The sequence below is a fragment of the Panthera uncia genome (genome assembly GCF_023721935.1).
Source record: "Panthera uncia isolate 11264 chromosome A1 unlocalized genomic scaffold, Puncia_PCG_1.0 HiC_scaffold_16, whole genome shotgun sequence".
Lineage (NCBI taxonomy): Eukaryota > Metazoa > Chordata > Mammalia > Carnivora > Felidae > Panthera > Panthera uncia.
In genome coordinates this window covers 54,650,238-54,722,326 of record NW_026057576.1, presented here as the reverse complement: position 1 = coordinate 54,722,326, position 72,089 = coordinate 54,650,238, and the positions used below count along the sequence as shown (strand labels likewise).

Sequence of the window (72,089 nt, the reverse complement as noted above, 5' to 3'; positions counted from 1 at the left end):
GACTAGATTCACAGGATAAATAATAATTTGAAAGCATATTGATAGAATTTATCCAAACAAAAACAAAAGGACAAAAATAGTGGTGGGGGAGGGGAAGGATTATAAATTCAGTATCTTTCACTCCTGATCTAACATAAAACAAACAACAAAAATTAAAAACATTTTTGCTTTTCAATAGTTCTCCTAGAACCAACAAACCTCAAAAAAGCATATTTTCCCATAACTAATTTAAAAACTACAACTGGAGATATTTTTTATTAAAAGTGAAAAATCATTGATGATATATATTTAGCTTACACTCTTCCAGTACAGAATTCTGTTTTCCTTTTCACCATGGAATTCTCATTAATGTTCATTTCCTTTATGTCCTTAAAGAAATATAAGCTAATAATTGCTAATTACTTAGTTTAGTAAAGTATATTCATGTTATTTTGAGGAAATATATCCCAAACTGATATATTCCCTTTCTCTTTAGAATAATTTTAAAGATAATATTAATGATACATATTATTAATATATATATATATATATATATTTACTATTTTTTGAGAGATAGAGGGTGGGGGTGGGCAGAGGGAGAGAGAGAACCTTAAGCAGGCTTCATGCCCTGTGTGAAGACCAACACAAGGCCTGATCTCACAAATCCTGAGATCATGACCTGAGCTGAAATCAAGAGTTAGACACTTAACTGACTGAGCCACCCTGACAACACAATAACATATTATTTTATCCTTTTACTTTTAACCATGGTTTTTTTCTTTAAACGTATGAAGTATGTCATTACTTTCCTTTTTTATATTCAAAGAAAATTATAATAATGATTGGTAGTAAAGACTTAATGAAGTAACAGTAGACTTAATATATGTTATTCAAGAAATATCTAACAATGTCATCTACTTATTTCCTTTCAACTGAATCATGTTTCAAAATCAGAAAAACATAATGCATCATATATTTTTTTCAAAGTTACTGTGAATAAAACACAGGGTTTCCATGATTTATCCAATGTTATCTATGAAGGTGACAGATTAGTGAAATGTTATTCAAATTTCTCCCTACTTATGTTACTGGTGACAGTTTATAAAGTTATAAATATATCTCAGTGCCATTTATATGTTCAAATCAGTAGGAAAGGTCATTTCTGTAGAAAAAGTCTAAAGTTTAAAGCCATATTAACACTGTCGTTATAAATAGAATGCTTTTATAGTCCCTCAAAAACAGATTTGTTTATAATTATATGCAAAATGTAATTAATGTATATACAGTTATATATAAAAGTCTGAAAGTTATTCCCCAAGCTCAGTGGAATATCTTTTCTTTACCTTGACAAGGAACTTTGTACAGTTTGAATATGTTTCTCTATGATTAATTGTTTGATTGTCAGAAACTCTCTTTCACAAAATGAACACCCTCTAGGGAATAAAAAAAGCAGAATCCAAAGAAAATTATGTCAGGATTTTTCAAGAACAACAAAAATAGAGGTATTTATGGGTTGCTTTTTTTTCAACCGGCATACAATGTTCTAAAATAGCTTTTATATTTTTCTTTTTAATTCTCTTTTCCTCTTTTATGTCACTTTTCTGTATTTGTATTTTGTTTGATTTTGCTCCACCATTTTGTAAACACCTTATGGTACACAAGATTAAGGTATTTTGAACGTGTAAAAACAACCTCATAATAAAAACTAACATTAACTTAGTGTCTACTATATGTAAGATATTATTCAGCTATTTTATATAAAGTAAATATTTTAATCCAATAAATGTATTCCAGATTAATAATAATAGCCCATTTTATAGGTTAAAAAGTAGAAAAAAATGGAGTTTAATTAATTTAAACATCTTGTTCATGGTTATTGCACCACTGAAGGGCAGAATCAAAATTTAAATTTCATTGTGATTCTAAAGTCTTTTAAGGGAGTTTAAAATTGACTAACATAGGAGGAGGATTCTGGGAAGAGTGCAGAGTAGGAAGCCCCAGGACTGTCTCCTCATCCTGACAATAATTACACTGCAAGAATCCCTCTGATGTAACTATTTTGGAACTCTGGAGCCTACTGAAGACTTCCAAGTGTTAGGGGAAGGCTTAGAGGGCAAATTGTAGTTAATTTCTGTCAATTTCATGCTTAGATCTGTAGCAGCTCCCATCTCCTACCTGCCAGTGTGGCAGGAGCCTGTCCACATTGCTGGAGCAAAAAACAAGACCCTGTTCTCCAAATATTGAGGATCTGGGCTTTGAACACTGTCTACTGCTTCTGATCTAAGGAGTGGAAAGAGGTGTGTGGCCTTTGTTGTTTTACCTTCCCCAAATTGTTGCAAGCCCCTCCCCTTCTCACTGAAATGATTTTCCAGGTGATTTAAAGGCCTTTAAATCTTCATCCCTCATTTTTTTTCTTTTCCCATTTTAGGAGCCAGATATTAAAGTCTAGGGTATTCAAAAGCAACTGCATATAAGGCTGGAATTGGAATGTCATCATACATAACTAGGGAAAGGTGCAGGCTTTGAAAATACAAACTAAATTAATAAATCTTAGTCAAACTGATCAAGACTAAAAGAGAGGAAACACAAACTATCGATACCATGGTGTACACAGATTAACTCAGGTCTCAGGTCCTTGAGTCCGAGCCTGTGTCAGGCTCTGTGCTGACAGCTCAGAGCCTGGAGCCTGCTTTGGATTCTGTGTCTCCCTCTCTCTCTGCCCCTCCCCTGCTCATGCTCTGTCTCTCTCTGTCTCAAAAATAAATAAAAACATTTTTAAAAAATTAAAAATAAATAAATAAAATTGTGGTGCCTGGGTGCCTCAGTCGGTTAAGCATCCAACTTCAGCTCAGGTCATGATCTTGCAGTTTGTGAGTCCCAGCCCCATGTTGGGTTCTGCCCTGATAACTCGGAGCTTGGAACCTGCTTCAGATTCTGTCTCTCTCTCTCTCTCTGCCCCTCCTCTGCACATGCTCTCTCTCTCTCTCTCTCTCTCTCTCCCTTAAAAAGAAATAATCATTATAAAAAAATGATATCTGTAAATGTAATCTCATGACCACTGTATAAGAGTAAACTTAATAATTTAGAGAAAATGGATAAACTTCCTGAAGGACAAATTCTACAAAAGCTCATTCAAGAAGAAATAAACAAATAGTCTTGTATCTATTAAAAATTAAATTTCCACTTAAAAAAATTTTCCCAAGAAGGGGTGCCTGGTGGCTCAGTTGGTTAAGTGTCCGACTTTGGCTCAGGTCATGATCTCGTGGTCTGTGAGTTCAAGCCCCGCATGGGGGCTCTGTTCTGACAGCTTGGAGCCTGGAGCCTGCTTTGGATTCTGTGTCTCCCTCTACCTCTGCCCCTCCCCCACTCATTCACACACACACACACACACACACTCTCTCTCTCTCTCTCTCTCTCTCTTTCTCTCTCTCTCTCTCTTTCTCTCTCTCTGTCAAAGATAAATGAACATTAAAAAAAAAATTAAAAAAAAAATTTCCCAAGAAGAAATCTTTAGGACCAGATGGATTCACTAATAAATACCACTAATCATTATAAAGAACTATTAACTCACTATCTAGAAAAAACTAAGTCAACATAGATCAGACACCACATGGAAAAACTCAAAGATTACAATGTCTAGAAAAAGTAAGTGAAAAGCATTGTGAAGTTAGGTGAGACACAGATTTCTCAGATATGACACTAAAAACACAATCACTAAAAAACATATAGATTATATGTCATTAAAATTCCAAACTACTATTCTTTAAAAGACACTGCTCAAATAATGAAAAGATAAGGAAAATTGGAAAAAAATCATTTATAAATCATGTATCAAAGATGGGAATTCAGAATTTAAAAATAAAAACAAAAACAAAAAACTCTCACAGCTCAATAATAAGGGAAGGAAAACAGCTTCATTTAAAAAGAATGGACAAAGATTCAAACAAGTATTTCATCTAAAAAGCTATATAGACAATAAGCAAATGATCATATTCTCAAGACTATTGAATATTAAGAATATCCGAAGTCAACAATGAAATACTACTACATACCTCTCAGAATGGCTAAAATTAAAAAGAGTAAACATAAAAAAAAAGCGTTGGTTAGTATCAGCAACTGTAATCATCATATACTGCCGGGAAGAATAAAAAATGGAGGAACCAACCTCAGAAAGCATCTCTTTAAGTTAAGCATGCACCCGTTATTCTACTCCTACTTCAAGTGTAAATAAAACTATATGTCAGTGTAAGTACTTTAACTCAAGCGCTTTATATGTAAGAGTCAAAAATGGAAAACATCACAAATATGTGTCAACTTGGAAACAGATAAACATTGTATATCTTTATAATGGAACACTATTCAGCAAAGAAAGTAATGAACAGATACAATATAAGTGAATCTCCACTAGTTTTGCTGAGTGACAAAAACATACTGTATAAACTAGAAATACTGTATCATATGTATCACATCATACATACTGTATCATTCCATTTATATAAAATTATAGAAAATATGAGCTAATCTACAGTAATAGAAAGCAGATCAGTGGTTGACTGGGGATGAAGGGGGCAAAGAAAGATGTAAGGATGTGGATGTAAAGGAACAAAAGGAAACTTCCGGGGGATGAGTCATTATCTTGATTGTGATGTTTTCATAGATGAATACATATGCCAGATCCTGTCACTGTACACTTTACACTTGTGCATCTGTTATATCAATTGTACTTCAATAAAACTGTTAAAATTTTCAAAACAAGTTATATGCATATGAATGGAGGTGACATAAGTAGACTACCCACTCTACTCTCAAATATGTTCATGCTCTTCTACAAAGATATGTTTCCTGTAAAAAAGCAATGATGTATGATAAAATGAGATCTGCTATTGGAATACAAAAATATAAATTCTAGTTCTTACAGTATTTAGTGGCACACCCTGAATCATTACCTTTATGTTTTTCAGATTCCCTTTTTAAAATTAGATCATAGCTATTTAGTATTTATACAATTTTAGTATTTTATACAATTTATATTTTTATACAATTTATACAATTTACTATTTTTGTACAATTTAAAATTGGAGCATAAAACTGTTTAGTATTTTTATACAAAAAAGTATAAAATTTTATACAATTTTATACAATTTTTATACTGTAATCATGTTAAGGTCTTCCATATATTGGTATGAATTTCAGCATTTACTACTATAGTAGAAGAATTTTCATTTTCAGTGTCTCTATATATTCAATCCAGATTGTGTGTGTACATGTAATTTTATATATTATACACATATATATACATGATATACATATATATGATACACACTGAATATTCCATTTATCCTTATCATTCTCTTTAAAAGCAACTAATGATATGCATGAATGATTTCTAGTTATCATGAAATTAAAAATAGCAGCTAATTATTCACTTTTCAATTTTTCTTGTGTTTTTTGTTTAGCTACATTCTTGGCAGCTGAGCACGGAATATTAGCCAGGTACTTAAATTTTAGTCATAGAACAAATATGTCTCCTCAATTATTCCACAGCATCACAAGAGACAGAGACAAACTAAACCTTATGGCTATCACTGAAAACTTTTTTTCACAGAAAAACTGAGAGTACCTAAAAAGAAAATAATTTTGTTAGAATGATATTTTTTAAATTTCAGATTGATTGGAACTGTTTCATGAAAGGGAATTTTATCACTATGGTTTCATCTGGGCATGACCAAAGTTTTTATTTGTTTATCTTATTACTCATAGTGTATCACATCCAAATGAGATGACAATGACATCCATTTTGGACTATTCTCAGGAATTGTAGTGTAGTATAGAGTGTAACATACTAGTATAACATCATCTCTCTCATTGGTCATTGGAAAGAAAAATAAAGACAGAAAGGAAAATCTTTGTTATAGGTGATTTATAAAGGTTACCATATTTAAAATTACATCCCATTAAAATGTATTTTCAAATGTATCATATAAAGATATGAAAGATTGTTGGAAAGTTCTATTTTGAATGTGAGATGTTATATTCAAATGTCAAATTAACTTACAAAGAGAAATGTATTTCTCCTATGATTAAATGTACTGAAGTATGTGACCCTGTTTATGAAACTTATGGACACTCTAGAAATAGAACATACATAATATATATTCTATTTTTTTGAGAAACAAAATATAGCTAAATCAAATGAGAGATGTTTAAAAAAATACTTTTATTCCAAGAACATGTAAAAATATGTCAAGTAACCTATCTAATTTATAGCTTAATTTATAATTCAATAAAAATAAAGATTAGTAATTTAAAAAAAAGAATAAAGAAAGCAAACTTCTGGGGGCTTGGGTGGCTCAGTTAGTTAACCTTTCAACTGTTAATTTCAGCTCAGGTTATGATCTCATGGTACGTGAGATCAAGCCCCATGTTAGCATGGAGCCTACTTGGGATCCTCTTCTCTCTCTCTTCTCTTTGCCCCTCTCCCACTCATTCTCTCTCTCTCTCTCTCTCTCAAATAATAAATAAATGAACTTTTAAAAAAAGAAACAAAAAAGCAAGCTAGCAAGCAAACATTTTAGGTTTCCTAGAGTTTTTAAAATAAATTCATTGATACTCATTGTCTTTTCCCCCTTATAGGGAGTGATGATTTTTAGAATATGACTAAACTTTATCATCATTTTTAACAAATTTATTTTATAAGAAACAAAATGACTAACATTTAATATTTTAAAAATATGTGTATAATAAAAAATACATGTATTAAAAAATAATAGGAGCCCATTACATTTGTATAAAGCAAAATTCTCTAAAAAAAAGTTGAAACTAAACTTAGAAATCCTTCCATTCTAGGGGTGCCTGGAAGCTCAGTCAGATAAGCATCCAACCCTTGGATTTGGCTCAGGTCATGATCTCATGGTTGGTGAGATTGAGCCCCTTGTTGGCCTTTGCACTGACAGCACAGAGCCTGCTTGGGATTCTCTCTCCCTCTTTCTTCCCCTCCCCTTCCCAAAATAAATGAATAAACTTAAAAAAATAACAGAAAAGAAATCCTTCCATTCTGTGTGTGTCCACAAATCACTAAACAAAACAATTTGGAAAAAAAAAAAGTAATGTAATTTCACAACTCTGCTTTGCAAAAGCCAGTTAAAATAATTAGGAAAACCTTGCATATGTATGATTTTCCACTTGTAGAAGTTATATTTTAATATTAGGCCAGAAGTTAGAAATGAAAATCATATTTAATTATTATATACACTTATTTATTTATAAAAACATGTTTTATCCCAATCACATGCATTTATATTTATTTTATGTTAACCTTATGATATGACAGACCAAACCACCATCTTTTATTAATTTCATTCCATAACATTTTTAAATGCTAATGTTAAGTAAAGCTATCTATAGTGATAAAGTTCTATTATAACAGTGTTTATTTCTAAAGTATTCCAATATCTTATGCATGAAAAATAACGTTTTTTAATATATATACACATATAATCTGTCACCAAAGTTTCAGATAATTCATATTTTTCATTCTATATTGTTCTAGAATTGTCAAATATGTACATAGTCAAAATTGGTTATAACAGCATTTACTAACTGTTGAACTTTGATGCGCACATAGTGCCTTCAAAATGCAAGCGGCTCTTGGCCAAACTGTAGCAAAGGACTTAATCAAGACTCAGCTCAGGGTGCTCCCCTCTAAAAACTTTTCCCTGAATCCCCACCCAGCAAATATTCAGCTAAACCTCCTCTGCAGCACTCCATGAACTTGAACTTACATAAGTTATACAATGCAACTCTTGAGGACACTCTTCAGACCACATGTTATTCTCTCTGCCATGAAATAATCTGCTTGTATATGGGACTGTTTATGATGTAATAATCATGTCTTCCCACACCTCCACTCAGTGCTTGTTGTAAGGGTGGTGCTCAGTAAATAGCTTGTACATTAAAACTGCATATACTAATTAAGGGATCTAATAATTAACAGTTTTCCCAAGGATTTTAAGAAATCCAAAGTAGTTCCATAAACTTGAAAAGAAAAAATAAATAAGAGCTTTTGAAACTAAAGTGATACTTGCCAAATGTAATGTTTCAAACAGCTGATTGCAGTGGTTCTAAATGAAGCAAAACCTCCCTAATTCATTCCATTCCATATTTCCATATAAAGTACATAATTTGCAATTAGTAATCTGCTTTTGTTTTTATCTTTCTTTTATAAAACTTCTAGGTATTATTTCTTGTGCCATATAGGTTTATTCATTTTTTAACTTGACAGCCAGTTACATAAGATTAGGGTTTATCTTTGTAACTGAGCCATTGTTACGTAATCATTGGCCTGCTAGACAACGGCATATTGGACAAAGTCAGAGATGAAAAAAATTATGTCAGATAAATGTATGTATCCAAAAAATGTGAACAGTCCATGTAATTCATGACATAAAAGATCAAGTTTCTGTAGTTGTTTGTTTATAGAGCCTAAAGAATACGTAGGAGAATGAAGAGTGATTACTTTACTTTCTAAAATTATATTTAATTTCCAGTTTTCTTTTCTGATTTGCAATGGTTTGGATTCTATACATATTTGGCATATATTAATTTCTTCAGAAAATTTTGAATGTATAATATATGCCAGATACTCTGACAAATTCTTCAAGTTAAATATGAGGAGACATGGACATTATCTTTCAAAAATTCAGCTGTGCAGTGACTTGCAAGTTTAAAATCACCCGCCATACTGTTGTTCTTATTGAATTTCACAAGCCCTGCAATGAATTATGTAAGAAGAAGAACTTCACAGAGTTGTACTGAGTCTCATGACTGCAAAATATTTAGAATAGAAATAAAGTGCAAACTATTCTCCCATTTCTGCTTCATATCTCTATGGATTTCTGGCTTTAAAGATCATTTCTCATTTCAAAATTGGTACTAAATTCTATATACCACCAAACTTTAATCATTACAATTTGATTTACTAGTATTTAACTATTATCATGCAGGTACCACATATATAAACATCAGCATTTAAAAATCTAAAAAAAAAAAAAAAAAGAGAACATCAAGTAAATAGTCCCTTATGTAGTACATTTGATAACATTTCTGATTAAAAAGTAAAAATAAAACTATTTACTAGCCACATAATAAGATTTTTCAACTGAGGAGAAGCCTTGTTTTAATAATTTTGGGTCTTAAATTATTAATACAGAAGCATTTATAAGCATTATAAGCTTTGTAGATTCATTCTAGTTCAAAGTTAGAGTTCATTATTACATCATAAAAAGTTTTATATGATTTTACATATGAATTTACACTTAAAATGTCATGAAGAAACTGTACAAAATATTTTTACTTGTGCCTTTGGGTAACACTACTGTTACCAAATGCTACTGAATATGCCCAGCATTAACAGTAACTGTAAGGTAATAAGAGCTCCCAACCTTGTTGTCACTTCTCTAATAATTCACAAGTAGAAACAATTCAGAAGCAGTACAAACAACCTATAGATAAGTTTTTTTTAATACAAGAAAAAAAGTCTTCTAATTTACATAAATGACTTCTTTCAAAGGTCACTTGCTCAGGGGCACCTGGTTGGCTCAGTTGGTGGACTGTCACACTTGATTTTGGCTCAGGTCATGATCTCATGGTTCCTGGGGTCCAGCCCTGTTTAGGATCCTCTCTCTCCCTTTCTCTCTGCCCCTACCCCTCACACATGCTCTCTCTCTCTCTCTCTCTCTCTCTCTCTCAAAAAAAAACAAACAAAAAAAAAAAACTCACGTGCTATACTAGTTAGAATTTTAAGTAACATAGTTATTTTCTTTGAACAAAATGAACTTTTATCTTTACCTTAGAAGTTCAGTAAGAAAGCAGGTATTCTAGGGGCACCTGGGTGGCACAGTTGGTTAAGCGTCTGACTCTGACTCTTGCTTTTGGCTAGAGTCATGATCTCACGGTTTTATGAGGTTGAGCCCTGTGTCCAGTGTCCAGCTGTGCGCCTGCTTAGGATTCTCTGTCTCTCTCCCTCTCTCTCTGCCCCTCCCTCACTTGCTCTGTCTCTTTCAAAATAAATACATAAAACTTAAAAAAAAATCTTTTTTAAATAAAAGAAAGGTAAGTATTATATAAAAGGCAGGGAGAGTGAACTAGCTGCTTTTAGAAAGCATGACCAAATCCAAAAGAGCAGGAAAAAGGTATTTCCACTATTTTTTGAAAAAGGAAAATAGTTTGAATCTATAGATTGCAAAGAAAAAAAAGACAAAAACTCTGTGCACCTCATTAGCACCAATGAACATCACTGCATGACCATAACTCATGTTAATATTTGTTGATATGACCTTGAGCCATCATGAAAAAGTATATCATGTTTAATTTATCCTTCTAGGTAGGGATAAGTGTCTCTACTTTTAAAAATATGTCACTAAAATATTATACAAGGTATTTTTTCAAACATTTAGCACATCAAGAGAAAAAAATTAGTCATCTATAAAAATTACTTCTGCAGAACATTTATTTTGTCATAACCTCAGGTAAGTAGTATATTTGATTCTTTCATCTGACACACAGAAAATGCATCTCCTCAACACTGTGATGAGACCCAATGCACTCTACATATTTCTTGAATTATATGCTTGATTAAGTTTTAAGATCTGCACTAAACAGTTAATACACCCATATAATCAACTTACTGCTGTTTTTAGTGGCAGTGGTAATGACAGTGTCTAAGGACTCTTCATAGTGTGAGTTCAAATATGAATTCACCTTTTCCTAGATGAGATCTATTAACAAGGAGCAGGAATATATTCCTTAATATGGCCATTGAAGAGCAATAATGTTCTTCATTACTCCTCCATATTCTTATGTACTACTGTATTTCATTGACAGTAAGTTCCCACATATTTGTGAATTCTCTTAGTGAATGCATATGCATTACAGATATTACTTAAATATTTACTATTTGCAAATCTTCCCCAATACAACCACAATACTTAGCATAAATTGTCATGGCTCAATGCTTATACATTTTATATCTTTTCTCAATTAGTTAAGTTTTATAGCTGTACCACATTCTAAATTCTCAAGAGATTTTTTGACATATATTTTATTTAACAATTTTATTTAATTTTATATAAATAACTTTTGTTGTGTCAGGGTGCATTTGCAAATATCAATAGTTTACTACCCACTGAACACTTATTTCTGACCATGGGCTTTTATTCATTTTTGGTAACTCAAAAATAATGTACAGAAGACAGTAAGATTAATAGTTAATAAGTTCAAGAAATAATAAGAACCAGAAAGATAGATCTGGGGGAACTTTCAGTTCACATATCACAGTATCACATATCACAAATATGTGATAATGCAGAGTTGAGTGTGGAGAAGAAAACCTAGAACAGGAAAATGAGATCTCTAACATTTGTGAGAACAACAAGAGAAACCACACAGAAAATTGGCGGGCTTTGGTTCAGCTAGCTGTAAGGTACACAGAAGCCACCCTGCATCCTAATAAGTGAAAAGCTGAACAAAATGAAAAACTAACAATACTTCCCAGATTCATAAAAAAGGGGAAGACAGTGCAAACTGCTGTCCTTAAGACTGAAGAGACAGGTGAGTATAGAGAGTCATGTCCTACCTGAACTAAGAATCCGGGAGTAGAAACTGCTGCTGGAACCAGCATGGGGAGGAAAACCCCAAGTGTAATCACCGATGGCTGGAGGCTCCGTGAGGACAACTCTGAGAGTTAAAAACTCCTGGGGAACCAATCAAAGAAAAAGCCTCACTACACTGTGAGATTTTCCTCCAGGAGGTTGGCCAGATTCCCACAGTATATACTGGGGGGGGTGGGGGGTGGGGGAGAACAAAACTCTGTACTTCCTTCTGGCAGGGGGAGGGGAAAAAGAACCACTTTGAAATAGGCCAGGATATTCTTTCCTTCTTAACAAGGTTGGCCGTTAGGGAAAACTAGTCAGCTAGAACCTAACCTGCTGTGTATTATCTGAATCTAATGTACCTGGGGGCAAAGAAATACCCAACTCCAGCCTGCTTGTGCCTTCCACCTCGAAGAAGAAAAATATCCAACTCTATTCTAGCCATCCTGTCTTGCCTAAGGTATGGGAAAAAACTGAGAAACTCTTATGAAGTTCACAGTCCAGAGACGTTGGCTCATTAAAAGAGCCTCCTTAATGGGACTATAGAACAACTTTCCTTCTCCCAACTCCTCACCACCACAATACTAATGGACTATTTGCAGAAGCTCCTTTTACTCAGTATATCAAGTCTGGCTATCAGGAAAAAATTAGAAGGCATACCACAAAACAGAATACACAATTTGAAGAGACAGAGCAAGCCTCAGAACCAAACATGTCAGAGATGTTAAAATTAGCAGACTAGTAATTTAAAATACCTCTGATTGATATGCTGAAGGATCTGATGCATAAAGTCGATAGCATATAAAAACAGATGGGCAATGTAAGCAGAGAAATGGAAATCCTAAGAAAATACTAAAAGTACTAGAGATTAAACACACACACACATTGGGGTGCCTGGGTGGCTCAGTCGGTTGAGCATCCAACTTCAGCTCAGGTCATGATCTCGCAGTTCGTGAATTCAAGCCCCGCGTCGGGCTCTGTGCTGACAGCTCAGAGCCTGGAGCCTGTTTCAGATTCTGTGTCTCCCTCTCTCTCTGCCCCTTTCCCGCTCATGCTCTGTCTCTCTCTGTCTCTCAACAATGAATAAACGTTAAAAAAATTAAAAAACAACAACAACAACAACACAGTAACAGAAATGAACAATGCCTTTCATGGGCTTTCTAGTAGATTGGACTTGGCTGAGGAAAGAATTTCTGAACTAGAGGATATACCGGTAGAAGACTTGAAAACTGAAGCAAAGAAAACAAAGTGAAAAAAAACAGAACAGAATGCCCAAGGACCTTGGGACAACTACAAAAGGGGTGAGCATAGGTGTAATAACAATAAATGGGCCATAGCTAAGAGGGAAACCAGAATATGGAGTCATCGAGACCAAAAGAAGAACATCAAGAAGTACATAAGCAATACTGCCAGTTGTGACAAGACGTCAATGAGAATAAGCCAAAAAGATATCTGTTAGAGAAAATGACAAAGAACATATTGATATACTGAAGAAGATTGTTTTGGAGAAGCAGTAAGCAAAAAGGTCAGATTATAGTGAGTTAAGATTGTTTGGAAGAGATGAAATGCTGGCACCAAGCATTGCCCTCTCTATGATCCAGGTTACAGTTGCTTTTCCCTGAGCATTTTTTCCATCTGAAATAATTTACTTTATACTACTGTCATAATATATTGAGAAAGTTTAAAGTTCGTGCAAAAGTGCAACTCTTTAATTCTTCCTACTGAGGCAGAGATCTAATTACCTTTTTCATCTCATACATTATACATTATATACATATACACATATATATGTACTTCATACATTACACATATATACATATATGTGTGTATATATATAATATATATACATATATATAATATATACATTTAGTATTTGATGTTGAAAAACCATCAATACCTCAAAGTTTCTGGATCCCCTCTATTACTCTTTTCCTCTGCTTGAAAATGAGCCAATTTGTTTCCTGAGATCATATCTTATTGGAATTATCTTATTAAATGCATCTTCCAGAAACCAACATATGATATCATTCTTTTCTCCTTTAGATGTTTATTTGGTACATGATCTGCATCCTGAGTTATCTCTGTCAGCAGTTTTATCAATGTTGTATACTGCCTAACATGGATCACCATGAATCCATCCACTAAAATGATTTCCTTGAGGTCCGCATGCTGGAATTTAACCCAATGCCATACATCTACTCATTTTTTATTACACTATTTTATTTCCAGGAATAATTTTCTGTACCAGGTCAGATATATTAAATTGTTCTGGAGTAAAAAGCAGGCCCAAATATCTCAGTGACTTAAAAAAATATTTATTAAATATTCATGCCAATAATGACTATACTGTCTTCATAGATATGCCTAAAAGAGAAAGCAAAAGATCAAGTAAAATTGGATGGGAATAAATGATGTGAACAAAATCTTACTCTTAGGAGAACACTTTTATTTAGCTATTTCTGTTGAAGATCAGGATTTTGTTTGTTTAAGATAGAAAATATGTGAAGATGTTTAGATGCTGATAAGAAGGAATTTGGTAACAGAGTGGGAGAAGAAAATGTCAGTGGATACGTACTGCTGCGACTTTGAGAAAGGTGGAAGGCATCTGCTCCAGCAGAACAACGTCTCCAACTGCAGGTGATGGAGGCAGAGAAGATACAAGCAGATGCACAAAGTTTGTAAGGCTTTTTGGGGAAAGAAAAGTAAATTGTATCTGATAGTATTTTATTTTTCATTTAATTTTATTTTATCTTATGCTTTTATTTTATTTTATTTTATTTTATTTTATTTTATTTCTTTATTTTGTATTTTGTATTTCTGTGACTAGTAAGCAAGATAATCTCCTGAGAGTGAAGGAAAGGACCAGTCTTTGGATGAAAGTTTTAAGGACAGAAAAAATCTGAAACTACAGAAGTAAAAAACAAGGCTAAAAAAGGATTCTGGCCAATAACTCTATAGATCTTTGTAATTAGAAACCATAAAGTAATAGGTGGGGAATATAAATAAATTTGTGATTTTCTTCCTAAGGAACTGTGCTTAGACTCAAAACAGTAGAGAAACTATACATATACAACCAAATGTGTAACATTATCCACCATGAAATACAGTGATGAGAGGAAAAGGAACATGAAATTGGACAATGGGGAAATTGCATTGAGGACTGGTCAAGGCATGGGATAGTCCAAGATGCAACAATGAGAATGATGCTGTTTACAAGCATGCTAGAAGGGTGTGATGGAAGTCGGAAAATAAAGTAGTTAAATTTTTGTTCTGTATACTTAGATTTATGATTTCTAAGTTGGGGCTACAATAAAAGCAAACATTCTTCTCTAGTTGATAATTTAAATTCCAATAGCCGCACCATTTAGGCTACCGATATTAGGAAAGGTAATAAAAACTAGGCAATCAATAAGTATAACTTTAGCACCATGGTGGTAAAGTAGGAGCCCATTGTCCTTTCTCTCTTATTCTGTTATTATGTGTATTATATTTTTCTCTGTTAAAGCAACTTTGAAACACTTCACTGTTTAATACTATTTAATAGATGCAAAATGTTTCTTCTTACCAAATAAAATTTCCATACTCTAATAATAAGTTTTTGTCTTGACTAGTTAATAAAAGAACTTAAGCTTTTTTCACATGAACTAAATATATGAAATTAATATGTGAAAAAATATATTTCAAAAAATGAAAATCAAAATTCTCTCTCTTTGACGGTATTTTAGTAAGCTCTTTTGAAGGCAAATACAGGCATTGAATATTTTCACCAAAATTCTGATGGTGTTGTGACTCAAAAAATACATTGGTTTCATTTTGGAAATATAGATAATTTTCACTGAAAACATATTAATGCACAAAATGCACTGTATTTTAATAGTGCGCTGTATTATATTAATGTTGAAAAATATGCAGGCATTAATTGATGTTTGCCTTTTGAGAATTTCAGAAAATTTGAGAAATGTAGTTGTATGTGTAAGTCTATGTTATACATATATCATCACAGGCTACAGTTTCCTAACTTGGGGAAAATTTCTTAACATATTTATATTGGCAAATAGCAAACTTCAAAAAGATTGTACTGGCCATCTTCTATGTATCCTCTCATATTTACTCTAGAAGTTTCTCTCTGCTGACTCACTGTCCTGGGAAACTGATCTAAATAAGCTGTATCAATAGTTTTCTTTGTCCTGAGGCTTCTTGGTTTGATTAAAGGTAAATCTGCTAAGAGATTAGAGCAGAGAAGTGAATGCAGGATACTCTCTTTTCTTTCCCCTGCAGGATCACCTGGGTTTGGCTGTGTCCCTCATCTGAAAGTTATGAACTATTCCTCTGAAGGTTCTCTCCCTTGGGGTTTGGTAACAACCTTCTCCCTCTCTTTGGGAGAATTACCAATCTCTCTCTCTGTTAACGCTAATCTCCAGGCTACTGAATTATGCCTTATGTTTTCCCTATGCCGTGCCTACTCCCCTGAAATATTTCCCTTTATTATGCTCTTTTCAAGTTACACCAATTTGAATGTGCCAACAATACCCACCTCGCAAATTGACTAATACAAGGATATACTTTCTGAGATAATTACACTAATGTTGTATATTACAAAAATGTGGTATTGTAATACTAGATCATCAATTTTCTGGACATATGAAAATAATGACATATTCAAATTTCATTATTTTTTACAATATAATTTACATTTTCCCCCTAGGCACATATAAGATTCAGTCTATTCTTTTTTTTTTTTTTTTTTTTTTAATGATTATTTATTTACCTTGAGAGCAAAAGTGCAAGCAGGGGAGTGGCAGAAAGAGAGAGACTACCAAGATGGTGTGAAACCCAAGACAGGTCTTGATCCCAAGAACTGCGAGATCAGGACCTGAGCCAAAATCAAGAACCAGATGCTTAACTGACTGAACCACCCAGGCACCCCAATACAGTCTTACTTAAACTTTAGTACTGAGTCACTAGTGATTAGATACATATATAAATAGATGTATAACTTGAACTACATCAATAACAGTGAAACTTTTTAAAAAGGAAAAATGTTAAGAATGTTCATTTAGAAGAATATATGATAGTCAAATGTTATTTTAACAGATTAAACTTGGGTCATGAAACAATTCCCACTTATATTAATTATTTTTCTTTAAAACTTACTCCCTTTCCTATTAATACCATGAACTGATGATCAAAACTATAAATAAGGGTGTGAGTCTAGAAATTTTCTTGTTCAGTTCTCTGAATCCAATTTTTCACTAAGATCTAAGCTGTGCAAACCTTAACATTTCTCTCATATGTCCCTTTATATCCATCATGACTACCAATGAGTTGGGCCAAGCTCATACTATCTCACAAATGAAATACTGCAACATTAATCTTAATTATGTCCCTCTCATGCAATAGTTGTTTAAATAAATGTTGAAATTAGTGAATTGGCTATCTTCATATAGCTCCCTATGGAGATAATAGTTAAGCCATGACTAGAAAGAGGTGAGATATTTATGCCTATGGACTTTGGAGGCAAGAATTAAGAGTCAGTGAAATGGCCCTACAGTGGGAATACAGCTGGCATACTGAACAAACAGAGGGGAGTCCAGTGTGTGACTTTTGATTACATACCAGAGAAGATGGTAGATGGGGAGGTCAGAAGGCATACCCTACCACTGAAGGGCACATATGGATTTACTTTTACCACTTCTGTTAACATTCTAATGACTATGACTTACATGCTCAAAAAATAGGCTAAATTTAGGCTATTATAATCTTTATCTGAATTGCCATTTACCAAGGTAAAAATGCTTTTGCTATGGACACACTGAACATCAGAAGTCATAGAGTATCAGAGTATTTACCTAGAAATAGAGTTTCTTTCACAATGGGTGTGTGTGTGTGTATGTGTGCAAGAGAGAGAAAGACAGAGACAAGGATAGAGAGAGCGACAGAGATGGATTTTATATTGTTTAAGTTTAAATTGATCTGCTGTGGTTGAAGTCACAGAGGTGGGGGATAACTGCATGTTCATCTGTCAGTATTTGTAGGATTCACTACATCAGTTATTTTGTATGTTCCAAATAACACAACATGATAACCAATTTATTATATAATATATAAAATCTTGAGAAATTAAACCACAACTTTTCAAAATCATGTTAGAAAAGTATATCTAACACATATTTTAAAAGCGGGAGGTGCTGGGAGCCCAGTGGTATCTGGGGTCTTTCCTTGCAGAAGGTGAAGCGGCCCACGAATGCATTTTTGTTGTTGTTGTTTTGTTTTTAGAAACTGTTTATTTTCCGTCAACCTTATTTCCTTTTTGTTTGCTCTGTAGAAAAGCAGCTTAAGACCATTCAGTGGTTGTTCTTACCCATTCAGTGGCCTGAGCACTGGGAGCTGCAAACCAGTCTTCAGTGCCAGGCTGAGCACTCCAGTTTCAGTAGGAAACTGCTGAATAGGCACAGAGGGCACCTGAAAGCCTTCACACCAATCTGCAACTTCATGTTGAATAGCGGTGAACTCAGGAGCTGGAGCCGTCCATTCACCCTGAAATTCCTCCTTGGTCACATCCTTTTCAGCAGCATCCTGCTCTTCCTTTTCAATCTCTTCAGGATCTCTGTAGAATTAGAGGTCAGCCATGACGTCCCATGGGTGTTTACGAAAAATGGTGCCACACATGCATAGAATTTCCAGGGGGCCAGCATCCACCACTTCAGACCTACCCAGTGAGCTCTCTTGTTGTTGCAAGGATGGCAATGTCCACATGGCACAGAGGAGAGTCCGTGTTACACAGAGCAAAGGTAGGCAGGTTAACATAAGATGCCTTTTGGTGCCTTTTGGTGGCTCGGTAGGCTAAGTGTCCAACTCTTGATTTCTGCTCAGCTGATGATCTCATGGTTTGAGTTTAAGCCCCACATTGGGCTCTGTGCTGACAATATGGAGCCTGCTTGAGATTCTCTCTCTCCCTCTCTCTCTCTCTCTCTGCCCCTCCCCTGCTCATTCTCTCCTTCTCCTTCTCTCCCTCTCTCAAAATAAATAAATAAACTTTAAAAAAATTAAAAAAATAAAAGTATGGCATAGTTTATTTATTTACTATTTAGTTTTCATGAGTCAGGCTTTGCTTCATGATAATGAATTGTATGTGGTTTGTGCTCTAGGGAAAGGTCAATGGGACAAACGTAAGTGACACATCAAGAATATGTAATAAAATCTCAAAATGTAGATTATGTTATGGATAAATTTAAATGCCCCAAAAGAGTTTAAAGTAACAGATGGTCAACAAGAAAAAAATGGAATTCAGATAATTACTTATGTTATTTATTAGGAGATAGAATTTTAATCTAAACCTGCATATAAGGTACACAAATATGGCTAACAAATACAAGATTTTCTAAAGTTCATGGGACATATAATGGAAAATTTTTATATGCAAAAAAGATAGTGACTAATAATAATGTTACATGCATATAGTCATTCTGAGATCATGTTCTAAAATGTAAGAACTTATAAATAAGAAAATCTGAGAAAAAAACAAAAAACCACACACACACAAAATCTATATCTATATCTATATCTATATCTATATCTATTAATCAGATATTGCATCTGAAGGTGATTTTCTAATTTAATAGAAATCCTCAATCAGTTTGAGCACATGACAATGAAATTCTCTCATATGATACATATATGATATATACACTTCAAACATTTAAAGTAACTATATTTTAAATCTCTGAGACAATAATATCAATAATCTCAAAAAAGATGAATGTGTATTAATTATTTATTGCTGCATAACAACCATACCCAAATTTTGTAGATCTAAAAATGAACTTCAATTCATTTTATTATTATAAAATAATAAATAAATATTATATTTATTATTAATTTTGTTATTAATAAACCTACTAGCCCAATATGCTAACCTAATGGTTTTAGTTGTTCTTCTGGCTTCTGCTGTGCTCACTCATGCCTTAGGGTTAAGATGGCAAGAATACTGCAGCCTGGCTGATGTACAATAGCATCCAGGTGTGGAAGTTGGCTGGCTGTCAGACAGATGGCCTTGTTCTCATGGCATGGTAAATATCCTAGGGAGCAATATAAAATACACAAGGCCTTTAAGGCCTAGACTTATATGACTCATTGATATTCTATCACTTCTGACTCATCATACTGGTCAAAGCAAACCATAAGTTTAGCCCAGATTCATCTGCAGAGCAAAACAGATACCACTTAATGTAAATATAAATTCAAATGGCATGGGTCATGAGATACAGAGAGAAGCCAATTTATCATGCTCTGCCCCATGGTCCCCAAAATTTACCTCAAGAATATCTAAGGAGACATCCAATCATGGCATCAAGTTAAAAATCCAAAATCTTATGATCTACATTAGTACAGATGGAATTGTTTAGATGCATCATTTCTTGACCTGGGGACCTATGATTTAAGAAGACAATTGATCTGTCACCCAATACACCCAAGATACAGTGATGAAACAGAGACAGGATAACCACAACAGATATTTATTCATCATGGGAGAGAATGAGGGTTACAAAGCAGTCACTATGGATTTCTATGGAGAAATTCTGAAATACACCTGAACATATATTGCCAGGTGAGTCTATCCCAACAGTGAGAGTGTTACATGAATAGACCTCCTTTCTGCCTCCTGGATGTTTCTCTCCAGTGCACTGACTTAAGTACTCCTGATTTTTCTTTGTGGGATATTCTTTTTTGTTTTTTCAAAAATAATTTGAAGACAACCCCATTCATGTCTGCAGTTCTCTAATTCTTAGGTATCAAAATCAAGCTAATTGAAGACATTAGTTGGTATTAAAATAAGTAGAAATGTATCATCTATAGGAATCTGTAACCAGAGTAACCAGAGTGGCCTGTACCTGGATTAAGTACTTTAAAAAATGTTTAGTGTTCACCCTTAACAATGGCATGTAAAATTTATGTAAACTCAATAAAAAATAAATTTAAATGGTCTTATATTGCCAGAATGTATGGGTTATAGACAAAATGATATGGCACTGAGATGAATGACTCTCTTTTGAGATAGTGACACTCTATCCTGGGAGATCTGGAGCACCACATACTCAAAACCACAGTGATGCTTTTAATTTATAGTTTCATCATCATTTCAACTTTCAAATAGAAGCATATCAGCACACAAGAATGAAAGTTGATTTAGTATTGTTGCAGATCCTTTGGGATACTCTTTGCTCATTGCCCTCATTAGTTACTTTTGAAAAAAATTGCCTATGGTAAAAGACAGCTTTCTCAAGTTGATTTCTATTCCTGGAAAATCAGGGAGTAAGAAACCTTTTTATATTCTAAAAATTTCCAGTCCCTTTTAGCCCTACTGGAGGCTGGGCTCTTCACCAACAAAACTCATTTAATAAATTTGTGAGCTTCCTGTGTTTCTGATTATAGTAAATTCCATTTGATAAAAGCCAAGCCCAGATAGAGCAAGCCCAAGAATTCTGAGTTCCCTTCTCTCAAACTGGATTAACTATGTGACATGTAATGACTATAATGTAGCTCTAATTATCTGAAGTTTAAGTGTAAATATTCAGTTATAATGATCTCATTTGAGAAATTATTTTTTTCAGAATAACTCACCTATTAAAAAACTAGAAATACTAAAAATTAAAAGATAAAACAAAAGAGTGAATAAAACTTTCTTGAAAACATTGAAGACAAAAGGACTTGTGTTGCAAGAGGCTAGAAAAAAGAAAATTCAAGCACGTGGGCTTTTTATTTAGCACTACTTTCACCTCAAGGCATCTGCAAACTGTAAAGTGGTAGCTGGGAGACTAAAAAGCAGAGATTCTGAAAAGCTCTTGCGGCTAAGGCAAAACCTTCACTTCAGTGGATACCAAAAAAGAGTTCGAGAAAGCACCCTGGATTTTTCAGTTGAGACAAGTTAGGAGTAAGACTGAATTGAAAATTTAACAACCATCCTAAAGCCTGAAACCTAGATTAAGTCATTTATATCCTGATTGATTTTAAGTGTTTGTTCCTCCTTCGCTCCTTAGCAGACACAAAAAAGTCCTTCTTGGGTGTAAAAAATAGTATCCTGTGCTCTAAATGTTTCTGTATAAGTAAGCAATTACATCTAGCATTGAATCAGGAAAAAAAAAATACACAAATGCACAACTGACTAAAAAAAAAAAGAGAACAATAGAAACAGATGAAAAGTATTCAGACATTCTGATCAGATATTAGCGTATTCAAATAAGAACTTTGAATAACTGTATTTAATATGTTTCGCAAATTAAATGACAATGTAGGGAATTATAAAAGATAACTGAAAACTTTGAAAGAATCAAGAATTGATAAAAGTGAAAAAAATATTAAGACTTCAATTGATGGGGCTATCAATCAGTTACATGGCCACCTTCACCACTGCATAAAGGATGAAAGAAACAAGACACAACTGGTGACATATAAGAAAATGACGACATTCTCTACACTCTGACATTCCACATAAGTAGACTACCCTTTAGTTTACTGATATGCATTGCATCATCCTTTGGTTAAAGCAGGATGCTAGAAATCCATCAGCAAGATACAGATGGTGCTTGCCACCTCCACCACAAAAAAATTACATTTCAATACTATTTAACCTGTGTATTTCCTCCCTAATTTAACAAACTTTATCTGTAAACTCATGCGATAAGTATCTAGAATTAACATTAACAAAGTGAGAATGGTGTGTATGGATTTTAAAACATAAGCTACAGAGACTTAGATGTGTTTTACTTTGAATTCTGCAATGTACCATTAAAATGATTTAAAAATATACCCATGGAATTCTAAATCAGAAGTTCGTGTTTGTAATCTCGTTTTACAGCTTAAAATATTGATAAATCACATACTTACAAACTGTATATAAGATATTAGAAATTGTTTTATAGAGGGAATATAGTCATACCTATTTTATATTAAGTAGGGATTCATAATAAATGCAAAAATGCATGACTAATATCAACCCATCTCAGTGAATGATTTATTAATATTCTCATTATAATGGCAAATTAAATGTGGATGATGTAGCACACAGCAATTCATTCTGAAAGAATGAACAAATCAATATTGATGGAACAGAGGGATCAGAGCAATGACTATTTGGAGATAAGCCTAAAATGAACGGAGGAAGCTGTTTACAAATAGTCCAGAATGTCATACTAAAGAGTAATTTTATTTGACTAACTCCTATGTATCCTTTTTAAAAAAAAATTTTTAATGTTTATTTATTTTTTTTGAGAGAAAGAGCATGAGTGGGGGAGGAGCAGAGAGAGAGGGAGACACAGAATCTGAAGCAGGCTCCAGGCTCTGAGCTGTTAGCACAGAGCCCAACTTGAGGCTCAAACCCACGAACCGTGAGATCATGACCTGAGCCGAAGTCGGACGCTCAACCGACTGAGCCACCCAGGCGCCCCGGTATGTATCCTTTCTGTTGCAATTTTGACATCACTATTTTCAGGAAATAATTATCTGACTACCTCTAGCCCCAGATATGACTTCTAAAACTTGGATTCTAACAGCTAACTCAAAATTAAGCTAACTCAAAATTTCATTTGCATTTTTTTCCATATCACCAGCCCTATTTATCATGGTTCAAACCTATAAGACACTATTTTTATATCCACCTGTTTATTCCTATGTTTCTTACTAACAACCCAAAGTCACTGCTATTACCACCTTCATTTATTCTCTAGATTCAGTGTATCCCAGGTCTAGTCTATTAATTTTTTAAATGTTTTTATTTATTTTTGAGAGAGAGATAGAGAGAGGGAGAGAGGGAGGGAGGGAGAGAACAAGTGGGGGAGGGGCAAAGAGAGATGGAGACAGAATCCGAAGCAGGTTCCAGGCTCTGAGCTGTCAGCACAGAGCTAGACGCAGGGCTCAAGCCCACAAACTGCGAGTTGGTAACCTGAGCCAAAGGCAAATGCTTAACCTACTGAGCCACCCAGGCACCTCTCCCAGGTCTAGTCTATTAATTTTCTGCTTTCTGAAATATATTTACTTGTTTCTATTTTTATTTGCTCCCCCAAACTCCATGATTTTTCACATTTTATCTTAATACACTCCATTCTCCTCTCCCTGCATATACTATCGACTTCTCTGCATACCCAGCATGACCTACTTAAGTACACATCCAAATGTATTACTCCCATTTTGACATGCTTTGGTGAATTCCCATGCACTTAAAATTCTCATCATGGCCTAAAACACTATTTATGATGAGGCTCCTGATGATGTCTCCAATCTTATTTTTTACATAATTTTTTCTTTGTTTTCCACCTACCCCAATAGTCCCCAGATCAACTCCCATACATTACATTCTTCAGATAATTTAGGATTTAAGTTAACAACCTAGTTTATATCTTTATGTATTTTTCCCCATATGTCTGTCAATTTCTTCTCTCTTCCTCTGTTTCTTTGTCTCTGCCTGTCTCTAAACATATACATATGATATATATATATATATGTATATATATATATATATACACACATATATATACACACATGCGTGTGTGTATATATACATATATTATTCTTCACATGAAAGTGCGTGAGCCATATGTGTCTATTATACTCTGATAACTGTCTTTTTTTCATAAATTATGCCAAGAGCTTACTGAGCTCACTTGGCATAAAAATGTATCCTCCTTTTAGTTCTTGAAAAACTACATTTTAAAAATAATTACTTATTTTTAAAGATTTCTAGAAAGTAAAAATAGCTAATCTATAAATAAATAAGAATCTCACTTATAGTAGATATTTTTTCCAATTACACTGGATTGTAAAAACACTAGGAATTATGAGGAAATACTAATTTAATACTTTATTATATTAATTTAGTAGAATTTAATAGCATGGTACAATATCAACTAAAATTGAGGGCAAAAATAAAATATACTTCTACATATGCAAGGATTCAGATATTGTTCTTTATTCATACTTTCTTATGAACTTTATTAAGAGCCAGAATGAAAATAAAAACCATGCAAAGGTCAGGGTAAACTGCTCCTCTCAAGAAAAGAGAACCAAAGACAATGACCTAAATCATATAGTCTAATTGAAAGGTAAGAGTTGAGAGTTATGCACCAAACTTAGGAATGTATATATTCAAATTTCAGAGAAAGCCATTGGGACACACAAAGGTTTACTTCCAGAATATGAATACATTGGTACCCAAAATGGAATTATTAAAGCCTGCAGAAGTCCCAGAAGACATTCTCTTCTGTAAAGCATTAAGAAATAGCTAAGTGAAGGGATTGCTCACATCTTGGATAAGTTCTGTGGTTATTCTCAACTTCTAGCCAGGTATAACTATATGAGATATTGCCATTGAAGTGGGCTCCCTGATTTCACTGGGGATTATGGGATCCTGGGTTAGCAGAGACCAAGTGCCATTGTTAACTGCCAACAACGTGGTGAGAACATCCACATGAGAGGAGCAGAAAGTACCCATCTCAGAATGTCTTGGCCAATATATATCTTATGTAACGGTAAATTGATTAAAGTGTCCAAAGATTAATCAGTGTAATGAGAGAGCCTTATGTTGCTAGCCAAAAACCTTGACAATATTTGTCATAAAGGAGAGTCATAAACTCTTGTCCAGTTTACAGATACAAGACAAGTTACGAATCTAGAGCCTCTTGATCTAAGGAGTGCCCATGAAAGATTATGCACATTAGGCATTTGCATATTATTAATCCGATTTAAGTCTTTGTCACAGACACCTCAAGCTAGTACCTAAGGTGATACAGTAACTCTGTGGTCAGATTCCCCCGATGCTCCAAAGGGGGTGAACTGGTGTCAGCAAGCCTCCTTTCTGTGGAAAACTTCCTTTAGGAACCCCCTTGGGCATCTTTGTGGCAAGTTACAAGGTATGATCCACCACATAGATGCTTTCTTTTAGATTACTTTGTTATTGTCTACTAACTGGACTTTAACAGTACAGTAGACTCATTTTATTTTCCATATAGTAAACATTCTTGCAATGAAAAGCTTAGTGATGATTGAACAATATAGCTAAAATGTAGCAAGTACATGGTATACACTGATGTCTGAGTACATCAAGCTGGCTCAGTTTCACATAGCATTGAACTGGCAAAAATATACTGGTTGATAGGCAAATTAACCACACACATACATGAACTTTAAAATACTTTTCTCGGGGCACCTGGGTGGCTCAGTCGGTTGAGTGTCTGACTCTTGATTTCGGCTCAGATCATGATCTCAGGATTGTGAGATCAAGCCCCACATAGGGCTCTGCACAGAGCTTGGAGCCTGCCTGAGATTCTCTCTCTCATCCTCTGCCCCTCTACCCCGCTCATGCTCTCTCTCCGTCTAAAATAAAATAAAATAAAATAAAATAAAATAAAATACTTTTCTCAACAATTGATTTTATGAGAGTTATGATACCACATTATAAGGAGCATGGGAGTGGGGAATAAAATTACTCAGGCCTTAGAGAAGTCAATAATTTCATTATTTGGCTCATTTTTCCCCATACATAAAGTTTCTGAATAAACAGGTTAAGTGTAATCTTTTTTATCTATATAATCATGACTATTTTATTTCTGCATATAACCCCCAATTCTATTGTGTATCTACAGGTATGCATTGTATTAGCTGATATCTTCTACCTATAAAAAGTACAGCTACCTGATACTCAGCTACACCACTGAGCAGAATAATAGCAAACAAATGACAAATTTTATATTAAATTAATATTAAAATAGTAATAAGAAATTAATATTAGTTTGATATTAAATTCTCCAGGAATATATATATATATATATATGAGCATAAATATATATATATATATTTACAGATATAAGACAAGTTACAAATCTAGAGCCTCTTGATCTATATATATATTTATGCTCCTTTTTCATGTAAATGCATATGGAGTATTTTAAATAAAATTTAAGGAAAAGCCAGAAACTACTGAAACCAGCTCAAAAAAAAAAAATTGAAGACTGATTAGACACATAACAAGTAGAGATTGAAACAGCAATCAAAAAATATCCCACAAAGAAAAGCCCACACCAGATGGCTTTAGTGTTGAATTCTCCCTAATGTTTCAAGAAGAATTGCAACAATCTTTCACAAATGTTTTCCAAAACATATTAAAGAGAAAAGAATACTTTCAAATTCATTCTGTTAAAACACTATTAACCTATAACAAAACCAGACAAGGATATCACAAGAAAACAAACGTACAGACTAATATCCTTCATGAATATAGATACAAAACTAGGTGGCAAAATACAGTGATATGAATACAGCAATATATGAAAAGGATTACAAACTCTGACCAAGTGGGATTTATCCCAACAATGCGAGATTGGTTCAACATACAGAAGTCAAGGAAACTAATACATAATACAAGATCATTTCAATAGACACAGAAAAAGCATTTTGCAAAATCCAACACCATTTCAGGATGAAAACACTCAACAAAGAATAGAAGGGACCTCCTTCAACTCAATGAAGGGCATCTATGAAAAACATGGTTAGCATGACACTGATGGTGAAATTATATAAATCTCAACAACAACAACAACAACAGCAACAACTGAAGTCATAAACACAAAAAAACATATTGATGGTTGCCAGAAGCAAGAGGTTGGGGGTGGGGAGGTGGTCAAAGGTACAAAATTCATTATAAGAAGACAAGTCCTGGGGATGTAATGTATAGTATGGTAACTGTGGTTAACATTACTGTATTGCATAGTTGAACGTTGCTAAGAGAGTAGATCTTTAAAGTTCTCGTCACAAGAAAATAAATTCTAGCTATGTTTGATGATGGTTAACTACAATTGTGGTCATTATTTTCCAATATATAAGTGTATGAAATTATTATGGTGCACACTGAAAACTAAAACAATGGTATATACCAATTATAGCTCAATAAAAATTTAACTACCAACAAAGAAACACAAATTGGAATTACTTCTGTCTTCTTGAAGTAGAGACAGAAAGTTTTTCCTGGAACTATATAAACTTGGGCTCAAGTAAATACAAAGAGTATTAGGACAATGATAGGCACATAAAAGTGCTCGATAAAAGTTTAATAAATGAAATGTCTCTGGAATTATGACTTAAACTGCATTTCAAGGCAGTAGGCTAACTTTTTCACGTGCTAAGTATGAAAACAAGTTAGCTATCAATGCTTGCATTTGTTAAAGAAGTCAATTGTGGAAGTGTTTTAAATAGGGATGGAAATGTTTCTGAAAACTTGTGAGAGGATAAGAAAGCAAGCACTTAACAGCTATATGAAAAGCCAGGAAGGCAGGAACACAATTCCTAAAAGAAACATCTGAGAAAGTGCATGAAACCAAGCATCAATATAAACTTTATAGTTTAGGTTAGGACAACTTTGTTTTAAATTCTGAAGATGACTTTTGGAAATGTTAAAAATTTAGTATAGTCCTTTTGATGTATTTTTTAAAGCCAGTTTCAGGCTAGCATCACTAATCCTATTAGCCACGCTGACCTCTGAGTGACAGTATTCTAGCAACAGTGGATACTAATCAGCTGAAGCCATTTCCTGGCTTCCCTGACCAGTCCCCCAGCTCATTCACACATTCCATAGTTCACTCTATAAGATCAACAACAACAATCGCAACAACAAAAACAAAAAAAGTGTTTCCTAAGATAAAAAAAAATGCAAGGATGTCTACTCTCACTACTTTCATTCAACATTGAACTGGAGGTTTTAACCAAATTAGTCAAGTAATAAAAATAATTGACATTAGGATTGAAAAGAAAGGATAAAATTATCTTTATTTGCAGTTGACATTTTTCTGTATATCAAAAATCCTAAGGAATCAAAACACACAGGTATATAATTACAGCCAATAAATGAGTATAGAAAGTTTAGAAGATAAAAGATCAGTATACAAAAATGAATTGAAAATCTACATGCTAGCAATTAGCAATCTTTTTTCTCAAAATTTTTTAGCGTTTATTTATTATTGAGAGACAGAGAGGCACAGAGCGTGAGCAGGGGAGGGGTAGAAAGTGGGGAAGACACAGAATCTGAAGTAGGCTCCAGGCTCCAAGCTGTCAGTACAGAGCCCAATGAGGGGCTTGAACTCACAAACTGTGAGATCATGACCTGAGCCGAAGTCAGACACTTAACCAATGGAGCCACCCAGGTGCCCCTAACAATGAGCAGTCTGAAACTGAAATTAAGCAAGCAATCCCATTTACAACAGAATAAAAATGAATAACACTTGGAAATAAACTTTATAACTGTAAGATGTATATACTCAATACTACAAAATATTGCTTAAAAAAATAAAAAAAATTTAAATACATGGAAAGACATTCCATGTTTATGAAATAGATACTTAATATTGTTCAGACAGTAATACTTTGCAAATTGACTTACAGATTCAATGAAATCCTTACCAAAATTTCAAATGCTTTCTTTGCAGAAATTGACAAGTTTATCTTAAAATTCATATGGAAATGAAAAACACTCGAATAGTTTTGACTATTATAATAGCCAAAACAATTTTAAAAGGAAAAAAGTGGGTTATAGGACTCACACTTTCTAATTTCTTTTTTTAAATTTTGTTTTAATGTTTATTTATTTTTGAGTGAGAGAGAGAGAGAGACAGCATGAGTGGGAGAGGGGCAGAGGGAGAGAGAGACATAGAATCTAAAGCAGGCTCCAGGCTCTGAACCGTCAGCACAGAGCCAGACGCGGGGCTCAAACTCACAAAACGTGAGATCATGACCTGAGCTTAAGTTGGACGCTTAACCAACTGGGCCACCCAGGCGCCCCTCTAATTTCAAAATTTACTACAAAGCTAGAGTAATCAATACAGGTGGGTACTATTAGAAGGACAGATTAACAGTCAATAGATTAGAACTGAGAGTTGATAATAAACTCTACTATCTGTGGTCAACTGATGCTTTCCAAATGTTCCAAGAGAATCCAATGAGATAAGAATAGCCTTTTCAACAAATGGTACTGGAACTACTGGATATCCACATGCAAAGGAATAAAGTTGCATCCAGATCTCACACCATATACAAAATAACACAAAATTGACCAAAGACCTAACGTAAGAGCTAAGACTATAAATATCTTACAACAAAACATGGGCATAAATCTTTGTGAACTTAGATTTGGTAACGGTTTCAAAACACAACTAATAAAATAAAAAAATAGATAAACTCGACTTCATCAAAATTCAAAATGCTTATGCTTTAAAGGATACTTTAAAACAGCCCATAGAATGAGAGCAAATATTTACAAATTATATATCTGATAAGAGACTAGATCCAGAATACATAAAGAATACTTGAAAATCAACAATACGAAATGACTCAATTAAAAAGAGGGAAAGACATCTGAATAATTTTCCAGAGACGTGGTACACATGGCCAATAACCACAGAAAAGATGCTCAACACCAGTAGTCATCAGGTAAATGTAAAAACCACAATGAGGATAGCCCAAGTGTCCAATAACAGATGAAAGTAGAAACAAAATATAGTATATACTGCCAATGGAATATTATTCAGCCAAAAAAAAAGAAATGAAGTTCTGATACATGCTAAAAACATGGATGAACCTTGAAAACATTATGCTTAGCAAAACAAGTCATACACATAAGGACAAATAAAATATGGTTTCAGTTCTACGAAACATCTAGAAAATAGGCAAATTCGTAGAGACAGGGAGGAGAGGAGAATGAGGAGTTATTTTTTAAGGGATACTAAGATTCCCTTTGGAGTGATAAAAAAATTTTGAAAATAGATAATGGTGATGGTGAGGCAACATTGTGTTTATAATTACAACTACTAAATAGTATAAAAATGTTTAAAATGACAAATATATGTAAACACATTTATATATCATAAATATGTATATATTCTAAATACATATGATAAATATGCATATATTAGGAATATATGTCCTAAATATATATTCAAAATATATAATATATAATAAATATATAATATATATAATGTATGTTATAATATCTATTACAAAAAAAAATATATATATATAGCACAACCCCTGCCCCCAAATGAGATATAATTTATTATTTCACACTCACTAGATGGCTATATTCATAACATCAGGCATTAATAGATGTGGCAAGATTGTCAAACAATTAGAACCGTCATGAATTGCTGATAAGAGTGTACAATGAAGCAGCCATTTTGAAAAACTCTTTGGTAGTTTTTCAAAAAGTTAAGCATAGATTCACCACATAAAATGGCAATTTCACTCCAAGGTATGTACGTAAGAATGCCAAAAACATGTGTCTGCTCAAAAACTTATATCAGAATGTTCATATTAATCATCATAGCCAAAAACTTGAAGCAATTCAAATGTCTATTGATAAAGGATAAATAAAATGGAGTATATCCATACAAAGGAATATTTTTCTGACATAGAAAGAAAGAAAGATCTGAAACATTCACAACACAAAGTAACCTTAAACATTTTAAGTTCAAGAAGCCAGAAACAAATGATCACATATTGTATTATTCTGTTTACAGGGAACATAAAGAATAGGCAATTCCATAGAGACAGAAAGTAGGTTAGTGGTTGCCAGGGAACATGGAAAGAGTGAACTGGGCAACTGCTAATGGGTAATAAAGACAGGATAATAAAGATATTTTGGAATTAGGTAGCCGTGATCACAACAGTGATCACAGCAGTGATCACAGCAATATCACAACTGTGTGATATTTTAGCAAAACAAAACAATCAAAAAACCACAACTGAATGTACACTTTTAAAGAGTGACTTTTATAGGGTATGGATTACATCTCAATTTAGAATTATTTCAAAAATAATTGAGGAGAAAGAAAATGAAACTCTACCTATTCTTCAAAGTTGGAATTTTAAATTCACTTCTTTCTTATGAGAATCTTTTAGATACATTTTCCTCTATTTTTCAAGTGAAGAACAATTGGTTTCTTTCAAGCTTACACAGTTTGAAGATGTTCAAGTTTTAAATTCAGGCAACTGGACTTTACATCCCTTAGTGTGATCCCTAATCACATGGGTATGACACAAAGTTTTTTTCTGCCAGCTCCTCACTTAAACATATCTACTAAATTGTTATGTGGGTCTGGGTCTTTATTAAAAATAATTCTCTCACCTGTCTCAAAATTACCTGATACCTCCTTTTCAATACCAATCAAGCATATCTAATAGTTATATGGGTCTAGGTCTTTATTAACAATACTTCTATCACTTTTCTCAAAATTACCTGATGCCTCCTTTTTAGCACCAATCATATTTAACATGCTCCAGGAAACCATATTCAAATCCTAAAGAAATAAATTATTTTTCTCACCTGCAAACTCAATATACTTCCTATTTGGAGATTAATCATAAATAGTTTTAATCATAAATATTTTTAAATAACAATCTATAGAAACTAAATATTTTATATATATTGACAAGTCTTTGGGAAATTTGTGACCTATGTCATTCTCTTTATGTCACGTTGAACTTTAAATACATGCATGGTTGATGGCAAATATAACACCCTGTTAAATTAAGCTCTTATAAGAAGAAGTTTTAACATAGGTTGTGCCATGGGGCTGGATGGTAACTGAAAGCTTACTTACTTTACCCCCTTTATGTCATTTAGTTAAGATATAGCAGTTGTTTTATAGAAGTAGTTGTGATATGAAAGGAATTTTTCCTGTGGACCAGGTTTGATTTCACATCCTAATATGCATGGTATGGCTTATAGCCATTAGTATATAGTTTAAAGTTCCGTTAGAATTTTAGATGGATAATGTAGGGATTAAAATGTTGCTGTAAAAGCAGATGCATCGTGCCCTCTGAATCACTGGCTGTCTATTTGAACTCATTATATTTGCCAAATTCATCATACAGTTTGGCACATTTGATACTAATAAAAATGGAAATCTTCTACACAACTCTAAAGCTTTCACTAATCTTTATCCTTTCAGCACTTGACCAATGGTTTGATAGTCAATCAAATTACTAGTACCCATTTTTGGTTGAGCAATATAAACAGTACTATTCTTTTCTACATTATTACTACTTCAAATTGAAAGAAGGATATTTTAAAATATCTGTCATGCACATCATGAAAATAATGAACAGAAAAGCAATTTCTTCTCTGTTTTAACTGCTTATAAGAAATTAAAATCACATATACACAGACTTAGAAGTCATTTTTGAAGGAATTTTGTCAACTTGAAATCTACTTTTTCTAAGGTTTCAGAGAAACTATGTGACATACTGTCAAACAAAATATTTACCCGCCATCTGAAATTTATTAGCTGAAAGAGCGTGATAATAAGATAATGTAACAAAGTGTAATGAAAATTTGAAATGCAATCTAAGTATCTTAACATTTCTTTTATTATTAGGGTGCCTGGGTGGCTCAGTTGGTTAAGAATCCCACTCTTGGTTTGGGCTGAGGTCATGATCTCAGTGTTTGTGAGATCGAGCCCTGTGTGGAGCTCTGCCCTGACAGTGCAGAGCCTGCTAGGGGTTCTCTCTCTCCATCTCTCTCTACCCCTCCCTCTTTCATGTGCTCTCTCTTTCTCTCTCTCTTTCTCCCTCTCTCCAAATAAATAAACTTTAAAAATAAATAAATAATAAGATATGGATACAACAGATATGAATTCTATACAACAGATATAGAAATCACTAAGAACTCTACAGTATCTTAAAAAGACATTGCAATAATCAATTCAAATCTCAAAGTAGATTTAAAAACCAAAGTTGAAATATATTTGTAATATTAAAAAACTTACTATATTACACTTTTCTAAAATAGTTTAAAGTTTTCCATTATTAAAACTTTATTTATTTTGTTACTTTCCAAAGTAGTAAAGATTAGGATTTATCTCTTCCTTAGGATACAATTTCCAAAAATGTACATTATAATGCACAAAAAAGTGTGAGAGTTTCTGTTAATTACACCATGTGGGCTAATAGTCAAGGGAATTAGTGATTGTATTATTTTCCTCTTTAGTTATCCTTTCCTATATCATAAGGGTTGGAAACCTTGAATATACACTTTACAGGATCTTTTCAGGAAGAATTTCTGTTTAGAATCTGATCATGCAGGTTCGTTACGTGATTAAAAGATGGAATAGAAGGGAAAACCATTTTTGAATTCAACCCCCTCTCTCTGCACTGCTACTGTCAGGTTTTAGCCACTATTCTCTCTCACCTGAATTACTATCCATCATAGTATGTCCCCCTGCTTCTACTTCTATCTTCCATGGTCCATTCTCAACTTAGTAGCCAGCCAAAGTGATTTTAACATAAAGCAAATTGTGTTCCTTTTAAAATCAAGACCTCCAGGGTCTTCTGTTTAACAAAGTCAAACCTAAAACCCTCATAATCCCATGAAATCCTTTCCCCTCCAATGACCTGACTTCCTCTTCTACTTCTTTTCATCAGTTCCCCTGTAACCACAATGTCCCCTTGTACATCCTCTTTTGCAAGCATGGAGGAAATCCTAACTTCCTGCTTCGGTAATACCTTTTAGTGTCATCCGTCACCTTCAAATTCCCAGTGCCAATGTCTATTCAGGTCCTCATATGTGTTGTCTGGATTATTGTAAATCTCCTATTTCCCTCCTAATCTCCAATTTTCTGCTAGTCCATTGAAATTTACACCTTAATTACCAGAATTATCTTCGAAATTATTAATCTGACCTTGTTAAGCTACTGCTCAAAAGCCTCCAATGGTACCCTACACATTTGAAGAAAGGCTTTCAGCATATTTACAATTGAACCTCTTCAGTTCTATCACATGTCTATGATCATTATACTGATTTCTTCATTTATAGAGTAAATTCTGACATCATGTTTCAAGACTTTTGTGTAAATTATTGTTATTGCTAAAAGCCCTTCTTATTTCTCAATTTCTACCTTTCTCACTTTGGCCTAGATCCATTCACTATTTAACAGATCCACTAACGAGCCTTTCTGAGTTATTCCATACTTCTCAGATGCATTTAAATTCCTGTTGATGGCATTTTCAATGATCTCCCTGGAAAACAGGGACCATTTTTTTTTTATTTTGTTTTTAAATCGTAACTCTCGATATAACTTAGAGCTATGGTTAGAAAATAAATGGCCTATAAATAATATGTCTTGCTGTCACTTTCCCCATTAGCTGCATGGTGATAATAATATTTAGCCTGTCTGCCTTGCAGCATTGTTAGATTTAAGTAAGATGCATGGGATACACTTTCTCCACTGGTAACCATCATGAAAATATATCAGCGTTATTCACTGAGAAGTCCCTTTCGTGAAAGTACATTTATTAATTTTGGAAAGCTACAGCAGGGGAAAAAAAAAGTGACTCAAAGTGAATTTTCTCTTGAATTAGTGTAAAGATATTTAATATCCTTTTCTATGAACGTAGACCAAAAATGATGTGTTATTAGCGTATTTTTGAGTGACATGTCATTGTTAATCCCACCTCTGGTGCTATTATCTGGCGAATGTCATAATTTTTCATGAGATAGTATGGCAAAGTGATGTTAACTAAACCGTTGAGAGGTAAGGAAGGTGGTATGTCCAAAATGTGATCACTTTAACTGCCTTCAATGCAAGCATCTGAGGCTAAGCCACTCTCACCTCTTCACATGTGCAATTATAATAGCTTTTTAAAAATGCATGCATCATGAGTGTTAATCCATATTGTGATTATTTTTCTAGTATATCATTTTTCTTTGTTTACTGTTTTATCTAATAAGGTTTAAAAATTAATATATATTCAACTCTATCAACATTATTTACTTTTTAACTTGTGTAATTTGTTCATTTTTTATTGAGATATAATTGACATGTAAAATTATACTATTTTTAGATATTAGATAAACAACATAATGAGTGAATATTTGCATATATTGTATATATTCTGTAGGTTGCCTTTCATTTTGTTAGCAGTTTTATGATGGTTTCCCATGAATCATTTTGGAACAGACTAAACCAAAACTTCAGATGAAAAATATTAACAATCCTAAATCTGTTGAAGCAATTAGAATCTTTAATTATAATTATTCCATAATAAGTACTCTAGACACATCTCTGGTGAACCCATTGAAATGTTTTTGTTTTGAAGGATAGAGAAAATGTAGTGTGTGCACAATTATATGATGGAATATTACTCAGCCATAAAAAAGCGAAATCTTGCCATTTGAGAGAACACAGATGAAACCAGAAGTTATTATGCTAAATAAAATAAGTCAAAGAAATTATAAATACCATATAGTTTAACCTATATGTGTAATCTGAAAAACAAAACAAATGAACAAAACAAACAAACAAAAAACAAGCAAAACAAACAGACTCTTATGCAGAGAACAAACTGGTGATTGCCAGAGGGAAGGAAGGTGGTGGGATGAGCAAAATAGGTGAAGGGGATTAAGAGGCATAAACTTCCAGATTAAATTAAAAAACAAAACAAAACAAAACAAAAACCCCTCAATTTTCTGCAAATACCTAGAGAATTATAAATGTAGAACAACTTCCCACATTGTAGCCCAACAGCACAACCTGGCAACAAGGTCCTGAAAAAAATATTATACATGCGGGGCATATATGTTACATGTAAATAATCTCCTTATATAGCAAAAATTTCCTTCTGCTTTCCAGTTGAGCTCCCAACCTCTCCTTACTCAACGGTTAGGGAGAATTGCTCTATATCAATAGTATACTGTATCCACTGTGGCTCTCCAGAATCTAATATGGCAATGTCAGCCCATTCAATTATCAAAAGTTTGGCTAATTCTTATCCTGTTAACATATACTGCCATTTTTATGCTAAGCTTGCTTATTTGATAGCCCAGATCCCACATGGCTTCAGGAATAGAAAATCTATCTCCTGTTTAATCTACGAAGTGTGCATCAACTTGAGTTTATTTCTCTTATATTTCCTTGCATCTGGTGTTGTTGATGGTTTAAAAGGAAAATACAGGGGCACCTGGGTAGCTCAGTCAGTTGAGTGTCTGACTTTGGCACAGGTCACGATCCCATGCTTTGTGGGTTCAAGTCCCATGACAGGCTCTGTGCTGACAGCTCAGAGCCTGAAGCCTGCTTCAGATTCTGTGTCTCCCTCTCTCTATGCCCCTACCCCACTCTGTCTCTCTAACTTCCAAAAATAAATAAACATTAAAGAAAATTATTTAAAAGGAAAATACGATTTTTAAAAATTAATCCGATGATTTATTATTACAGAGGGAATGAAAATATTTCATATCTTTCTATATGCTAATCAATCAAAGGTGATCTTTCCAAATCCACTTTTAACATTCTGAATTTATTTTTAAGTTATTAAAAGGAGGAAAATCAGAAAATCATCAAAAGAAAAATTACCAATACCATACTGTTTTGATTACTAGAGCTTTCTATTATAGTTTGAAATAAGGGAGTGTGATACCTCCAGCATTGTTTTTTCTTTCTCAAGATTGTTTTTGCTATTTTGGGGTTTTTGTGTTTCCATACAAATTTTAGGGTTCTTTGTTCTGATTCTGTGGAAAAAGTGTGCAGTATAAAAATATTGAGTCACAATGATGTACACTTGAAATTAGTAAGATATTGTATATTGATATTATTTCAATAACAAAGGAAAAAGGGAAACTTACCAAGTGTTTAATTGAATTTCTTCCCAAAATACTCAATGGTAGGACTACAATAAATTATGTTTTGGTGAATTTATAATTTAGGAAGAATGAACAAATAATATCTAAAAATATTTCCTGTTCCATAAAAAATTGAAGATAACATGAAAAGTCTTTAAGATGTTTTGTTTTTCTCTACAGCGTATTTGGAGATGGTAGTGGTGTTTAAGAAAAATAAAAGTCTTTTCAGAAGTATCAGAGCAATTATTATTTCCTGGACCGTGTTTACAATAGAATCTAATGGTTTTGGGGGGATAAAAAACTAGTATAAGTTGAAAAGTAACATTTAAAAAAATTTTGGTTTAAAACATTGCTCTATTAGATGCACAGCTCAGTTACAAGATATTTGGCTGTTACAATCATGGTGAGGGAAGCTTTAAAGTGTGAACAGTATGCTGTCCTTGGCCCAAGGGAATCTACCTCCTTGTAAAGTGAAAATGGAATGTGGGAATTGAGTTCTATTGCCAGAATTTCTGACATTCTCACAGGAGCCTCTTCTTTGGAGAAGTACATTTAATTTCCACCTGCAGAGAGGGTCCTTTAACCTTCTGCAGCAGGAAATCTAGGTTCTCAGCCCTATTCTTCCCGGAATAAAATACTTAAGGCTGGGCCACCTACCTAATCATGTGTCTTGGTTGCCCTAAAGCATACAAAAGCAAAGGAATTTTCTTACTAGATTCACAAGGCTGTTTTAAGGAGAAAAGAAGCACATTTGATTTGATAGAGATATTTAATCACTTTGTAAGACAAGATGTTAGTGAGGAACTTAAGTATTCCAGAGATCTTTTATCATTCCCTGCCTCATATTTTTCCTTCAAATTCTTATCTGATGAATTATATGGGCCTGTGGGCATGACCTCTAAGGAAGTTAAGGGACATCCAAAAGCAGCAAGGTAAATCATTCCACTTATAGGAATCATCTAGCAGGCAAAGATGTAGGTGTATATTTTGTTCTAAAGTCACCATTCTATCATGTCCTTCCAAACTTAAAAAAATCAGTAGTTGCCCCTCAATGTCATCAGACCAGAGAAGGGAATCTTTAACTTATTATTTAAGACCATTAAGGGAGGGACCCCAATATTATTTTCCACATTATCTACTAATGCATAGCACTATAAAATGGCCATTTTATTAAAACTGGAACTGATAGTTACTCATGCACATAATTTCATCTAAAAGACATGTCTTCCCATATTCTAAAACTGTACTTCTTCTGGGAAGTTTCCATTAACTACCTCATTCTATGTCACTTTAGATTTGTCCTGAATTTTTATGGCACTTAATCAAGTCTCTTTTCTTTCCTTGTTTTGTTATTTAAGTATCTTTTGCATGTACCCATAGCACATGCGCGCACGTGCGCACACACACACACACACACACACACACACTGCTTTTGTAAATCTATAGTAAAGAAGTAGAGGGTATTTTATTCCAGTAGTAAGCGCATTTTAAAACTATTAAACTGCTATTTTCTACCAAGATTTTAGATACATTTTAAAATCCTAATTCTCACTATAATAGGTAATTTCATCTCATTCTTTGAATAAGGAAATCAAAATGTGGAAAGATGATATGCCTTGCAAATTTGCAAAGATATTTAAATGTCAGAATCATTCCAGATAGGTCCATCTAATTTCAAAACCCTTTTCTTTCTAGCTTCATTGTAGTACAGACCATTTTGTTTCTCAACTGAATTTTTTGTCATCAATGTCTTCAATGGCTTCTGCATAATTTCAATACATGATGGTATATACATAGCATATTCATATAATGGATGCTCAATAAATATTTGTAGAGTGATGATTATTTTAATGTTGGGTGTTTTTCAAACTCCCAGAGAGAATTAAAGAGAAACCCAACTAAAATAGATTATCAAGTTATGTGGACACCTATACTATCCTTTTCTTATGTTGAATTCAATTAGGAAGAACTAAATCTGGAAGTAAATAATGTAGAAAATTAACTTGTTGATGTACAGAACACAGTTTTAAGATAATCTTTAAATGACTGGCTACCACCTGAATTCAAGACCATCGAGGAAGGAAAAAAGTATGACTACTACTGGACAAAATTTAGGATTATAGGATAATGCACATCCATTGATTCTTTCCAGAAGGCTTCCCAGCACAATATCTACGAGTTGGATGATTAAATGCCTCTTTCAATTGACAAAACATATGGGAATTGTAGCAGATGGAAATTGAAGAGATAAGGCAAAAAGAGAAGGCCAAAGGGCTACCTTCAAGTAAAATCAGAGTATGGCATTAACTTAGTGAATTTTTAAGTTCCAAAAGGGCAGAGATTTTTGTATTTTTTTTTCACACACCTATCCCATGCTCCTTAAACAACATCTGGAATAACTGCATTACTGAATTTACTGGGTTCAGAATTAACCACTGAGAATCAATCATTCTAAGTCTAAGGGAAAAAAATCACATTAAGCAAACTCAATTTTATTTTTTTAAAAAACAAAAAAGTCAGTAACTGACACAGGGGCCAGAAGATATTTGTCTGCAGATACAGTGAATTCTCTTCCCCTAGGTAGCCCTCCACAGGATTCCAACTCTTTTGTAAATATGTCTTTGTGTGCATGACAATCAGAGCCATTGGCAAATAAGCTTGATCAATTAAGTGCTTAATAGTTGTGAACTAAAATGGCATAATGTGATCAATTCACAACAAACATGGACTGAACTACTGAATGAAATACAAAGCATCCATCAGCTACAGTGTTCTTTCCCTTGGGCAGAGTTTGCAAGCATATTCACTTTCATGATTCTATTCTTGCATAAATCCACATCAAACCAACACTCTTTTCTAATTGACTCAATGTCTCTTTAGAAATGTTAATACATTGGGGTACCTGGGTGGCTCATTTGGTTAAGTGTCTGCCTTCTGCTCAGGTCTTGATCTCAGGGTTAGTGGGTTCAAGCCCCTAGTGTGTTCAAGCCCTGAGTAGGTTCTGAGCCAGCAGCACAGAGCCTGGAGCCTGCTTCAGAGTCTGTGTCCCCCTCTCTCTGCTTCTTCACCACTCGTGCTCTGTCTCTCCCTCTCTCAAAAATAATCATTAAAAAAAAAAAGAAATGTTAATACATTTTGTCAACTCAAGACTTGCATGGTGGTTAGATGTGTTTAATTGAATTCATTGGGTAGTTGAAATTGTATTCATTATTTAATACAACCAACTTATTTTTTCTAGTATACAAACTTTTCTCAAGATCACTATTTTATTTGGGGTGCCTGGGTGGCTCAGCCGGTTGAGCGTCGGACTCTTGATTTCAGTTCAGGTCATGACCCAGGATCATGGGATCGAACCCCATGTCAGGCTCCACACTGAGTGTGAAGCCTGCTTAAGATTCTCTCTCTCTCCCCCTCCCTCTCTCTCTGCCCCTCTCCCCTGCTCGCCCCCCCCCTTTCTAAAACAAAATAAATAAATTTAAGAAAAATCATTATTTTATTTTCCAAATTAAACAATTGGAAAAGAGTGGAAAACTTGAAGCAGAAAATGCAGTGATAACATATCAGAAATTAACCAATACATACTTGTTGAATGTATGGAATATATATTCAAAATTTAAGAGAAATGGACAAGATTATGCAATAGAATATGTATCTGCTCATCATTATGAGAAAATAAGACTCAAGCAAAACCATTTAAAAAAAACACTAAAGAATACTTAATGAGACTCTTTAATGGAATACAATTATATTACAAAAAATACAAAATTATTTTGTAATCAGTAATTACAAAAATACTACTAAGCTTTGCTATAATGGTGAAGAATCTTAATTATCACTCACACAGTACATAGCTATGGGGTGGCTGCAGCTTTGCTCCAGGCAGTTGCTGGGCTTCAGGCTAAGATTGTTTCAGACTGCAGTTTTGTTCCATTTTGGGTATGATTGGCATGTCTCTTTATCCCAGAACACAGGAAAAGTAGCACCTATATAGTACATGAAAATTCTTCAGGAAGTGGAAGAGTAAGAACTGATATAAATGTGTCATACTTAATACTGTCTGTGGATGCTGTATAACCATGCCTTTTCACATTGGCCAAAACTAGTCACGTGGTCTGTCTAAAGTTAGTAAAATCGGGAATTATGCTGTACCTCCAGAAGGCATTGCAAATCACCTACCCCCAGAAGGGGTGCATCCTTTCAGGTCTCTTACAAAGAAAAAGAGTGTGAATTATGAATAACAATCTACCACAGATGTATTATGACATACACATTAAGCCATTTTAACTTAAATAAAACATATCAAGTGACTGAATTTATATCCATGACAAGATCTATGGAGATTTATTAACAAGATATATCTTTGCTAATAATTTTCTGTTATTTTGTATGAACAGAAGTTGTATGCAGTTACTTTGAATAAAATGCTTAGAAAAATGATTTAGATTTATTTATGGTTAATATTTTGTCAAAAAACAGATATTCTCTTTTTGTATGTAGTGGAAAGGTAATTGCCTGCGAGTTTAATGTGTAGGATTGAATTGGACATCTTCCACAGGCTGACTGGGAAGAATAAAGAAAGGTCCTTTTCTTTACCTGTCTGTAAAAACGGAATTTCCCAACTCATAATATTCTCAACGCTATGTTGTATAATTCCTAAATTATATAAATATTATTAATTTGTGGATCCACCTTTTTACTGAAGTACAAAAGCAACCTTCAAAACTCACTTATAAAATCAATCTCTGGATTTAGTGCCTATTTCAGTTTGGGGAAGTTTAAGATGTCAGTGTCTATAATTATAATGTATAAGTAAAGAAAAAAGTATATAAAGATCATATATATATACATGGAAAAGAAAAAAACTGGATACTTAGGCAGGTATTTTTCTCTCTCATTCATAGACAATCATCATGGATGTCACAGCTCCTCAATCCCTGCCTCAATTCATCTTTGTGAACTTGACTTCTTTTTTCTAGAGAGAGACAGCATGCTCACAAATGTGGGAGATTGGCAGAGGGAGAGAGAAGCAGGTTCCACACCCCGAGCAGAGCTGGTCATGGGGCTTGATCTCATGAACTGTGAGATCCGGAACTGAGCCAAAATCAAGAGTCGGATGCTTAACCAACTGAGCCACCAAGGTGCCCAGAATTTGACTTCCTGGACAATAAAAGGTCACTCCATTTTGTGGATGTACTATAATTTAACCCATCAGACCCCCATTGATGGAAAACTGAATTCTTTCACATCCATTGTTATCATAGGTATTGCTGCTGTAAATAGCCTCATGCCCTCATTTTGCACGACGTGTTTGGTATAGCTTCTTAGAAGTGGAGTTGCTAGGTCAGATGGTAGATTTGCAAGATTTTCCTCCACTATGGTAGTATTTTGCATCTTTCTTAGTAGTGAATGAAAGAAATGATTTTCTTATGCCCCTTTCAAGGACATACTGTACATGTTTAGATTTTTATATCTAACAAGTAAAAAAAATATAGTAGCCCAATTTTTTTTTCATTTTCTGATTAAAAATATTATTTTTAAAAATTTTTTGATTTCGGATTTTCAGAAGCCAGATTGAACATCTTTTCATATGGTTAAGAGCCACTTACATGTATTTTTCTCCGAACTCTTTATGTATATCTGTAGCCCCCTTTTACAGAGCTGTTGGCTTTTTTCCATTCTGTTGTGTAGAATCCCTTTAAACATTAGTTATCTTCTGTAAGATATGAATTTGGAAATTCCTTGTTATAGAATTTGAATCTGTGTTGGACCTGAAACATAGCTCACAGGACTGAAAGTATTCACTTTTTTTATGTAGATACAGTATTTAACTTATCTACTAACATGTTGCCTCTGGGATTGTGAGCAATGATGAAACATATCTTGCTGGTGCCCTTTGCCATGAGCTTCCTCCAAGCCCATGATGAAAGTCAAGGTTCCCACCTTTCTGTCAGCAGCTCTTAGGCCATATGCCATTTTCTGCCTCCCCTCCAGAGAACCACTCAAGCCTGTGCTGCTCCTCCCTCTCTGGGGATGGAGGCAGTAACACTGAGTGCCCCACCTGTTCCCTTTCTCCATGCACCTGCTGGCAGGGTAATCCTCTCATATTGCACATGTACCACTACTGTCCATTTGTGTCTTGCTTTTGTTTAGAATATTTTGTAAATGTTTTTGATTTATTAAACTGTTCTTTTATGGTTTCTGGACGGTAAGTCACAGCTGGGAAGGCCTTCCTACTCCAAGGTTATAGAGAAATTTATTCATGTTTTCTTCTAGTACATCTAGAACATCATTTTGACATTAAAATTTTGATCCAGTTATAGTTTGCATCAATGTATTTTTGGTGTACTTTTTTCCTTCACTTATGATATAACTAATTCTTTTTCTTTCATAGCTTTCTCAGGTTTTTGATAGTTCCATTTGACACACTAGTCTCACAGACCATCTCTTCTCTGTGTTCCTATATTTCTGGACTTTCTGCTGTTCTTATCTTCTTTCTTTAAAACATCAAATACTTTATTAAATATATTTTAGTTGATGTTGCAATATTTAATTATGATTTTCACCAATGATGTGACAAAAGCTAAACTTTTTCATCTTTTTCCTTAATACATTCATATTTAGAGGTGAGATTTGTTCTTATTTTGCTGGTCACATTTGTAGCCAATGAGTTTTCACTGACTATTATTGTAGATTCCTGGACAGTAACAATAGGATTGATTCAGAGTGGCTTTCCAAGCTTCCTGAGTTAAAAGATTTCCTTTTTGTTTCTGCAAAGAACTTAAAAATACAGCATCTCTGGCTCTCAGGGATCTCCTAAAAAAATCTTGTACTAATAGTCCTGGCTTTCCTACATCTCACAGTTTTTGCTTTACAAGATATGCCTTCAGTTATAGAAGTTCTATTTGCTGAAACTGCCATCTCAGGGAAATAATCCTCACCGCAATTTTCAAGTCTCCCCTCTCTGCTTCTTTAGAAATTCTACTATATTCAATATTGGTTCTAATTCCAATGCTTATCTTCTGCTGGGACCCTCTCTTTCTGGAAGTCAATGTGGTGAAATCTTATAATAAGTTGCTCTGATTAAAAAATAAGCTCTGGTAATGCAAATTGTATTCAATGAGAAACTAGCTCCTGTTCTCTGTTAAAACTTATTCTTTTTTTTGTTTAAGTTTACTTATTTATTTTGAGAGAGAGTGACAGAGTGGGCACACAAGCTGGGGAGGGCAGAGATCCAGAGAGAGAGAATCCCAAGCAGACTCCATGCTGTCAGGACAGAGCCCAAATTGGAGCTTGATCTCAGGAACTGTGAGATGAGTGGAGCTACCCAGGCACCCAAGAATATAGGTTTTAACAGGGGCACCTGGGTGGCTCAGTCAGTTAAGGATCTGACTTTTGATTTCAGCAGGTCATGATCTCACAGTTCATGAGATTGAGCTCTGTGTCAGGTTCTCTTCTGACAGCATGGAGCCTGCTTGGAATTCTCTCTCTCCCTATCTCTCTGCCCCCTGTCCTGATTATGCACATACTCTGTCTCCAAATAAATAAGTGAACTTAATAAAAAAAAAAAAAACACTCTACCCTTAAGTGGGGGTAAACTAACATTTGATCTCCTCTCAGGTGAGCTGGAAGATAATACTGCAGACAGACAGAATCCATGGGGCAACTGGTATCATTCCCACCTCAAATTGGGAAGTGGAGAATTGAGTAGCCATAATCCCAGTATTCTCCTAGTTTTGGGTCAGCTTGGATATACAGAACAGATATCAACTAACTGGAAATATTTCTGGAATAATAAATAATCTGGAACTTTCTACATTGATATTTAAACCAAACTAGAGAGATGCCATCACATGACTTCAGAAACCAAATATACCAGGGGCGCCTGCGTGGCTCAGTCGGTTAAGCATCCGACTTCAGCTCAGGTCATGATCTCAGGTTTGTGGGCTTGAGCCCTGCGTTGGGCTCCGTGCTGACAGCTCAGAGCCTGGAGTCTGCTTCGGATTCTGTGTGTTCCTCTCTCTCTGCCTCTCCCCGTCTCATGCTCTCTCTCTGTCTCTCAAAAATAAATAAATGTTAAAAAAAAAGTCTAATAAAAAAAAGAAAGAAAAAAAGAAAAAGAAACCAATTATGCCAGATAAGATTTAAATTGAGCTCAGGCTCTGGAATTCCCCACCAGTCACTGTGTAGTCTCATCTTAATAATTGCATTAATCTCTATTAATGGAGTCCAATATCATATGTGATTTAATATTTTGCTTCTCATTGGGTTAGGTATTATCTCTAGCAATTTCTGAGCTTCCAATTTCTACATTTCTGGTATAGATCTTTGCTCACTTCCTGGCACATTCCCATGGAACTACCCCCTGACTTGCTGTGGACCTCTGCTTTTGGCAACATTTGAACACAATTTGTTGCCTGTGGATTTTTTTTTCCTGATCCTAGTTTCCTTTTTTAACTGTGGCTATGGTTCTTCTTAATATTCTGTATGATTACCTGCATGCTCCCACCAGAACTGGAATTCTTCTCAGGGAATTCTTCTCAGGGAATACTTTAAATTCCCTGAATATTATTTCTTATCTCTAAAATTAGGAAGCTCAAGCTTCATAAAATAGAATTTAAGATTCACTAGTAGATTCTAATAAGATTCAATAGTATAAGCAGTTCATCTAAATAATTTTTATTCATTTTACATTCTTCCTTTCCAGAGAATAGTTATTTTTTAATATATTTCTCCAAAGTTCACCATTGGAATAGATAATAAAAATTATACATACCTTAGTTTCAAAAAAGCATAAAGGTAACCATATTACCTTTGACCTTGTGAATAACAAAGATGAACATACATAAGCTGCTTCACAAGAAAAAAATTCAATGTAGATTCATTTATGCACTATAAAGAAATTTATGAGGGTATCTAATACAGATATATTTTGACAATGTTTGCAAATAATAGTATTTTGTCTTTGAAGAAAGATGTAATTACTTTAAGAAGTGTTGCATAGATCCTAAGCACTTTTTCAACGATGAACATGCTTGGATTGAAGAGTAAGATAAGATCAGATCAAATATTTTTTGTTCTGCTTTGACTCACACTTGTTTCTTCTCAAATTAAACCTAATTTTAGTTGGCAGGATCCTAGCTATTACTGTGTCATCTACTGTGACCATTTCCATCATGATTTGCAGAGGTCATTTGTATGATATTTGACTCTACTGATTCTAAAGTTATAAAATTCAACACCACATGGACACTTTACAGTCCACGATAAAAATGGAATTTGGGACTCCTGATGTGTGGCAAAGGGCAGCTGAAAAAAAAAAGGAAAGGAAAAGAAATATTCCATCCTAGGAAATAAATTTTTAAAGGGAGATAGCATTTTTGAATATATACTGGTAGGTAGAAGAGAATGGGATTAAGACTAAAAAGTAACAAAATGAAAGCACAGTAAAAACTAAAAGAAATATGGTGTAAAAATTGGTATAAAATAGTCCATCTGGAAATGAAATCCCCCCAACCCCCATTTCCTGAAGAGCTGTGAAAAGGGGTGTGAGGAAGGCGAATGGAATAAATCAGCAGGAGTCTACAGGTGACCTGCAGGGTCTTCAGGATGGGGTGGAATCCCAGTGGGTAGTGAGTGAATGGTATCACCAGCAAGGGCAGAATGTGTCATTGACAGCTTCAAAAGAAACCTGGAGGAAAATCACATGAATTGTGAATTTGTGTAGTGGCCTTATGTCATGTCTTTTGGCCACCCAGCACCTTTTGTACGTACTTCCTGTGCTTGAGAATCTTCTTCTCTGATGAGCCCTGGATACCCAAGACAGAAACCAGAAAATGTACTTGCCCAGTGTGATTGCCATTTTGGTGTGTCCCTAATTACCCAAACACTAGGCGCTGCTGAGAAGGTATTTTGTAGATGTAATTAAATTCCATAATTAGTTGACTTTAAGTAAGAGAGATTATCCTAGATAATTTGTATGGTCTGATTCAATAAGGTCTAAAAGCCAATCAGAGGCTTACTTGAAGAGGGAAATTCCACCTATGAACAGCTGTTTCATCTTGTACTTTAGAGTTTTAGCCTGTACCCTCTGACCATCCATCCTTTAGATTTTGGACTTAGCGCTTCTTGGCCTTTTGGCTAAGATCAAGTGTAGATTTTGGACTTTCCCTGTCAGCCATCACAATCTTGCAAGCCAATTTTTTGCAATATGTCTATATTTTTAAGATTTGGGGTAGTTTGTCATGCATCAATACTGCCCCCTTTTAAGAAAAGCGTTGCCTAACTTTCCTCATAGATTGACTGTCTTAGGGCAGTCACTCAGGCTTCAAACAATTGAAGAGTATTCTCTCAAAAAGCACTCTGGATTTGGAAATGTATCTCAGAGTACAGTTGTAGAAAAGACAGATACTTTTATTGGGCTGCCCAGTTAAAAAAAAATCTAAATAAGAAAAGGCATCCTCTTAGGATAATTGCTCACCTATTACTATCATTGAAAAATTAGAAATAATTATCCTCCACAAAAAATAGCACTCCAGATGAGGATAAATTCTTTAATAAGGAGTTTCAGAGAAGTCTCTTGTTCCTTTATAGCTGGTTTCTAAATCTGCCATTCTTGGGGTTTCTAGATCTGCCATTCTTAGCAATATAAACCTAACTCAGTATTTGGTGTCTCTTGTTGTACAGTAACTTTTAATCTAATTTTGGTGAAAGAATCATTTAAGAATGTAAAATCTTTTTCCTGATAAATACAAACGGCAACAGTGAATTTACAAATTCCCTGCTCATTTTGGAAAATATTTCCTACCTAATAATTGTACATTTAAACTTGAGTAATTCTAGTAGAATATAAGTTTTATATGTATAATGTATATAATGTATATATGTATATATATATAATGTGTATAATGTATATATGTACACATATATATGTGTGTGTGTGTGTGTGTGTGTGTGTATTTCAAATAATCTTTTTCAAATAATCCATTGATGAATATTTAGGTTGTTTCTAAACCTTGGCTATTGTCAACAATGCTGCAAAGAACATAAATAAGCAGCTATGTCTTCAAGATCCCATTTGTCATTTCCCTTGGATATATACCCAGAGTGAGGTTCCCATATACTGTTTTCCATTGTGGCTGCACCGATTAAGATTCATACCAATAGTGCACAAGGGTTCCCACTTGTTAGTTTTTTTGCTTTTGTTTGTTGCCTTTGCTTTTGGTCTCAAACCTAAAAAAAAAAAAATCACTGCCAACACTAATAATATCAAGTAGTTTATGTTTAAACTCCTGATGTTTTCTGTCAGGTGTTTTATGGTTTCTAACTTCAAGTCTTTGATCTATTTTGAGTTGATTTTTGTATGTGGTATAAGACAAGAATCCAGTTTCATTCATTTATGTGTAGTTATACAGTTTCCCTAACATTTAATAAAGAAACTATCATTTCCCCACTTTATATTCTTGGCTCTTTTGTCAAAAATTAATTGACCATATAGGAGTGGGTTTATTTTTGGGGTCTCTAGTCTGTTTCATTGATTTATGTGTCTGTTTTTATACTATACTGCTTTGATTACTATAGCTTGGTAATATAGCTTGAAATCAGAACTTTTATTGTCTCTAGCTTGTTTCTTCTTTCTGAAGATATTTTTGGCTTTTTGGGGTCATGTGTGGCTCCATACAAATTTTAGTATTATTTTTCTTCTGTGAAAAATGCCAATGGAATTTTGATAGGGATTCCATTAAATCTGTAGATGGCTTTGGGTAATATGGTTATTTTAACAATATTAATTTTCCAATCTATAAGCATGGAATATCTTTCCACTTATTTGTATCTTCTTCAACTTCTTTCATCAAAGTATCATAGTTTTCAGTGTACAGATCTTTCACCTCATTGATCAAATTTATTCCTAAGTATTTTTTTAATGTTTATTCATTTATTTTGAGAGACAGAGCAATAGAGAATGAGCAGGGGAGGGGCTCGAATCAAAGAACCATGAGATCATGACCTGAGACAAAACAAAGTCAGAGGCCTAACCAACTAAGCCACTTTTCTTTGTTAGTGCATGGAAATGCAACTGATTTTTGTATATTGATTTTGTATTCTGCAACTTTACTGAACTCATGTCTTGGTTTTAATATTTGTATTTTTATTTAGTGGAGTCTTTAGTGTTTTCTATACATAATATGTCATCTGCAAATGGAGACAATTTTATTTCTTCCTTTCTGGTATGTGCATATTTTTTCTTGCCTAATTTCTCTGGCTAGAACTTCCAGTAACATGTTAAATAAAAGTGGTGAAAAGGGACAGCATTGTCTTCTTCCTGATCTTACAGGAAAAGCTTCTGGCTTTTTACACCTGAGTATGTTGTTAGGTGTGACCTTGTCATATATGGTCTTTATTATGTTGAGCTTACTTCTAGCTATAGTCAGTTTTTGAGAGTTTTTATCATGAAAAAAATGTTGAAATTCTCAAATGCTTTTTCTGCATCTATTGAGATAAACAGAGGCTGGTAGAATTGTGAAGAGAATAATAAAAAGAACTTAAATTGTCTATAAGAGATTGTTTGTAGAAATATCAATCTTAATGTCTCTGCTACTGAGTACTCAGGAAGTTGGAAGCATGGTAAATAAAGTCTAAATCACCTTGCCAAATATCTATATAACTATGAACAGATTGTTAGTGAACTGTGGAGGTTAAAGGTGTTATTGTGAAAAACACAGAAGGAAATGAGAGACATATTATTGGAAACTGAGGGGAAAAGGATCCTCATGGTGGCAGAAAGGTTGGCAGAACTGTGCCTTTAGTTATGGGGAAAGCAGAACCTGTAAGTGTTGAACCTGAGTATTTAGTTGAAGAAATTCCCAAACAATGTGTTGAAAATATGAGCTGGTTCTTCTTGCTTTTTATAATAAAATTTGAGATTAACAGATAATCTTAAGAACTTGTAAACAAAAAGGAACTAGGACTGTTATTTGGAGGGTCTTAGCCTAGCTTTATTACAATGGTTGCTAAGATTAAGAGACTTACTATCCGGAAGAAGAAGGAAAAATGAATGTATGGCTGGTCATCGAAAAGATTAAGTATGTGACTAATACAGCCTATCAGTCATCATAGTGAATCAAAATTATAGGTGAAAGGATCTTGGAATGGCCTCTGGAGGAGACTCTTGCCTAACAGCATGTATACATTTGTGCGTACGTGGATGCATGAACACATACATCCACATATTCATATGTAGCATTATGTTATACATGAAACATAACATACTAGAGAATCACAAGGCTCTTAAGAATATTGTATGAAAAACACAGCTATATTTCATTAAAAGGAGCTAAAAGAGGACAAAATAAAAGAAGGATGTTGGACTCCCTGAATTCTACATGCAAGAAACTGGCTAAATAAAACTATTCAGCTGCAAGCACATTGTACCACTGATTAACTAGGAAGAATGATTCAGAGGATAGAGTTAAGAATCAAAGAGGATTATTTCCAGGCTTTGAAACTAGATGAATTTGCCTAACTGGATTTTGAAATAGTTTTGAACTGGTAATTCCATTTGCCTTTCATTTTCTCCCATTTCAAACAGGAATGTCTTTGTTATCCTATGCCTATCCACCACTGCCTTGGAATATGGTAAATGTATATTTTACGTGAGAAGGACATGAAGTTTGGTGACCAAAGGGTGAACTGTGGTAAGCAGAACAATGACTGCCCAAGGATATAAAAATTCTAATCCTCAGAACTGTGAAAACGTCCGATTACACGACAAACGGTAATTAAGGTTGCGGAAGGAATGCAAATTGCAAATCAGCTGACCTTGAAATACTGATAATAGCCTGGATTATACATTTGGACCTAGTGTAATCACAAGGTTCTTTTAAAGTGGAAGAAGAAATTGGAAAAAGAATGAGAGAGATGGAAATATTAGGAGGATTTCAGGCCCAACTTGCTTGTTTTGAAGATGGAGAAAGAGGATAACAAGTCAAAAAATGAGTATGGTCCCTAGAAGCTGGAAGGACAAGGAAATAGATTCTCTCTTAAAACATACAAAAAGAATGGAGCTCTACAAACACCTTAATTTATTTTTTTAAAATATTTATTTATTTTTGAGAGAGAGAACATGAGTGGGGTAGGGGCAGAAAGAGAGGGAGAGAGAGAATCCCAATCAGGCTTCATGCTGTCAGCACAGAGCCTGATATGGGGCTCAATCTCACGTGTAGTCATGACCTGAGCCAAAATCAAGAGTCAGCCACTTAACCAACTAATTTATCTAGGTCTCCCCACAAACACCTTAATTTTGGAAAAGAATGACCCTTTTGGACATCTTACCTCCATGACTATAAGATAACAAATTTCGTTAAGCCATTTAAATTTGTGCTTTCTTTTATTTGGTTTGGTTTTGTTTTTACAGCAGCCATAGAAAATCAGCATATACAGCACTGCAGCTAGGGGTCAGACACATGGTGTATGTAGCCTCCAGCATACAGATTAGCTTCCTTTACACTTCAGTTTGAAGGTAAGCAAGGTGAGGGGGTGGGAAGTATTCAGAACCCGCCTGTGGTAAGGTTAGAAGGCAGGCTTTGGTCTTTAGAAACAGGAGCGATTGAAGGCTATGGTGTCAAGCCCAGCTCCCATGTTTGGAGGCAGTGTCTATGCCCAGTTGTGGGTCATTGTGGTCTTCATGGAACAGTCTCCTGGTGAGATTTGGGCATTGAATCTGGCTGTGGAGCACTGAAAGCCCAAAAGCTCAACTTGCTATCTCCCTAGAGATTCCTTGACCTATTTAATATCCTTTAAAAATCATTTTTTGAACTAGCTAGTGTGCTGTTTTTATCCAATTAAGAATTCTGACATACACAATTTATCAAGGCAGAAGCTTCATTGGATTTTTGAGAAAGAAACCATATTTTAGGATTAATGTGGAAATAAATGCTAAAGAATTGGAGAAACAGGGTAGAGAGCACTTTGTTTAATAATCTGTGCCCTTCTGTTATTAACTCCTGAGACATGGAGAGTGCCAAATCAGTGTTGCAGTGAATGAACTAGGACCTTTATTTCCTCTCTGGGCAAATGAAATGCTAATTATCTTGGTGTTTTAAATTCAAGCAGCTTATTTTTTCATTCACATGTGGGAATTTAGGCAAGTATAATGTCATGTAGGGAATCCTCTATATTTTATAAAAGAGGAAACATACTAATGTCTCCTTTCCAAGAATAGACAACAGAAATCTTTCTGATTATGAAACTCTACAGAAGTATCTGGTTTTACCCATAAATTTATTCACTTATTGAATTACTTATTTTTGCAGCTGATATTTATTGGAAATCTACTGCCTACTTGACTATGATGGTATAGACTAGTAGTAAGGAATGGCCTCTGCCTTCTAAGAAGTCTACACTGAGAGGAAAAGGCAGGCATAATGAAAATAGTATGGAATACATGATAATATATAGTATTGAAGGGGCACAGGAGAATGTTTGGTTAAATCTAACTCCAAGATATGGATGGAAATTCTTTAAAACAAAGATGATATTCAGTCTTAGCTTTACTGGATAGAGAAGACAAGAGGAGGAAATCAGAATAGGATGCATTTCTAAAAGAGAAGTTGCCACGTGGAAAGCAGGAGAGATAACGGTGAGGTATAATATATTCACAAATGATGAACAGGCCTACATGGATGAAGAGAAGGATATGCATTTATCTGTATGTATATGAATGTGTGTGTCCCTGTGTATGTGTATTGTGGGTTGAGTTTATGAAAACATTACACAGGTCTGTTAAAATAAGATTGTCAAAGAACTTGTATCTCATGCAGTGGCATTTAGATTTGAAAACATTTTATCATAGGAGTAAAGGGATAACAATTGTGTCTGCTGGCAATGTGGAGAATATAGTGAAGAGGAGAAAGAATGAAGGCAGGCAAGTAACTAAATAAAGCATTAGCTCTAGTTAGAAATAAGTAACTAAAACTAGACAGTGGCATAGAAAGAATATGTTAAATTTCTAGGCCTTGAACAATTAGATGGGGAAAGGTGATTAGGAAATGAATTGTGGGAATTTCTTATTGGAAGACAGTGCATTTAACTGAGGGAACTTCATGTGTGTTTTCATTAACACTCAAATAAAATAACACAATTTCTCTGTCCTGTTTGCATGGAGTAAGTCGAGGATTCTCTTGAAAAATTCTGAGCATTCTGAAGGAGTGTTTTCATGTACTGTGTGTCATTTTTTACCTCTCATAGTGATGTGAATTCTGGTTTCTCTTTAATCACCATTGGCCACATCATTACTATCTCTCCACACTGATCCACAATTTGGATTCATTCTATCCCTCACTATTATTTAGTAAAATTCAATCAAAGCAGACCCTAATCTGATGTTTCTAATAAATAACTGAAAACACTTATATACCATAATCATTATTCAGAACAAAATCCTCAATGCTTCCAAAATCTGCCATTATGAATATTTCCTACCCAGAACTATATCTTATTTCCCATCTGAATGGACCCCATCCCTAGTTGTGTCCCTGTGTGATTTTTTTCAGAGAAATAAAATATTCCTGTAAAATTTAAACCTTCTTGCAGATGTATTTCTAAAACTGAAGCAGATATTATAAAAGATAATCCCAGTGTAAAGTATTTGCATTTCATCAATTTCCAGGCCACCAAAAGGCAAGAATGATGAGGTATAACTTGATTTCCATCTATGAAAAAGTAAGAGCTTTCACTGAGTTTAATATTCTTACAACAAAGAAAGGGTAAGACAAATACAGATTACTGATTCCATTTCTGGAGACTGAGAAAATGTTTCTTAACGTTTTAAAAACAGACATTTTGTTTCTCTTGAAACTCAGAATTCAGAAATATTGAAATCTAGTATATACAATTTCCCCACTAACTAGGAAAAGGAAAAGAAAATAAGAAGTAGGTAAATAATGGAGATGCTGTTTCATCCCTTGTCTGATGGGCCACCAGGTGTAGATAACCAACTAGTTAAAAATATAAGTGAAGAGATTAGTAAAGGAAAGATATATATTTGGTAATTACTAATAATATACACAGAATTAGAAGGTGTGGATCCAGACAAATTCATCAAGTTAAAGGCAGATTTAGTGTGAAATTAAAAACAAACAAACAGACATGAACTTAAGAAAACTCTGAAATTTAAGAGGATCCAGTTAAAAACGAAAACAAAAACTAGACAATTAAAGTGGCTTAGAATGAGCATACAGACCATTGCAAGAGAAAACAGCGGAGTAGATTCATGTAGGAGATATTTTGGGAAGCAATTCATAATACAAGTACTCTAGAAAATTTTACTAGGATAGGCCCAGGAGAAGTGTAATTATGTTTGATAATTAATAGCCATCAATGGTCTTAGAATGCCATGTGGAATGGACAATGATGGAAAAGATAAGATCAAATGAGAACATTTAGATAACCAGGAAATATGAACCAGAAAGGAGGGATTTAGAGTGATAATCCCATTAAGATATTCTAATGAAGGGATGCTGATCAGTCTTTGAGCCACATCTTAGCTGAAATTTCATCTAGAACTGATCGCTTCAAATTCTTGCGTTTAATAAACATGAATGATTCTTTATTTGGAGGTTTTAATAAGTAAAAAAAGAAGATGAAGGAGGAGGAGGAGGGAAAAATATTAACTGAGAAAAATAGTTCCATCAAGTAGAATCAATTTGAGAAAAAAAATGAGAACATATCATCTAATACATAGGTAGTATGCATATTCACAAGCCTTATGCAGAGTTCTACTAATCCTATCTCTACATTAAGATAAATGTTTTAGCAGGAATGCTCTATCCTGGGCAATGTTTTATAGATGGCTGTTAGCGCTAATTGCAGAAGATTCTTAGCCTTTCTGTGTACAACTAACTCTTCCAAGTTCTTGAGTTGAAGGTTAGGCAAATAATCAGTTATAGATCATAATTTTAACAAACCTAATCTGCTGGTGCTCAAATATATATAAATAAAAGCATTTGATAGGTATTTTTATGATAAACTTTCTATATTATTGTTCCATTAGAAACAATTAGATTATTTCTATGTATAGAACTGATATGTTTTGCTTTACTATGATGTTAGAAGAACTAAATACAAATTTTAATTTTTTGAAAATAATTTTTAGGAGATGTGATCAATATATTGGTATGCTTTCTTCACAGTGTACAGATAAGTGAAGTTCTGCTAGCCCTTTTTGGTACTATTAAACTTACTTAGATTTTATAGTTAATTAATCTTTGCTTGTATTTATGGATGACTATAGTTGTGGTTGGGAAATTGAATTATACAAAACAATTTAATTTAATTTAATTACATATTTCTTTTAAAAATTTAGTATGAGGCTGACTTGAACTTGGTTGGAGGTTCAGAATAATGAGGCAAATGTAGAGAGAAAAATTCAAAATACATGAAAAAGAGCTTTTTTCAAGATGGAGGCAAGTAGATTAAGAGAGGTCAACATTAAAAAGTATTTCTACTTTGAACACAGATTCAACAAGGGATAGGAAAATGGACTTATCTAAGAATGCACCAATACTTCATTCATTTTCTGATTTTACAAAGATAAGGGGGAAAAAATACCAAAATGAAATCTTGCACGCTTTAGTCCTGTTACTTCCTAGGAAGTGAGGCACCGTGATCTCTCCATTTCTCCCCAATTCCAAAATTTTTGTGGTTAATATTAACATTAATGTGATTAAATATTTCCTCTTTCTTTGGTGGATAATACTAAGAAAGTGGTAGTTTGTGTATTGGGACAATATAAGTTATATTTTTATGAAAAGCCAGTGTCTTCTCAATTTCTTTCATTTGCAAGAAGTTTTAAACACCAGGAATGACCCAACTGCTAAAGAAAAAAGAAAAAATCAAGGTGTGTCAGGGCAGCTCAGTTGGTTAAGTGTCTGACTTCAGCTCCAGTCATGATCTCACAGTTTGTGAGTTCAAGCCCTGCGTGGGGCTATGTGCTGACAGCTCAGAGCCTGGAGCCTGCTTCTGACTCTGTATCTCCCTCTCTCTCTCTCTGCCCTCCCCATCCACCGCCCCCCACTCACACTCTGTCTCTGTCTCTCAAAAATAAATACACATCAAAAATTTTTTTAAAAATCAATATGTTATTTAAGTTTAGCCTCTTAATTACATTTCTGTAAGTATTTTAAAGTACTTGGTTTGAATATGAAAGACAAATATCATAATTTAAAAAATTATTAATGGTATATGACCCTTTTTGTGGATGAAAACCAGATCCATTAACGACCTTTTATCATTCAAGAAAATGTTTCCTTTTCTTGAAGTTCTCCTTAATCAGTCTGAAATTTGTTATGAGTAAAATCTCCAAAAGCTGACCATGTGAAAAAACCACTTGAAGAGCTCCTTGGCAAATCAGTACAAAAGCTCAAAATCATCACTTAGCATTCAGGACATCAATTTATTGTCCAAATTTTTTTGTGACTTCACCACCAGGTAAATTCTATGTTCCAAAATAAACTTTTTTTTTCTTGGTAATACTATGTACTTTTCCCTTTCCTACATCTCTGTTGCTATGCTTAAGAAACAACAACAAAAACAACAACAGCAAAACAATTTCAAATTTAAATTTTTTATCAAATCTGAATTTAAAAAAAATCAATTTTTTATATTCTTAGGGAGTTTTTATTTATGAATAATATTCTGTTTTTACTATATATTATTAAAAACTTCTTATTGTTTTTATTGACCATAGATTCTATCTCTATTTCTCTATCACACAGAGAGCATAACTCAGTGTTTCATGATGACCATTCAACAAATATCTGTTGAATAGATTTCAAAAGACTTCATTTGGAAGAGAGGATATTTCAAAACTACTAAAATATTTTAAAACCAGTTATAAAATATCAGTACAAATCTATTGTGTATAATATATATCATATTTATAATATAGATATTTATAAACTTTTATAATAATTCATTTTATTTTTACCTCAAGGAAATATAGCTCATAGTTTAATGTTGGGTGACCTGAATTAGTAAGTAATAAAGAAATAAATAACCAGGAAAACAATAATCATTTATTTCAGGTGGTGTGTTTTCCTGAGTCCATGGCCAAGGGCCATATCTAAATATGGCTGTAAGATTGGAATATAACAAAAAATTGTTGTTCAAGCAACCTCCAAGCAACTGAACGTTCCAACATATATTAAATCTATTCTACCTTATGATTAATCATATGAAATTGAGTCAGAAATGATAGTTTAAATTTGTTTTTTAAGGCTTCCTATTCATATCAATATCTATATGTAGATGTTAAAAATGTAATGAGGACTATTGCAATGTTTAATATTTAATTTGCTGATGAGTTGCATTAAGCACATAAAATCACATTGCATTATACTGTTCTAGAGCATACCATATACCTGTCAGAAGTATATGGAGGCTATCTATTTCAAAGTATGTATGTATGTATATATAAGTACATATATATTTAAAGTATGGGATGATTTTCTCTTAGGCAAAACACATACATATTACTAGATTTATTGGTTCATGAGAAGTTTAAAAGATATATATTAATGATTTGTGATCATCGTAAGTCTTAAGAATGCAACTAAAATATTTATAATACCTTATTCCACAGAAAGCATAAATGACCAGGACTGATAACCCTAAGCAATATATTAACAAAAAGTAAGTATCCTGTATTTTAAAAAATGACCTGATTTACTCATTATCTACTTGATATATACATTACATTCCATGTGTTCTGTAATAATCAGGTAATTTGTAAACTGAAGAAGCAGAAGTTGATTGCAATTTTCCATATTTCAAAAAGAAAAAAAATGGGGGTACGAAATCACCAGCAGAAATGTTATTAGAAATTAGCATTGTTATTATGATCTTATGAACACAAAGAGAATAATTTTTTTAATAGCTAGATCCTTAGAACATCTAAATGAAAATAGAGGACTTGTCATTTTGACACGGAAAACTTTTTGTCAGAAATAGGTTACTGACAGAAGACTTCTTCCCTGGAGAGCCCTAAGAATAAGGCAGACATTTATCTGAGAGGATCTCATTTTCCCAAGGCAAACAGGCAGGAATCAGATGATTTCTTAATATTCCTTTCAGGGCCTCATTTTCTCTTTTGTAAGGAAAGACAGGATCTGATGGAGAGATAACAAATGAAAAGATACCTTTAAACTACATCCTTAGAGGCACATGGAAATGTTTAAATAGTCAGAAACTATATCTATAAGGCCCTATAAAAGTGGAAATGCAATGTATATACAATGAGTTTAAAAGTTGCATTCCCTTAAGTCAACTTTGTCAACATGTTCAAATTAATATGTTTTGAAAGTAATTTAACATGTAACTAGCAAAGTCATAGAATTGCTTTTAAAAAGTCCTTCTATGTATGGAACCTATGCAAAGTATCTTTCAATGGAGAGATTTTATTCTGAGACCACATAAATAAACTATGTTGTAATTACCCAAGGATACAGTATAGAGAAATCTATCAATATTTTGGTGGCAAATGGCATATATAGCAAACAGAATGAATGTCAGAGAAAATCTGATTCACTAAGAAAAGAATTATGAGTCCAAGAGAAAGAATCAAAATTTAAAGTCTTTGTAACTGAAGAGTTAAGAGATTAAGATAATTTGGAAAGAATGGATATTAATCTGGAAAAGTAATTTATTACTATTTATAGCAAAATGATGTAGAGTAAATGTATAATATGTAGACTCCATTATATATATATATATATATATATATATATATATATATATATGCATAGTTTCCTCTTTCTGTAAGTACATATGTAGATATTCAAATATTTTTGGACTATTGATAAATATTTTGGACTATTGATAAAAGGTCACCTCATGTCTTTTCTTAAAATGTTTTATTTATTTTTGAGAGACACAGAGAGAGAGAGAGTGAGAGAGAGAGCAAATGGGAGAGGGGTAGAGACACAAAATCTGAAGCAGGCTCCAGGCTCTGAGCTGTCAGCATAGAGCCCGACATGGGGCTCAAACTCAGGAACGGTGAGATCATGACCTAAGCCAAAGTCAAGCATCTGAGCCACCCAGGCACCCAGGCCACATCATGTCTTAATTCTTTTTCCTAATTCTGTTCTATTTTAAAGACAAGAGTTAGTGGTTAAAAAAAGTCAACTATAAATGTTTAATTGGGTAATTCTGATACTAATCTGTTGAAACATGAGAAAGTAATTCCCTGTGGAATTAAAAAAAATACTCCTAAATCTAATTATATTGATTTCAGTTTTTTTCTTATCTCTCTAAATGCAGCATACCCTCCTTTTGACTACAGAAATCTTTGGTGGCATTGCATGCCTTACAAATGCAGCATTATTAAGAATTTAATTTCAGTTGGGAAACAATTCATAGACTTGTTAGGAAAATATAATTATATCTAACCATTTACAGAGAAGTTTATGAATGATATTTGTTTCAGAATCCATGTTCTATTATAAAGGAATAGTTTGCATTTTATCATTCAAAAATGAGCAAAGATTGCAATAACATTACTAAATCCATAATTGGTATTCAGGAAAAGACATGCAGAGGACATTCGCTACAAGGTCAGTTAAGTCAAAGAGAAGCATATTATAGAAAAGTTAAATGTATTAAAGGATTGACATGTCTTAGTAATGAGGAATGATTTCATTAATCTCTCCATTACAGTAAGCAGAAAGTTCAATCACATATTCTACATGAATTGTTTTGGGATTTTGTAGAAAATATTATCCTTTTTCTCCCCCTCACTTTATTTATGAGTTTAATTTTCAAAGCCATCTGGGGGGAAGAATAAAAATATCTTTCCACTTATTTGTTCATAGGAAAAATGGTTAATGCAAGATTATTTCTATCTCTCTGGACTGAAGGTATCATAGTCCTAGGATATGGATTCCACTATTATTTAAGCATAAGGCCAAAATCTGCTTCACTGAAGTCTCTAGAAGGGGATATGTCATTACTAGAAGCCCAGTGATTAAGCCACTGTGCCAAGGTAAATATGTTCTTATCAAGAATTAATATGATTTTCAGTTATTAAAATGTGACATATACTTACAGGAAAAAAAAGGCTATCAGTAATTATGTCAACAGTTATTTTCAAAGGATTTAGATAGACCAAAAAAGACCCATTTGAGATAAGGATATTAATTGCAAAAAACATAAAAATAATTTACTCATCACCCTTAAAAGATCCTTGATGAGGAGAACTTACGAGATAGAACAATATAGAAACTATAGGTTTAGGAGGAACAAATGACCATGGCATAACGTACGGGCTGGAGTATGTGATTAGTTTATATTCAGCTTATCTAATAGAGTATGATAACTTCAAAATAATGACTGTTATTCACTGTGACTCCATTTCTACAATGCCAAAAGATGATATAAATGAGTACAACATCACATAACATTTTAAATATGAATACTAAGTTACTTCCTTATTTTGAAATCTCTACCTATGTATTTACAAATAGTTTTAGTGATCAATATTTTTATCAAAATATATCTTTGGAACGTCTATCTAGGTACTTTGGCCATCTCCACATTGTAAAATTTGACAGTATTACAAGATGTTGTAGAGAATAAAATGTTCTTACTGTTGTACTAGAGGGACTCCATAAACTAATCATAGTTCAATTTTCTCTTTCCTTCTTCCTTCTTTTTCACTGAACTCAATGTTTTAAACAAACTTACTTACACTATAGATCACTATCATATTATGTTTTCCTTGTTCAACTTTGCTTATATTGTTTCTTCATAATTACATGTGTATTTGCCTTACTTCCATATATTCTAAACAAATGCCAAACAGTTTTCAAAATCATGCTCATATGTCAACTCCTTACTTTCTTTAATTTTTACTGGTGAGTATCCTTTCACCAGATACATACATAGAAAGAAAATGTCAGCAGGACAAGAAAGATGTCATTAGTTCATCCCAACTCATTTAACGGCAGGAAGCCTCAGAATATATCATGTAGCTGGTCCAATTTTTTCAGCAACATTTTTCAAAGAGACTTTTTCCTATTATTTATTCTTGCTTCCTTTTTTGTAGATTAATTAACCATATACTCATGGGTTTATTTCTGGGCTTTCTATTCTGTGCCATTCATCTTTATGTTTAATTTTAAGCCAGTACCATACTGATTACCATAATTTGTAAAAAAAAGAAAAATTAAACTGGACCACTTTCTTTTATCATACACAAAAATAAAATTCAGAATGGATTGAAAACCTAACGTACGACCTGAAACCATAAAACTCTTAAAAGGAAAACAAACAAACAAACATAGGCAGTAGACCCTCAGACTGGCCTTAGCAGTATTTTTCTGGATCTGTCTCCTCAGGCAAGGAAGACAAAAGTGAAAATAAACTATTGGGACTACATAAAAATAAAAAGCTTTTGCAGAGAGAAGGAAATTGTCAACAAAATTAAAAGGCAAGCTACTGAATGCGAGAAGATATTTGCAAATGATATATTTGATAAGTTAATAACCAAAATACATAAAGAACTCATACGCTCAAAAACAAACAATAAATAATCCAATTAAAAATGGGCAGAAGGTCTTAATATACATTTCTCCTAAGAAGTCATACAGATGGCCAACAGATACATGAAACAGTGCTCAACAATACTAGCCATCAGGAAACTGAAGCCACAATGAGTTATCACCTCAAATCGGTCAGAATGGCTCATCAAAAAGACAGAAAATAATAATAGTAGGCAAGGATGTGGAGAAAAGGGAACCCTAGTGCAGTGTTGGTGGGAATATAAGTTGAAATATGGCATGGAGGTTCCTCAAGAATTATCATGTCATCCCCCCATTCCACTGAGGTTATTTATAGAAAGAAAATGAAAGTACTAACTCAAAAAGACATCTGCACCCCCCCATGTTCATGGCAGCATTATTTACAATAACCAATATTTGGAAGTAACCAAACCAAAATGTCCATAATAGATTAATGAATAAAGATATATATATATATATATATATATATATATTATATATCTTATATCTTATATATATAAGATATATATATATATCTTACATATATCTTATATATATATAAGATATATGTAAGATATATATGTGTGTGTATATATATATACACATATATATGTGTGTGTATATATATATATATATATATATGATACACACACACACACACACACACACAATGGAGTATTAATCAACCATAAAAAGCATTTTTACCATTCATGACAATATGGATGGACCTATGGACCTAGAGGATATTATGTTAAGTGAAATAAATCAGAAAGAAAGGCAAATACCATATAATTTCACTTATATGTATCATCTAAAAACAAACAAACAGAAACAAAAAACAGAAAAGGACTCAAATACAGAGAAGAAACTGGTGGTTACCAGAGGGTTAAGTGAGTGGGGGAATGGGTAAATAGGTAAAGATTAAGAGATACAAACTTCGAGTTATATAAAGAAGTTATGGGGACAGCATAGGGAATATAGTCAACAATATCGTAATAATTTTGTGTGGTGATAGATGGTAGCCACACTTACCATGGTGAGCATTTCATAATGTATGTAAGTGTCAAATCACTATGTTGTATACCTGATCCAGAGATCAGCAATGTAGCATCGTATGTCAATTATCCTCCAATAACAATAAATAAATACAAAAATAATGACTTAGTGAATTAGTTAATTTTTAAAAAGGTATAATTTAATTCATTAAATTCACCAAAGTCCAAGATTTGGCTTTGTAGGTTCAGAAACACAAACTCGCAAGTATTTCAGAGTTAATTAGATTCAGGCATGTCATGTCATACTAACAAAGCTTATAAAAATGGTTAGAAAAGTCAGGGTTTCAGTTTGATTTACTATGTGAAATGCAGTTTTAGAGTAGACTGAATACTTATATGTGAATTTGAACATACTCCACCACTGTTGTAATGGCAACTGAAGGCAATGCTCTGAAGGATGCTTAGTAAGCAAGTAATCAAAGTAAAGAAAATTGTATTAGTTGAAAAGTCTGACAGTAGCACTTTCTAAAATACTACAACAGTCATTATAATAAGAGATATATGTGTCAGGCTAATTGAGTACTCACCAGCCTGACTGGGTAATCTGCCGTTAAAGGACTTAGATGGGTCTACCACTGTTCCTCTCTAAGGCTCTCCTTCTTTGTTTCTCTGGATAACAATCTCCTTTTTAATGTCTACTTATTTTTTTCAGAGAAAGAGAGAAAGAGAGAGAGTGAACATGAGTGGGGGAGGGGCAGAGAGGGAGACACAGAATCTGAAGTAGGCTCCATGCTCTAATACTGGTCTCTAATTCATGAACCTTGAGATCATGATCTGAGCCAAAGTCAGATGCATACCAATTGAGACACTCAGGCACCCCAACCATCTCCTTTTTAAATGAATATATTATTTCATTAGAGGGTTTAAAACAGTTTCTCTCAACCTTTCTCTATAAATTACTAGAATGCAGGAGAATAATGAGTAGATCTCTGAGTTCTTCCCCAAACCTGCTTAACCAGACTCTTTGATTATTGGGCTTCAAAACTGCTGTTTAAGTAAACAACCCCAAAACACTCTTAATTCTTACTGAAGACTGGAAAATATAAGGCTTACAAAATTACTTGTTGGCTTTGTACATTTTTATGTATATATCTTGTATCTCCCCAAATCATAGGCTCAATGAATGTAGGAAGAACTATCTTACATCTTCCCATTTCTGATTACTAAAAAAAAAAAAAAAAAAAAAAAATTATGGACTTATGATTTGTTTATCAAATGTCTACTGACTCGAAATACACTGAACCTTAAATCTATTGAATACTAATTGTAAGCTATTTTCAAAAATTTTCAAAGTGCCTTTCTTTGGATCTAAATGTGCATGAAAATAAATGAAGTTACTTTTAATTTAAACTGATCTGATTAAAAAAAAGTCATAAAACAAAACAAACAAAATCTAACCCAACTACAGCAAGAAAAGACTAGGAAAAATATCCAATATTGTATTATATCTTATTATATTCTCAATTTTAATGTTTTATATGTGTTCTTTTTGCACCTTTATTTTCTCTGGTTATATATGGTCAAAGAATTTTAGCTGTCTTTTACTAAATTATCCTTTCATCTTGTTTTCTACACCCCAATTTACTGTCAAATTCTGTACAACCATAAACATAATACTTGTCATTTGTAGAGCAGTACAGACAATTAAATTATATATAATTTATTACATAATAAACATAAAGTTTAAAGTCACTGGGGAAATTTATAACTATACATTGGCAGAAGCTTAAAAAAGCTAGATTCTAACTGGAGGAGAATATGAATATTTATTTATTGAATTAGGGATGTTGATTTTAATCACTTTTAAAAATTATTTGTATGCTTATCAAATTGATTTTATTTACCTGCTTATTACTTACTTATTTTTTCCCTTTCAAGGTAAAAGTATACTAAAGCAAACACATGCACACACACAAACACACACACACACACACACACACGATCAAACAAACATGTAGTGAAAAAGAAAATTCAGTTGTTCTGCCTCTATCTTGTCCTGCCTCCAGAATCAGGCATCTAAAACATAAAAACATTTTTAACCTGTTGCTTTTACAGGATTTCCTTTACATTTTTTAAACTTTATGCTATGTTGGATACCTGGGTGGCTCAGTCAGTTGGGCATCTGACTTCAGCTCAGGTCATGATCTCACAGCTAGTGAGGTCAAGCACCTGAGCCTGCTTCTGATTCTGTGTCTCCCTCTCTGTCCCTCCCCCACTCACACAGTATTTCTCTCTCTCTTTGAAAAATAAATAAACATTAAAAAAATAAAAAACCTTTATGCTATGCTACTAAATATTGATATACTTTTTATTAGTTACAATATACAAATATTTTATATCTCTTTCTTCTGCCTTCCTCTGCACCCATTCTTCTAATATTAGTATGTCACAATTTTTGGTTAAATTAATAGTGATTTTAACTAGGACAATTGTAAATATTTTTCAGTGTGATTATATTTCCTTTTTCATCCAAAGTCTAATTTCCTTTATAATTAATATCTGGCTTTCTAAAAAAACAAAAAACAAAAACAAAAAACAAAACAAACAAACAAACAAAAAACTTAATTGAGTTGTATAGAATCTCTAAGTTTCTCACACACTGATCAAGAGTACTGCCAATTAACTCTCATTATGTAAATTACACACAGTCAATAAGTCAAATAACTGGTCATCTTAATTTATGTTGAATCCTATTTTCCTCCTGTATGTCATTATATTGTTCAAGCATATTTTCTAGCAGTTTCCTGATATCAATTTTTCAGGAGAAAAAATTTTAAAACTTTGCACATCTGAAAATAACTTTATTTTAACCTTGTATGTTATCATTGGACTGTGTCCAGAATTCAAAGGTGAAAATTATTTTCTCTCAGATTTTGTAAGCATTGATCTATATTGTCTTCTAAATTCCAGTATTATTATCTAAAAGCACAATCACATTTGAGCACTGATGAACTTTATATCAACATTTTCCAGCGGGAAATTTAAGGATATTCATTTTGCCCAGTTGGGTTAAAATGCCCTGTTACTACACCCTTCTACAAATCTATTTTTATTTCATTGTATTTGCCCTTCATTAAGAAAAACATCCTTTCTGGTGCACCTGGGTGGCTCAGTCGGTTGAGCATCTGACTTTGGCTCAGGTCATGATTTCAAGGTTCGTGGGTTTGAGCCCTGCATCGGGCTCTGTGCTGACAGTCTGGAGCCTGGAGCCTGTTTCAGATTCTGTGTCTCCCTCTCTCTCTGCTCCACCCCCACTCGTGCTCTGTCTCCCTCTGTGTCAAAAATAAATAAACATTAAAAAATTTTTTTAAAGAAAAATATCCTTTCTAGGAAATTATCTTGTCCTGCCACTTTGATAATTTCCTCTTCTCTGTTTCCCATGTTTTCTTCTTGATACTGTACTATTTGGCTGTTAGATATCCTCCAGTAACCCTTGGATACTCATCTTTTTCTGTTACTGGCCCATTATCTCTATATTTGCTGGACATAATTTCCAAAAGCTCTTTAATGTTTTCTGGTTGATGTTATCTGTAACATTTTCTTGTTTTAATGACACAATATGATCTCCTGTGGCTGATTATATTAATTAAACTTCATAGGAAGTTTTCTTTTGTTTTCTGTGACTTCTTTGACTTCATCCAGAGCAACTTCTTGCTAGACATGTCTCCAGAAGCAAGGGAAACAGAAGCAAAAAAGAACTATTGGGACTTCATCAAGATAAAAAGCTTTTGTAAGTGAGGGAAACAACAAACTAAACTAAAATTAACCTATGGAATGGGAGAAGATATTTGCAAATGAAATATCTGATAAAAGGTTAGTATCCAAAATCTATAAAGAACTTACCAAACTCAATACCCAAAAACAAATAATACAGTTAAGAAATGAGCAGAGTACACAAATAGACATTTTTCCAAAGAATACATCCAGATGGCTGACAGATATACAGAAAGATGCTCAACATAACTCATCGTCAGGGAAACAGTAATCAAAACCATGATGAGATACCATCTTACACCTCTCAGAATGGCTAGAATTAATAACACAGGAAATAACAGATTTTGGTGAGCATGCTGGGAAAGGGAAACCCTCTTACAGTGTTGGTACGATTGCAAACTGGTACAGCCACTCTGGAAGACAGTAGGGAGGCTCCTCAAAATGTTAAAAATAGAACTATCCTACAACCCAGAAATTTCACTACTAGGTATTCACCCAAAGGATACAAAAATACTGATCCAAAGGGGCATATGCACCATGATGTTTATAACTGCAGCATTATCAACAATAGCCAAATTATGGAAAGAGCTCAAATGTCCATGGACTGATGAATAAAGAAGATATGGTATATATGTGTGTATACACACACACACACACACACACACACACACACACACAGAGGAATATTACTTAGCCATGAAAAAGAATGAAATCTTGTCATTTGCAACAACACGGATGGAGCTAGACAGTGTTATGCTAAGCAAAATAAGTCAGCCAGAGAAAGACAAATACCATATGATTTCACTCATATGTGGAATTTAAGAAACAAAAGACATGAACATAGGGGAAGGGAAAAAAAGAGAGAGGGAGGCAAACCATAAGAGACTGTTAACTGTAGAGAACAAACTGAGGGTTTCTGGAGGGGAGGTGGGTGGGGGATGGTCTAAGTGGGTGATAGGTATTAAGGAGAGCACTTGAAATGAGCACTGGGCATTATTTGTAAGTGATGAATCACAATTCTGCTGAAACTGATGTTACACTATTTGTTAACTAACTAGAATTTAAATAAGAACTTAAAAAATAACCAGGATACCAATACTAAAACTATATAATTTTATTTAGTTAGGTTGTAGAACTTAGATATTTATTATATTATTATTTTAAAATAATTGTTGAGTAGACAATGGTTAGAAAATAAAACAAGAAGGGAATGTAAGCACTATTTCTCAAATAGAAAACAAACAATTTGCACCTGAATTATGTTTGTTCCACGTAAAAATGTACATGGCTTGGTTCTACTTCAAAGAAATTAAATCAGCATCTATGGGGGAATAAGCTTATTAAAAAGAACTCTTATGTGCACATACACAATACACACATATAAAACATCATCTCTGAGATATGTTCTGTGTGTGTGTGTGTGTATGTGCTGCCTATTACATTTTAAGAACTGTTGCTCTGAAAGAACAGTCATTGAACTCCCAGGAACCAAAGAAAGAATAAATATCTCCCCAAGTATTTCTTGGATTATCTATCCAATTGAGCATAATTAATAAAAATAAAATGATATGAAGAGAACAAATAAAACCTAACACGTCTTAAACATAAAATATAATAATAATAAAACAAAACTCTGATGGGATAATCTTAAAAAGCAGAACTGATTCCATCCAGTGACCAAAGGTCTGAAATAAATACTTCCTTAGTGTACAATTATTCAAGTAAATATTGCATTAAAGAATATGGAAATCTGTCCAATAGTGAATTTAAAAGTCACCACTGAAACTGCTGGCAGTGGCTTAACTTGGAAATTAAACATTTTAGCATTATCTATAATAATAATGCCCTGTGAACCTCTGAATTTCTGAAGAGAGCTACATTAATAGCTTGAGTATCTTTTAATTGTAACTGTCTTCTTTTAAATTTTAATAATGCAATCTCTTTAAGCACAGCCTTCAAGTGTCCCCTTGCTTAAGGATGATGTTAAAGTTTCTTTTGTCCTTCACTTAATATAACTTGGATAATGCTTTGTGAAAAGGGTTAATCTAATTTTAATTACGTTTATTTAATTAAGCTTCAACACGTTATAAATAATTGAATATCTAATGGAAGTCAGAGCTGCAGAGAACCAAATCATTTTTGTGACATGCAATACTTAATTGGAAATGATATAGCGTTCAGGAAATGAATTGTTGTTTGAGAGATGACATGAAATGCTATATAAAACACCTTTAGATCAGATTTCAAAGGTATTTTTTTTTTAATTCTAAAGCTCAAACTAAGTGGTTCCTGAAAAAATAATTGGTTTTATTAGCATATATTTTAATCATTTAAATTTTTGTTTCAGAAAGAAGCAAAGAGAGACAGGTGAGGAGAAAGCCAGATCACTTAACTGTTTAACAATTAAGTGATGCTATCATAATGCATCTAATTCAATATATATAGTTGAGATATGTTACTGAGAATTTTAAATCAAAATGTATTTTAATGTGTTGTTGTTGTTGTTGTTGTTTTAATGTTTTAACAAGGGTAACAGTTGCCAATTAAGATCAACTTTTCTACAATTACCTCTAAGCTCAGTTTCTAAATATGCATATTTATTCAGCCATCCTGAAAAATCCGTGGATCTAAAACTAAAACAGAGTCGCATATGTCGGGGACAAATTGGGAGTTGGCCAACATAGGTGCATTAAAGAAAATGAAACTTAACCTTACCTAATACAAGATGCAGGAATTTACAGCTTTTCTCAGAAATCAGCACAGGACCCAAGCCAATCGCCAAATGCCAAATCTGTTCACTTCATCTCTAGGCCTTCCCTGTTCCCTCAGCCGCCCTGAACCAAATAAGGAAGACCACCCGGCAAAACAATCACCTGAACAAGCCAAATGACTTTCACATTAACCCCATAAAAACTTTCTGGTCACTGAGCAGCTCAGAACTCATTGTTCCTGCAGTGTTAAGTTTTCCAGCTTGCAGGATGAAACCTTTGCAATGAACTCTGAACTCTTATGTATGTATGTATGTATGTATGTATTTAGCTTTGTTTTACTTGGTGAGCAGAGTTTGGTTTTTGACAAAACAAATATTGACTTTATTCATCATAGCACTTTAGAATGATAAAGCCCAACAACTGGTATCTCAACAGCTAGACAATTATTTGTGTATGGGTTTTTCATATCTGAATAGATTCTATTTCATCTGGTCTACTAAAACAAATTTTAATATCTGGTTAACTGTAAAGCAGCTGTTCAGTAGGTAAAATTTTGAGAATTTCTTTTTAATTAGAAAACATTTTGAGTTTTGTGATACACTTTTACTTTAAAAGTGGATGTATTTATAATAATGCAATCATTATGAACAACTTTCCTTGAGAAAAATAATAATTATAAAATTTCTTGACTTAAAAAAAATCTTTGTCATAATTCACCTGACCAATAAAGAATTTACAATAAAACAATTTCATTAAAAATGTTAGAATTAGCGGTACCTGGGTGGCTCAGCCAGTTAAGCTTCTGACTTTGACTTAGGTCATGAGTGAGTTTGAGCCCCACATCAGCTCTCTGCTGACAGTGCAGAGCTTGCTTGGGATTCTTTCAGTCTGCCTCTCTCTCTGCCCCTCCCCTACTTGCACTTGCTCATGTGTTCTCTCTCTCTCTCCCTCTCTCTCTCAAAAATGAATAAATGACCTTTAAAAATGTTAGAATTCTGTAGAACACAGATTTTACATTTATAAAATATATAAATGCATAGTTAATCTGGATGTTATATATGAATTTCAATATTCTATGTGAATTTAGTACCAACCTGGACAATTTCAGTGTTATTAATGCCATCACTATTCCCATATTTAACAATTTTAATTGGCAATTTTTAAAGGAAAATTACAAACTTTCAAAGGAATACTGCGTAGTCTTGTCAAATAAATCAATTTGTATTTTATTTAATTAATACATTTAGCTAATAATCAAGAAAAACAAATATACTATTAACTGTTTAACTGATTGCTATTAGTGATTGACAGAATACTGAAATTAAGTTGAAATGTCAAATTAATAATAGTTGTTTATTTGAATAGGACAGAAACTTATGTAAAATAATCTGTACTGCATTTTGGAAAGGATTTTTTTTTAAGAAAAATCATTCTTTTTCATGAAGACATAGTGACCATTTAAAAATTATTTTTCTACTTACAAATTATGTGCAATATTTTTATAATGTTGCTGTGTTTGTTTTTACAGAGCGTATCTCTTTACAGTGCATATTTACTACAGGGCATATGTACTGTAATATTTCCAAGAAGGATACTATCATTTTAATACTAGTGACCATTTTAAAACATCAAAGGTTAGAGTGGTTAATTGAATTTCGTTTAGCTAGATGAGATTTTATTCATTATTGAATGCAATCTCTTTAATTTATGCATTAAAAGGATACTCTGACAGGATGTGACCTGTTAATGAAAAAGAAAAGAACTAGGTAAAATCCAGATTGAAGATAACACTCAAAGTCCAAGAATACCAGGCCATTGCTCCTTTCTTATACACTTTAGCTTTCTTATGATGTCAATCAATTAAAACCTAATATCTGATATAGAAGCCAAAATACTATATTTTAAATGTTCTATTCAAGTTTCATCAAATCCCACATAGCTTTCATGTGAAAAAGCTAACTTTTATTGAGAAATACACAAGGACTTCAATCTAATAGAATTTGGCGTAAAATAAATTGTTATAATTTGAAAGATTCTTCTGTTACTGATTTAACTAATTTTCTATGAACGTGATTAAAAGTTACTGTTACCACACAATACTATTTATTCCTTACTAAAGATACTAAAGGCTCTCTTTTCTTTTTTTTTACCATGCAATCTGAAAAATAAATGAGAAAATGACTGTACTTTCCAGACCAACAGGAGTTTTCATCAATGTTTCAGTTGCTCTATGCAGCACTATAAATATCCTCACAGCAGAGATTAAATTAAGAATCTGAAAAATGCAAGCTAAAAGGACATCAACAGTTTTGAAAAGAAATTTCAAATCCTAATAACAAAAATCTGCAGTACCACCAGAGTAAGGAAAACTATAAAAACAAAAACAACAAAAAACAATTTTAATGAAAATTTTATAAAATACACAATGTTTTATGTATTGTGAATTTGAGAGACTATGGTCAATAAACAAAGGCTGGACACAAGTAAGTGAGTTAAGAGGCCAATTCCCAGTCTGCAAAGTGCCTACTAGTATAAAAAGGGGATGCCATTTTATATGGATAATATAGAACATTATTTATATCCTATAAAATAACATATAAATACATAGGAACATATATAGGTACAAATCAACCAATTATCCACATTTAAAATTTAAAATAAGCCAAGAATCACATATAACTTCATAGTCACTGGTCATGCTTCTAATAAATTATAGCGTCAGAAATAAATATACCTTTCGACATTAAATTGCTACACTACCATTATTAGAAAATGACAGAATTGAT

The 72,089-nt window shown here is 33.5% G+C and overlaps 2 pseudogenes; one reads left to right on the top strand and one right to left on the bottom strand.

The window, feature by feature from the left end:
- Window positions 1–17,961: 17,961 nt before the first annotated feature.
- On the bottom strand, window positions 17,962–31,924 carry LOC125934034 (40S ribosomal protein SA-like; annotated as a pseudogene).
- Window positions 31,925–47,392: 15,468 nt separating this feature from the next.
- On the top strand, window positions 47,393–47,540 carry LOC125934235 (uncharacterized; annotated as a pseudogene).
- The last annotated feature ends 24,549 nt before the right edge of the window (window positions 47,541–72,089 follow it).